The sequence below is a fragment of the Prionailurus viverrinus genome, unplaced genomic scaffold (genome assembly GCF_022837055.1).
Source record: "Prionailurus viverrinus isolate Anna unplaced genomic scaffold, UM_Priviv_1.0 scaffold_42, whole genome shotgun sequence".
Lineage (NCBI taxonomy): Eukaryota > Metazoa > Chordata > Mammalia > Carnivora > Felidae > Prionailurus > Prionailurus viverrinus.
Genome location: NW_025927609.1, coordinates 1,693,614 through 1,750,818, shown reverse-complemented (window position 1 = coordinate 1,750,818; position 57,205 = coordinate 1,693,614). Strand labels below are relative to the sequence as shown.

The 57,205-nt window shown below is 60.7% G+C and overlaps 1 protein-coding gene across 3 annotated transcripts; it reads left to right on the top strand.

The window, feature by feature from the left end:
- The first annotated feature begins 10,848 nt into the window (after positions 1 to 10,848).
- Positions 10,849 to 45,665, top strand: SLX9 (SLX9 ribosome biogenesis factor). Of its 3 annotated transcripts, none has more exons than XM_047847044.1 (6): positions 11,202 to 11,438; positions 17,467 to 17,575; positions 34,029 to 34,097; positions 40,134 to 40,284; positions 43,148 to 43,219; positions 44,364 to 45,665. In XM_047847044.1, exons 1-6 carry the CDS (start codon positions 11,301 to 11,303, stop codon positions 44,485 to 44,487), a joined length of 663 nt encoding a protein of 220 aa, XP_047703000.1. In that variant the 5' UTR covers positions 11,202 to 11,300; the 3' UTR covers positions 44,488 to 45,665. The 3 variants fall into 3 exon arrangements, with proteins under 3 accessions (XP_047703001.1, XP_047703000.1, XP_047703002.1); XM_047847046.1 differs by lacking the exon at positions 11,202 to 11,438 and adding an exon at positions 12,554 to 12,780; XM_047847045.1 differs by lacking the exons at positions 40,134 to 40,284; positions 43,148 to 43,219; positions 44,364 to 45,665 and adding exons at positions 38,641 to 38,772; positions 39,061 to 40,124 and having other exon boundaries at positions 10,849 to 11,438.
- The last annotated feature ends 11,540 nt before the right edge of the window (positions 45,666 to 57,205 follow it).

Below are 57,205 nucleotides of genomic sequence, written 5' to 3'. Positions count from 1 at the left end.
AAGCACCCTTTCCTGACAGCCACAACCGGGACTACAAGGTGTTCGTGTCTTTATGGGGACACGATCGGTATAAAATGTAATTGAATTACATCTGGTGACGGGGAAGTGGCTACATAAACCATGGCGCGTCCAGTCTCCAGCACCGCAGAGCATTTGAGAGCAGGGCCTGGTGCCAGCGACTCCGGCAGGAAAGCGGCAGACGGGGAGTCCTGGGGTTCGTGTGAAGGAGTTTCTCCATTCAGGAATAACAGTGTAAGGGGCGCCTGGGTGGCTCGGTCGGTTAAGCGTCTGACTTCAGCTCGGGTCGTGAGTTCAAGTCCCGCATCGGGCTCTGTGATGACAGCCCGGAGCCTGTTTTGGATTCTGTGTCTCCCTCTCTCCGCCCCTCCCCAACTTGCCCTCTGTCTCTCTCTCTTTCAGCAATAAACATTAAAAAAAAAAAAAAGAATAACAGTGTGAAACCAAGGACTTGATGACCTAAACCCTGGAGGCCTTTGCGGGGCACGAGCACAAGAGAGGAGACGAGGCTTTGTATTTCGGAGAAAGCTGAAGCCAGGGATGAGACAACAGAATTCTGGGAATAATCTTCTCCCCTAAGTCAGCCAATACATTCCATTTGCAGTCACTTTCACCAAACCTTCCAGTAAGTCAACTTTATCTCCTCAGGTGCTCTTTGAGGACGTGGTGGCTGGCCTAACACTGAGCACACAGCTTGTGCCCTCCAGAATGACACGGTCCAGTTCAGGGACAAGCACGTCACAGTGGTATAAGGCAGAACGAGTAGGGATCTGCCAAAGTGGTCCTGGCATGGGGTTGGGGACAGGGGACAGTCAAGTGATGTAGAAAGGAGGGAGAGATGAGAGGAAGGATGTTTCCATCCTCTTACTGGCCTGGGCACCCCCAGCCCTACTTCCCACCCAGCAGCATCCCCACGATACACAGCACCAAGAGGACCAGAGGGGGCTCCTTTTTGAGAGTTTGAAGATTAAGAAACGTTTTGTTGATGGAGAATGTGAGGCAAAGGGTTCCGGGCTCCTTTTATGGTGAATCCCAGGCAGGGCTGCAGCATTTTAGCTGATGCTGGGAGAAGGTTGGAGGCTCAGGCACCACAGCCTACGATGCTGTGTGGGTGTGATGAGCAAGATGTGAGAACTGGGGCCCACCCATCAGAGGAGGCACCAGAGAAAGAACCGCCCAGCACTCAAAAGGCAGAAAGCAAGCTTGGCCCTCGGAGGGTGTCATGATGGCACTCGGGTCAACAGCATGATTGTGATGACTCTTTCCCAGCTCACACCCGCCTATCTTGCACTCCTTTGCCAACTTCCTTCTGGCCCAGCTCTTGCCTTTTCCTGACCTTTCCCCCATCCTTGCTTTTGTTTTCTTTTTAATTTCTTCCCACCAGTAACTTCCTTCTGCAATGTTGATTCAGCTGTTGCTTCTTTTGTGGGGGAGGCAGGGGGTGGAGGAGCCAGCAGAGACAGCTGCAGAGGCTGGAGGCAAGCACGCTCCAGTGGGGGTGGGCAGAACAGAGCGGAAAACAGTGTTTGCCCTCGTAAGTGCTCCAGATAGTTCTCTCACTGGATCTCCCACAGATCCTTACAAACGGGCAAAAAGTCACTCTGCCAGGGCAATGGAGATGCTTACTGTAATCCAGGCCACATAGGTGCTGGGGCAGCCAGGTGAGCATAGAAAGTAGGGAAGGTATTTGAGAGGTTAGAGTCATTTCTAGCCACCTACTGTCCTGAATGCTGGCCTAGGTACCCTCATCCCCACTTACCACCCAACTACTACCTTCATGTCAAGCTTCCCTCCATGGGGAAGCATTCCTGGTTTCCTAACTCACCTAAAGGAAGGACAGCTTGAGGGGGCTGCTCAACACTCATCAGAACAGAAAGATTAACCAACAGGCTTGATGCCGAGAACCTGTTGGAGGGCAGAAGAGTTTGGCTCTATATTCAAAGGAAATTGAGCCAGAAAAAGTTAAGCAATGATCAACTCTGGGGGAAAACCAGAAAGTTGCATAAAGAAGATGTAATTACAGAATGTCCACTTGGCTCAGCAGTACACATTTATGTGGTTAGAATAATAAAAGTACTGAGCCTGGATGAAAAATGAAACTGTTTATTGTTCTACAGAGATGTGAGGGATGGGCAGGGGTGTGAGGAGCTAACATCCTCATCACTACAACAAGCCATAATGCCTTCCCAGGCCCCTAGAATCTAATTTCTCCTTTCACTATAAATACCAGGCTGACCTATGGGGCTCCAGTAGGTCAAAGGGGCCACCAAACCCTAACCCAGGTCGCAGGGTCATTCCTCTCCTTATGATGTTTATCAAATTGCCATTTCCTGTTCAGTTTATGGTTTCTACCAATGCCAAGTATAGCCAGTTGTGGACATCTTTAGTAGCGTGTGCCCACCGAAAGTCTGTGCTGCCTTTGTCAAAGCAACTTTGCACCTTCTGACCCTATGTTAATTGACTCAGTTTTCATGATTGCCTTCTAAGCTCCTCTTGCCCCAGGGGCCTAGTTTGCGGGCATGGATGCTGAGCTAAGAGAGCAGTTTTCACTTGGGGTCCAACAGACAAGCCACTGGGAGTGGTAGTAGTCTCTCGACACTCAATCCCTTTCCTTCTCTGGGTCTCAGTTTCCCTCACCCCTTCCCTTCATTGTGAGGACAAATGAAGACATGTGAAAGCATCCCACAAAGGGCCAGGCAAACACAGCAGGTGCCCGATAAATGTAAAGTAGCAAATCATAAAAAGATGACAGAGACAAGTTCCCAGCGATATGGAGCTTCCAATACAATTATAGCAGGGTTTTTTTTGTTTTTTGTTTTTTTTGTTTTGGTTTTTGGTGGTTTTTTTTTGAGGGGAGTGTCTATATCTGAAATTTTTTCTTGTTGAATTTTCTGCTTCTACCTTTTAACTTTTGAACCTGGGGGGAAACAATTTGCTTTTTCTGCATTGGTTTCTTTGCATGTAATAGAGAAGAATTAAATTCTTTCCTCCATTTCCTCCTGGAAATGCAGTGCAAATGAGAACCTGCCTTCCCTGAATGTTGAGAGCACGAAGGAAGAATACAGAGGAAGGCATGGCCACCGAGGCCTCCAGGGCCACTGGGCATGGCAGCACCTGTCCCTGCCCTGCCCCAGAAGGTGACTTTCAGGGCAGGCTGAGATTTTGGAGGAACATGTGAGAAACTTTCTCACACCTCTTTCCAGCCAGACTCCCTGGGAAGGTTTCTAGCAGGCTCACTTTCTTTTATTTTTTTCTAAAAGCTAATTTATTTATTTTGGGGAGAGAGAGAGAGAGAGAGAGAGAGAGAGAGAGAGAGAGAGAGAATCCCAAGCAGGCTCCGCACTGTCAGTGCAGAACCCAACGCGGGGCTTGAACTCATGAACCACGAAGGCTCAACTGACTGAGCCACCTGGGCACGGCACACCAGAAAGCTTCCATTTCCCTCCGCCACCAGGACTTCATGCATTAGCCAAATGTAATGACCTGTCTCATCCCTGAACTCACCTGGTTATCTCTCCTGAATGGTCAGTTCTGAAGCCCTTCCTACCTGCCCCTGCATTTCCCATCCTAAAGGGTCCAACCTGAATGCCGTCTCCCCCACAAATGTGTCGTGTCGGTCGTGTAGAGGTGAGGGACAAGGACCCGGTGGCTGCCTAGCTGTGTGACTGGGTGACAAGTGGCCCCTTCTGGCCCTAGGCCCCTTGCTGGCCAGTGGGGACGGTGATCACTGGCCTTACATCCCTGGGTGAGTTCCAGGCCAGTGGGGACACAGAACAGCGCCTGGCCCCGAGAAGGTGACTAAGGAGCAGGTCCTGCATGACTTTGGCTTTGCTGGTCGCACGGCTGCAGCAGCAGCTCGACCCCTGTGGCATCCGAGCAGCCACAGACCATCTGTATGTAAATGAGCTTAGCTGCACCCAAAAACAGGCAGAACCCTGCTCTAGACCAGTGACTCTCTGGGGACAGAGGACAGTGGGTGGGAGAGGAGGGACTACACCCAGGACCTGGAAATCCCAGCCTAGGTGCTCGGCTGGGTGCCTGTCAGGAATGCAGACCCACTGGTCCGCGCCCAGCCTGCTGGATCCAGATCCTGGCCTGGGGTGGGGCCTGCGTGTCCCACTAACACACACTGTGGTGGTCTGATCATCAGCAGAGGACACAGCCCAGACCGGACTCCGAGACTCAGGCCCCCACCAGGCCTGCACCCAGAAGGCACTTGGTGCTGGGGAGGAGGCTGACGAGAACATCAGAGCTGGGCGGGGGGGTGGGGGACAGAACCGGGAGCACCTGAAGCTGAAGTGAACCCTAGGGGCCTTTTTTCTCTCCGAAGAAAGCTTCTCCCCTGGCCTCTCCCACCGGTTTCCAGTTTCCTCCTCTTCCACAGGGGAGAATGAGGCATCTCAAGTGGCTCCCCAACTCCCCCCACACCCCAGAGGTGGTGATCTATCGTATGCCTGCCCCACCTGGGTCCACATCACCCTTGCGGGCATCCGGCTGGGGCTGGGAGCCTCTTTCCCAGTCTCCATTGGGAGCACTCCAATGAAGTGCTCCATTTCTGTCCACCTGCTGCCCGTCCCTCCCCTTTGGTTGTGGGCCCCAGTCGAGAGCCCAGAAGGACCTGTCTGGAAAGATCTCACCCTTCTTCACCTGGGGAGACCTTGCAGGCTGGGGAGCAGTCTTCTTCCTCCTTCCTGTTCTGTCCCTCAAGGGAATAGCGGCACCTCTCCCTCGTGGGGCCCCCGGGTCAGTCTTGCTTCTGGAGGCCGCCGGGCAGGGGAGCAGTGGTGGCCCACATGTCTGGGCTCTGGGAAGCCTGGGCTGCAGTCCCGGATCCCCGCGGGGCTGGTGGCTGCATGGCCGTCGCCCAGTTCCTGAAAGGTGTCTTTTCTATCTGTACAGTGGGGGTGAAGGGTCCGCCTCTCAGGACGCTGAGATGAAGTACCTGAAGCTCTCAGAAGAGCCTGGAAAGATGGGGGCAGGGCAGGTGTCAGGGCCAGGTGCCCAGCCCACTGGGGGCTGATGAATGACAGACAGTAGGAGAGAGGGAGATCTCATTCTGGCAAGGCACCCAGGAGCTGACTGAGTGGGGTGACAGTGAGGTGGAGCAGGGGGAGGGAACACTGGCCCTGACCCAGGTGTGACCCCATCCCCGAGGGGAATAGCCCGCTGAAGGTCACATGGGCTGCAGGCCGGCCGGCTGGGCGGAGCCCCTAGGCTGTGTGCTGCATGGCACCAGGGAGACCTAACCCTTTCCGCACTTGAGCAACAATGAAAATTCCAAGTCAGGGGCGCCTGGGTGGCTCAGTCGGTTGGGCGGCTGACTTGGGCTCAGGTCATGATCTCGCGGTCCATGAGTTCAAGCCCCGTGTCGGGCTCTGTGCTGACAGCTCAGAGCCTGGAGCCTGTTTCGGAGTCTGTGTTTCCCTCTCTCTGACCCTCCCCCATTCATGCTCTGTCTCTCTCTGTCTCAAAAAAAAAAAAAAAAAAAAAAACGTTAAAAAAAAAAAAAAAAAAAAAAAGAAAATTCCAAGTCAAAAAAGGCAAGACCCAGAGAGCCGCCGGAAAAGGCGGCAGGAGGCACCTCTGGGCAAGGGGATCAAAGGGATTTTAACTGTTTAAAATAGTTTTCTCTATTTTCTAAATTGTTTACAACAGCTACGTATTAATTTTACAACCAGAAAAGACTATTAAGTGTAAATTACGTTACTCAGACCATGAAACAAAGGCAGAGAACCTAGCGGCCGCCTAGGCCGGGGAGGGGGAAGGAGAAAGGGTGGAAGGAGAAGCCAGGACCCGAGCTGGAGGGTTTGGGGCGCGGGGCCCTGGGGCCGCCCCCGGAGGGCCTGGGCTGCACTGCTTCCCCTCGGGGCAGAGCAGAGCAGAGCGGGCCTGGAAATCGCGCCTTCCCTGGGCCTCTTCCTCCCGCCCCCTCCGTCACCACTTCCTGCACTCGACCCCGGCATCACGCAGTGAGTCGGACACATTTTTGCCCAAAGAGTTTCCAAATTCGGGAACTCCACGGCCCCAGCCTGTTTGAGCTTCCTGTGGCGTTCCTGGGCGCGGTTCCCACCCCGGGAAGCTGCGCCCACAGGCGCCCAGGTCGGGGACCTGCCGCGCCATCCAGGAGCCAAGAGGAGGCGCCAGTGCCCCACTCCCGGAAATTCGTCTGGTTATGGAGATGCTCAGACGACAAACGGCCCTGCAGAGATTCAAACCGGCCATTTTAACTCCAGAGGTCCCTGAAGCAAAGCCAAAGGTCACGGGGTGGAGGCCACCAGGAACCCAGCTCTCTGCTCTCCGCCCAGCGTGTCAGGTGCCCACCCGCCTGGGGCCAGGGTCGCCAGGACGGAGTCACCTCTGTCGGGCAGTACGACCGAGGGGCAGCTGTGCACGAGTGCCGACGTGACCCCCATCGCCCTGACGCAGCCACCCTCCGGCCGTGCCCCCTGGGTCTCCAGGAAGGGCCTCTCGGGGAACCAGGCCAGGCAGAGGACGGCGGGACTCGGAGCCTGCCTTAGTCTTCCAATTTGTAGCCGGTGGATCCAGCCCACCGTGCGCAGAGTGGGGTACGTCTCAGCCGCCCGCCCTGTAGCAGGGTGTCCCATGCTAGTCCCCGATGCTAGGAAGGGTCCCGAAGATGGAGGAGGGGGAAAGGGAGCTGCCCTCTCAGCCCGTCACCCCAAGCACCCAGGTCGGGCAGGAAGGGCTGGGGTCAGACGCAGGGTTTTGCCCCTGCCAAGCCCACCCCCGACACCAAGAGTCCCCACGCCCCAACCTGAGCTGAGAACCAGGACGCGTTTGCCGCCTATCTTCTATGGGCCACTGGAATCTACGGAGTGCGCTGCGGACAGGTGCTTCCTGGGGCTCTGCCGGTCTCCTCAAGAACCCTACGCTGGCAGCCCCATTGTAGAGATGGGTAAACAGGCTCAGACGTTCCTGATGCGAAACTGTCGGGGGGTCGCCTGGGTGGCTCAGTTGTTGAGTGTCTGACTTCGGCGCAGGTCATGATCTCATGGGTGGTGAGTTCAAGCCCCACATTGGGCCCCCTGCTGTCAGCGCAGAGCCCGCTTCAGATCCTCTGTCCCCTTCTCTCTGCCCCTCCCCCACTCATGCGCACTGTCTCTCAAAAAGAAATAAAACATTAAAAAAAAAAAGAAAATGTTGGGGTCAAGGAAGAATTCTTGAGGTGTCTTCGGTGCAAAAAAAGGTCATTTTTTTAAAGCACGGGGACAGGACCCGTGGGCAGGCAGAGCTGCACTGGGGCTGTGAGGGGTGACTGGTCATATACTTTCAAGTTGGGAGGGGGTCAGGGACAGGGTAGTCTCTACGGATTTGGAAGCAAGGTTTCAGGACCTTGAGGGGCTTGCTGCTGTTAGGAAAAGGTCATTTACTGTCTAGTAAAACCTTACTCAGGAGACCCTTCAGATGTACACCAGGGGCCATATGCTTGGAGGAAGATGGCTAACCTATACCTTTGGCAGGTGTGTGCGTGTGTGTGTGTATGTGTGTGTGTGTGTGTGTGTGTGTGTGTGTTAGAGATAAAGGAAGTTTCCAAGGGGTTTTTACAGGGTCCTGGAGGTTGGGCTAATGTCAAACTAAGGTTGCCTTTTACCCCAGCAAAGAATTAACATAGAGGCATCTAAGCTCCCAGAGGGAGGTTACTCTGCCCGTCCCAAGTACTTGTCAATGGCTCGAAGTTATAAGGAAGTTTAATTTTCTTCTTTAGCCTTTGTTCTCCACATCAGTGCCTACCTTGCCTAAGTCACTCCGATGCCTGGCCACCTCCCTGGATGCGTGCGACCCGGATCTTCCTTTCCTGAGCGAGACCCCAGCATCCTGAGACACCCCCCTCCCCAATCGAGCCAGGCAGGGCTGAAGGGAGACGAGTGCACGGGGAGAGGAGCTGGAGGACCTGGTCGGCGGGGCGGGCGCTGCCGCCGGGAGGCTGGTGGCCACCCCCGTGACCACCCCAGGAAGGACGTCCTGACCCTGGGCACGTGGCGAGGGCAGGGTTAGGAGTCACGTCCCGGGGCCGTGACTGCGCGCGCCAAGCTGCAAGGGGCCGCTCTCAGCGCAGCTTCCGGGGGTCTGGGAGACCGGCTGCTTCGCCAGGAAGTCCCTCCGCGAGGGCCCGGGGGACACCGAGGAGCGGCGGGGCCGCCTGCACCTCCCGAGGGCCCCCCCCACCGGCCCCGGCGCCCCGAGGTCTTGAGGCCGCTGCCCAAGGGCGGGTCCTGGGGAAGCGCGTCCCCGCAGCCCCGCGTCTGCGCCCGGCGGCCAGCCCAGCTCCGCCCGGAAACCCCGACGCCCCGCGAGCGCCCTCAGGCGACGAAAGAATGAGTCGGCGAGAAAGCAGAGACTCCGGGTCCCGCAGGGAGGGGGCGGGCGGAGACGCGGCTGAGCCGTGGGAAGGGCGGAGCGGCGGGGAGGGCGGGCCGGCCAGGGTGGCCTTTGAGCGGAGGTCGCGGCCTGGGGGCCCCTCTGGGGAGGTAGGGGTGCTGCAAGCAGAGACGGAGAGCAGGGCTAGAGGCAGGAGCCCCGGGGTGGGGGTGGGGGACTTGGGGTAGAGAGAAGGGGGCTGTTGGGTTGAATGTGGCAGGGAGAGGGGGAGCCAGAGAAGATGACACCTCGCTTTTTGGCTCGGGCAGCTGCGTGGGTAGCGTTCGTTGGAAGGCAGACATACTGCTGGGGCAGGGACAGATTGGGATCAGAAGCAAGAATTCGGTTTTGAGAGTTTCACTACATTTTCAGGTGGAGATGGAGAGATCCAGCTGCAGATGGCAATGTCAGGATAGCAGGATAGGGTGTGGAAAGCTCGAATAGGACGAGGGCATCCAGAGGGACCATGGGACAGATGGAGAGAGAAGGGGCCCCAGGACTTTCAAAGACTCCCAACTGGTTCATTTTGTTGGACTTTGTTTTCCCTTTATCGAGAAAGCTTGCATTGCACAGAAGAGGCAAAAAGCAAACCCTAAAATTGAAGCTGTCCCTCAGGCCTTGAGCTGGCCGGGTGCTAAGATCACCACTGGGTTAGACAAGGGACTGTGTCCCTGGAGCCTGGAGCCAAACCTTGGCCTCCCTGCCTCCCAACGGCTCAGGAGAGGAGGCGGGTTGGATGTAGAGGATACCGGTGGGTTAGCGATTAGGTCATCAATGCCGGAACCCTTAGAACGGAGCTCCTGCTGCAACGTTCCCTCCCTCCCTGCACGGACTGCCAAGCAGCACGATCTTCCGGGTGCCCGCTGAGTTTCATGTGTGCCGATGCACTCTTATCAATGAGCTCATCTTTGCATTCGCATGACCTCTGTAATCACCTCTGCACTCTCGTATTATGTCATGGCACAGCTGTGGACCTGCACTGTGGCACGGCACCAGAGAACAGGCTTCTCTCGTGACACCCTCTGAAAGAAGTCGTAGGTGCTGCTGGATGGGTATGGACTGGGTTGTGGGTGCCACCTTCTCCACATTCTAGAAAGCCATCTGCGGGGCTGACTGACACCCACTGCATCCAGAAGTACAACCAGTGCTGTTCACAGCCGGGCAAGAGGTTCTAGCTAAAGGAAGCTGGGTTCTCCTTTAGACCAGCCTGGTCTGGCAGATGCTGGTCAGACATCCACGCTGGCCACCGGGCAGGTAATAGCAGGACGGCTTTTACAGAGTGGGGAACGCCAAGCCTGAGAAGGGCTTCTGGGGTTTCTTCCAGTGACACATTTCTCTGTGGCTTCAGACTGGGTCCGTGCTGTGAAGTCACCCCTGTGTGTTCTGGTCTGATGTCTCTGAGGTGGCTTCTTCATCTACAAATGGCCTCATTCACTGTTGGAACGTTCTGGAACTGGATAGGTTGGCTCCCGCATGGCGTGGCCAGAGACCACCCTGAACGGGACCTGCTATCAACCCAAGTAGGACGTGTCCACTTGCCATGGTTTTGCGTTTTCTAGAGTATCATATCCTCAGTAAAGCCTGGAATATATAAGTGGATATGAATTCCAGCTGGTTATGTGGCCTTGAGTAAATCACAGATCCTGTCATCTTGGCCTTAAGCGGCCCATGTGTTCATGTGTCCAACCCTCGCTGGGTGAGTACCTCTGTGTCCTTCCTGAGAAACAGCACCTAGCTTTGCCTACAGCAGAATCCTCTCCGAAATCCATTTCGTGTGGGTGGATTTCCACCGGGCTCCTGGACAGGGTTGAGTGGTGAGTGTGAGCACCCAGGACCTTCTCAGTGTTGGGGGGGAAGTGGGGGGGGAGACAGAGTGTGGCCGCTGCTCTGGCTGAGTCTGGACTCCTGTGTGGCCCCATCCATAGCCTGGTCTGTGCTATACTTTGCTCTAGATTCGTCGGCTTTGTGTCTCCAACAGCACAGTGGGCTCCTTGAGGATGGGCGTCACACCCACCCAGAGGTTGTTTTCCTGAATGCACCGTCCGGGTTGGATACGTGGGAGCCCCTGAGCTCAGAAAGCAGATGGCGCCTGTCAGAAGGGCAGGACTCACTCAGGTCCTGGTCCTGGAGCTTCCGGCCTGCGATCTGGCATCGCTTTGCATTTAAATGGTCGAGTCACACCAGTCTCAAGGAATCGTTCTGGGATGTAAATGAAACCATGTAGAAAAAGGTGAACACGAAATAAATGTTCAATTAGAGTTTATTAACTTAATTAAGTTAATCAAAGTTAATTAAGACAAATGGACTAGCTCAATCAAGGGTTGTTGGGGTGCCCTTAGGTTCAACCATATTCCCTCTCAGTTCGCGACTTTAGTCCCCCCTCCCTCCCCTCGCCCTGTCCTGACTCTCGTTTTGCTCCCACGGTGCTTTTGGAGGGCACAAGGGCTGTGTAGCAAACACGCTCATGTATTTTTTTTTTAAATGTTTATTTCCTTATTTTTGAGAGAGAGCGTGGGCAGAGAGAGCGAGAGAGAATCCCAAGCAGCTGTCAGTACAAAGCCTGGGGCTCGATCCCACAAACCGGGAGATCATGACCTGAGCAGAAAGCAAGAGTCCCACACTGAAGAGACTGAGTCAGGCACCCCAACACACTGGTGTGTTTTCAACGTGCTTGGTCCCCGACCCGGCGGTACCCGTCATTCTCCCAGGTGCTAGCGAGGCCGCCGGGATTCCCGCGAATGCCCACACCTGCCCCGGGCGCATGCGCGGCGCCGGCGGGGAGAGCGCGGATCTCCGCCTCCCGGCCCCGGTTTCCGCCCGGCCGGGGGCGCGCGGGACCAGCTTCCGGCCGGCGGTGCGGCGCGCGCAGACGGTTTCCGGCCGGCCGGGGGTGTCGCGGGAGCATGGGGAAAGTGAGGGGGCTGCGGGCCCGGGTGCACCAGGCGGCGGTGAGGCCCGCGGGGCCGGAGGCGCCCGGCCCCGCGCCCCCGGCCCGGGAGGCGGCCCCCGCGCAGGCTTCGGCCGGCGGAGTCGGGGCGAAGGTGAGTGGCCTCCGCGGACCCCGGGGCGGTGTGGCTGAGCACCGAGGTCCGAGGGGACCCTGCGGCGGGCACGCCCATGGCACCCGGCCCTGCGCGGCCCCCTCCCTCGCTCAGTGATGTTTTCGGGGTTCGTCCGGGTTCTAGCCCGCTCGCCTCGGCGCTTCCTCCTGCCGGTGGTGGTGGGCCGGCCGACCACGTGTTGTAACGTGGGCGGGCCCGCGGGCGCTTGCACGCGCTTAGCCCGCCGCCTGGAAGTGGGGGGCTGGCGGGGCCCCGGGGAGCGGAATGCGAGCGCGAACAGCCTGGTTTGCTCTTCCCTACGGCCCTGACCTCCGTTCCGACCAGGGACGCTCAGCTGCTGAGGACGGAGCTGCCGTTTTAACACGCGGTCTGGCCCTTACGAACACCGTGTTGGAATAACACCGTGTCATTCACGGGTCCCAAAACTCGCTCCTGTGAAGTGTCCCGTTCAGTGGGCGTTCTTTAGTGTTAGGTTCACAACGTAGTTCGGTGGTCCCTACACATTTCAGAAGATTTTCATCACCCCAAAAAGAAACCCTGTACTTATTTTTTTAATGTTTGTGTATTTAAGTTTATTTTTGAGAGAGAGAGAAAAAGCGCAAGTGGGGGAGGGGCAGAGAGAGACTCTCAAGCAGGCTCTGCATTGTCAGCACAGAGCCCCATGCGGGGCTCCAGCTGGAACCGTGACCTCGAGACCTGCGCGGAAGTCTCAGGCTGGACCGACGGAGCCCCCCAGGCGCCCCTAGAAACCCTTACTTACTATCAATCATTCAGGCCACGAGGAGTCCACTTCCTGTTTGCCTGCGGCTAGCTGTTTGTGTCCAGAATCCGTTTTTTTTTTTTATTTTATTTTTATTTATTTATTTATTTATTTATTTATTTTTTTCCAACGTTTATTTATTTTTGGGACAGAGAGAGACAGAGCATGAACGGGGGAGGGGCAGAGAGAGAGGGAGACACAGAATCGGAAACAGGCTCCAGGCTCCGACCATCAGCCCAGAGCCTGACGCGGGGCTCGAACTCACGGACCGCGAGATCGTGACCTGGCTGAAGTCGGACGCTTAACCGACTGCGCCACCCAGGCGCCCCCAGAATCCGTTTTGTGTGCGTGGGTGTCCACGGGGCTCCTGGGCGGGGTTGACACGCAAATGCTGGCGCCCAGGGCCGGTGTCGGGGAGGAGAATGTGGCCGCTGCCCTGGCTGAGTCTGGACTCCTGAGCGGCCGCTGCGGGTGGCATCCGTTGTGTGCAGGTTTGACCGCGCTGACTTTCCGGATATGGTGCAGTACCGGCCGTGGCCTTGTGTGTCTGGCTTCTTTCACGTAGTTTTTTCTGAGGCTCATCCTTATTTCTAGAGCAGTGTGTTTATGTTTCATTTTTCTTATGGGTGAAAACACTCCATTGTATGGTTGCTATCTGCCACACCACGTTATCTTCATCGTTCCCAAGTTGGAAAGGTGGTTTCTAATTTTGGTCCGTCGTGGACGATACTGCTGTGGACATTGGGAGTGGAATTGCTGGGTCGTATGGAACTTTGTGTTTAACACGGTGGCTGCGCTGTTTTACATTCTCTTCAGTAACATATGAGGGTTTCACTTTCTCTGAATCCTTACCAATACTTGTCATTGGCCATGTTTTTGATTACGGCCATTCTGATGGACGCGAGGTGGTATTTCATGGCTTTGACTTGCATTTCCCTGAGGGCCAATAATGTGGATCATCTTTTCATGAGCGTGTTGTCTATTTGTAGATCTTTTTTTGGAGAAATGTCTGTTCAAGTCCTTTGCCCATTTTGAAATTGTGTGTTTTGTTGTTGAGTTGTGAGAGTTCTTTCTATATCCTGGATGCTAAACACCTACCAGATATACGTGGTTTGCATATTTTTTTTTTCTAGTTCTGTGAGGTGGTGTCTTTTTTTATTTTCTTTTTTGATATCCTTGGAAGCACAAGTTTTCATTTTTTATAAGGTCCAGCTTCTTTTCTTTTGTCGCTCGTGCTTTTGGTATTGTGAAAAGTCAACTGAGGGGCTCGCGGAGCGCGGCAGACAAGACTGCATGGGGACTGGGGGAGGTTAGGCAGAGTTTGGTCACGAAGAGAACCTTTGTCACTTCGTGTCCTTTAGCAATTGATGTGGGGCTATGATATAGGTGTTTCTGTCTCTTCGGTGCAGAGAGAGGTGGGACCTTCATGCTGTGTTCCTCCCTCCCTCTCATCCCCTTGCTGTGCTGTTCCTGTTCTGTAGGCTGTGTCTGTACGTGTTACAACCCGACCTTAGGTTCTTACAGTTATCTTTTGTAACTAGCTGTATGTTTACCCGTAACAGGCTTCTTGTTTTGTTTTGGATTGTTGTCTGGTAACATTCCTTTTCAGCCCAAAACACTTCCTTAACGTTTCTCAGAAGGCAGGTCCGCTAGCGACAGATGGTCTCGGCTTCAGTTTATGCGGGATTCTCTTTACGTTCATTTTTGAAAGATGGTTTTGCTGGATGTAAGATTCTTGGCTGACTTTCGTCTTTCCGCACGTTGAAATGTGATCCCACATGTTCTGGTCTCCACTGTGTGTGAGGTCAGCTGTCCGTCGTATTGGGGTTCCCTGTAGGTTGGGGGTCCTTGTGCATCTTACTCCTTTCCGGTGGTTCTCGTTGCCTGTAAACATGACTCTGTCGCGTCTCAGTGTAGTTCTCTTTGTCCTTACTCTGTGTGGACTTTCTTTATCCTACTTGGAGTCTTTGAGCTTCTTGCACGTATCAGTTAGTGTTTTCCTCAAATTCAGCAAGTTTTCAGCTATCATTTCTTTGGATATTTTTCTGCCTCTCTGTCTCTCTGGTACTTACCGGGGACACCCGTAGGCATGAGTATGGTGCTCCAAGACCATTCGTTTTCCTGCGAGGCTGTTTCTCTTCATTTTTCTGTAAGGCCTCTTCTTTCGTATTTCCTTTCATAGGGCTCTGTTCTCTTTCTCTGTTTCCTTCCGCTTCTTGTTGGCTGAGTTGTGGTGGGGGCGCGGTGGGGGTACGGAAAGCCTTTCTTCCTCCGGCTGGGATAGGAGAGGCTATCCACCTGCAAGGTCTAAGGTCAAGTCTGTCTCTTCCCATTGGGCCTGCAAGTTGACCTTGAGTAGGGCTGCAGCTCCCCCTGCTGGTCCCCTGACTCCCTTTGTTAATCTTCGTAGTGATGTATGGTAGCACTGGGCGGGGGGAGGGGGGTGTTGCCTGGTCGTTTCACTTGTTTATTGGCCTGGCTCTGAACTATGTGAGGTCTGCGTGCAGCCTCTCATCTCCCTGCTTATGCTCTTTTGTTTTTATCTTTTAGCCTGACCAGGTTGGTTTGTCTGAGCCACTTACTGGTCCAAGATCGTGCTTGAGCCCCCGTGTCCCATTAGGTGTTTGCTTCTTACCACTGGATGTACGTGTGTGGCTCCGGGCTGTGGTCACAGTTCAGGGAGTTTACATTTTTGATCCGCTTCCCAGCAGGGACTAGCAGCTTGGAGACTCGCTGTGATACTCCTGGCCCCGCACAGCCTTGAGCTTCATGCAGCCTCCAGCTGCTGCCGCTGGGAGCTGCCCCTGGGCCACAGCGGCTTGTTGCCAAGCCAGTGTCTGCTCGGAGGCTGCGCCTAGGCCCCTGTGCCGGTCGGCCTCTGCCCCGTGTTGTGTTTGGTTTGGGGAACACTTTCTTGTGTGCCCCATACAGTTCTGATTGTCCTTGAGGGGCAGCCTAGACCTCCAGCGTTGAGCGTTACCCACAGGGCACTTGCCTCTCTTTCTGATGTGGCCTCTGCTAAACTTCCGCTTGCTCTGCTGTGTGCTTACCTTGTTGCTGCTGGTGTTTTGGAGCTACGGAGCACCCCCACCGTCTGCCTGGATCTCCAGTGTTTTCAACGACGCCCTAGACTTGTGAGTCCCCACAGTCCATTCCAGATAAAGTCCCGCCTCTGGCAGGACCTCTGTGCCCACACGAGGAGGGGGGCAGGGACAGCCTCAGCTTCTCCCTGTTGACACCCCTCTCTACAAGTGGGCGCCGGGGGATGGTCCCTCGTCATCTTCTTGGCTTGTTAGTACCTGTGGCCTAGAGAAGCTGGGATGAGGGGTGAGAATTCTCACTGTTCTTAGCCTTCCCTGCCTCAGGTGGTGCTTCTGTCCAACAGGTGGGGGCGGGGCGGGAGAAGGGATCCCCACCGTCTGGCTCACCTTCTTGGACTAGTGCCTGTGGCACAAGGTGGGGGGGATCGTTGGCAGCTGGGAGCTGGGGAGCCAGGAGTAGAGCTCCCAAGGGAGTTTCTGTAAGGTGGGGGTGGATAAGAGGGCATAGCTCTTAAGCCATAGATTCTGTTCTTTTTTTTTTGTTGTTTGTTTATTTTGAGAGAGAGCAGGATGGGGGGTATGGGGGGAGGCGGGGTAGAGAGAGGGAGAGAGAATCACAGGCAGACTCCATGCTCAGCACAGAGCCTGACATGGGGCTCGATCCCACGACCCTGAGATCATGACCTGAGCCAAAATCAAGAGCTGGATGCCTAAGTCACTGAGCCACCCGGGCGCCCCAATAAATTCTTTCTGTTCTTGATGAGATTTTTAGTTTTCTTCAGTTAAATGGTTGTTGGGAGACAGTCTGCCACACCCCTCTCCCTGCCTGTCTGGCAGAGGTTCCATATAGCCCTGGCTCTTAATCCCTGTGCCGGCCAGGCCAGGTGGGATTCTGACGGGGGGCAAAATCCTCCTGAGCTCAGGACGCAGCCAAAGTTCAAGGGAAACAGCCCACCGTGGGTGAGAGTCGGCATCAGAATTAGATGCCGTGAGGGCAGAAAATGGAATTATCAGATGGAGACTGTGAAATAAGTACGTTCCAAGCGTAGAAGTAAGAGAAGTGAGGAAAGAAAACGCTGAGACCAGGCAGACGAGAAGAAGGAAGCAACAGATGGAACCTGTAGAACGAAGGGTGTAGCTGTCGAGCCCTAACACGGAGTAGGTGGGCTGCTAGTTCCTGGCCACGTAACGACACTGTGGTCCTCCGAAGACGGTTAACAACGCAGCATCGACACCTGGCGTGTGGAGTTCCGAAACCTTGAAGCAGTTGGATGGGGAGTACCACTGCGAACGGGGTCTGAATGGCTGTGCAGAAAGAAGCGGGGATTGGCCGTGTGCACCCTGCCCCTAGTCTCCTGTGGCTCCTCCTTGGCGGGAGGACTCTGCCGCGCTGGCCCTCCCTGCTTGGTGCTCCCGGCCGCTCCTGGGCTCCAGCGTTGCCCCTGTGAGTTTTCTGTCTCTTATTTACTGACTTTCCCTCCCACCCTGAGAACTCCCGAGGAGCGAGTCTGGGCTGCTCTCGCAGGTGTTCTGTGCGAGCTCCGGGCTGCAGGCCAAGCCCGCACCTTGGGCCAGTTTCTGCCTCACCCCAGTCCTGTCTTGGTCTGTGGCTCCCCTGGGGGTCAGCGCTCCAGTCCCTCTGGGGTCCCTGTCCTGGAGCTGGACCCGAAATGAGTCAGGTGGGCCTGGGAGGTGGGCTCAGCAGAGTGTGACTGGCAGTGACTGGGAGGGTTTTGAAGTCTCCGTGTGGGGCTGATCTTGTGTCGGAAGCTGACCTGGGGGGAGACGATTGAAGGGGAGCAGTGGCTGTGAAATGGGGGAGAGTGCTATGGAAGAATGAGGTGGCGCAGGTTCGGAAGGGAATCTGCTTCCTGTCTCAGTGCTTCTGAACGTGGAGCTCGTGTTTCTAGTCGCTGCCAGTCCCGAGTCTGAGACGGTCTGCACGCCAAGAGCCAAGCCCATTTGATGGTTTGAGGGGGGCAGGAAGACGTGCTGCCTTAGGTCCCCAGGGTCTGAGCTCCCACTGGCCCCCGGGCTCAGCTTCGGGGGGGGGGGGGCAAGGGTTACCTCCCCTAGGCCCTCTGAGCAGGAGCTGGCCCAGCCTTGCTCTTCCGAAGGCCCCCCGAGGGCTCCCCCTGCTTTGTGTCCGGCCTTACGTTTGCATTCTGGAGCCACAGGGAAGTCTCACGTCTTCTTTCCTTCTTAGGAATGGGCTTTCGTGAACACTGATGTTTTTGCCGGGACCAAGATAGACCCCAGTGCCTTGGTGCAGAAGCTGGACCCAGACACAAGGAGCGTTGCTTCCATCAGGAGAGGTGAGAATGTGCGGCTAAGGTCTGGGTGTTTGTAGCACCGTGCCAGGCTGGGTTTAATGTGCTCACGTGTGGGCTGGGGCAAATTTCAGGTTAACCTATACGTTGCTTGTTTTTTATTTATATATTTATTATTTTTTATTAAAAGTTTTTTATTTTTTTTATTTTTAAACTTTTATTTTTTTTAATGTTTATTTTTGAGAGAGACAGAGACAGAATGCGAGTGGGTTGGGACAGAGAGAGAGGGAGACACAGAATCCGAAACACGCTCCAGGCTCTGAGCTGTCATCACAGAGCCCGACATGGGACTCGAACTCATTAGCTGTGAAATCATGACCCCAGCTGAAGTCGGACGCTCAACCGACTGAGCCACCCAGGCGCCCCTAAAATTTTTTTTTAATGTTTGTTTACTTTTGAGAGAGAGAGCGCGAGCAGGGGAGGGGCAGAAAGAGAGGGAGAGAGAGAGGATCCCAAGCAGGCTCCACACTGTCATCGTGGAGCTCGAACTCCGGAACCGTGAAATCATGATTCGAGCCAAGGTCAGGCGTCGGATGCTTAACTGGCTGAGCCATCCAGGTGCCCCGTCTTCAGGAGTTTTTTTAAATAGAAGTTACTCTTCCAGAGCTGACAGATGTCTTCCCCCGCATGCCACCCTGTGGCCTCTCCTCCAGCCTGTCCCACCTCCCCCAGTGGTCGTGAAGCTGTTGGCCTTCTGCCCTGGGATGGGCTCTGCCTGTTTGGTCGTATTGGTCTGGGCCGGCATGCCGCCTGCCTCTTGGGGCACTGGGTCTCTCCCCGCACAGGCCGAGCGCTCTGCCGAGTGGGCGGGCGGCCAGGCGGGGGACGGGGCTGCTTGGCCCACGCTCTCACCTTCTCGTTTGCTCCACCCAGTGGTCCTTGTGAGTGAGTGTCGTGTTTGTGGCTGCATAGCTGTGGCTGTGTGCAGCCCAAGGTAGCGGAGGCTCAGCCTGGAGTGACCGAGCCTGGACAGATCTGTTGTCTGATGATGAGCGCCAGGCTCTTGCCACTTGCCGTGGCCCTTTGACGTCTCCCCTCCACCCAGAGGCGTGGCGAAAAGTAGCCGTGGAATGTGTGGCTTTTGTTCCTGTGGCGGCTGACTGACATCTCGGCGGGAGCCGTGTCCACTGAAGCGCAGGGCACACAGATTCCTACTTCCCTGAGAGGTGGGCGCTGCAGGGGAGAGGTCAGCCGGGCTGTCTGTGGGCACGGGGACCCCGAGTCCTACGCCTGCTCCCGGCCTGCCTGTAGCGGGGTCTCTGTGAGGGGCCGGCCCCAGGTGGAGACCCAGGGCAGAGAGTGGGAGAAGCCGTCTGTACGCCTGTGCCCCGAAGGTTCAGAGGGAGTAGTGGGGACGGAGCGTTAGTGCAGGTGTAGACCGGCATGGGACCCTGATGATCCGCATCGTTGGCTGCTGGATTTTGGAGCATCTGTTCACTTGGTCTGTCAGGTGAGTGTGGCATTTGCCGGGCAGGTGTGCCCCGCGGCCTGCCTAGGAGTCGCGTGGGGCTCCGTTAGCTGTGCTGGCCAGGCAGCACTCCCGTGTCTGAGGGGCCGGCGCACCTTGTCCCCTTCACGGATGGTGCAGGGTGGGGGGGGTGTGACAGTGTAGGGGCTGGACTCTCCCTTTGCTGAGCTCAGATGATGTGGCCCCACCTGGGAGTGGGGTGACGGCAGGGCCTCCCTCTGGCACTGCTGGCCCGGTTCCCTGCAGGGCACGGTCTGCTCCCCTCTCTCCCCACTTCTCTCCTCCCTCCCCTCTCCGCCTCTCCTGCACAGGGAGACCGGCTGAGGCTGAGTTCCCACCTTAGGGGCATCCGCAGCCAGCACCAGCGGCCCTGGGACCCCACCCAGCCCTGTTGAACCTGGTTTTCATCACTCTCCAGTGCATTCCGGCCAGTAGCCTAGTGGCTCCCGCTTGGCCTTTATAGGAGCTCAGAAGCCCCTCCCATCTTTTCTGGTCTCCTCTTGAAGATCCTGGATCCCAGACTGGTCCTCCCGGTTACTGGCTATGTATGGCCAAGTCCCTGCCATCTCCTGATTGGGTCCTAGCAGCCACTGCAGTCCTGTGGGGGCCTCCGTGGGAGCCCCTGCCGCGGCAGCACCTTGGTGTGTTAGCTGACCTGCCGGCAGATCTGGGACCTTGCACTCACTGAGCAAGTCTTCCGCTCGGCAGACAGAACTCGGTTACCTCTTGCCTTTGCACTGAGTCTGAGGGCTTTTTAGAACATTCCGGACCACCGTAGGTGGCATTGGCTGCTCAGGGAGCACGGCCACCCAGAAAGAGCAAGATGTCACTTTCAGCAAAGGGAACGCTAGAAGTCTGGGTGATGGGGACCTGAAAACCATAAGGGAGGTGGCCAGCAGGAGGGGAGGAGAGAAGGAAGGAAGGTACTTTGTTTTCTTTATGAACTGGGCAGCCAGTTGTAGTCACAAGAAGAGACGAGAGCAGCTCAGGAAAGATTGTGCTGTACTCTCAGGTCCTGGAGACGGGGACACAGCACCCAGGGCCACGTGGGCAGACGCGCCAGTGTGGTTAGGAGGCTGAAGATGGGAATTGGCTAGCCCCCAGCCGGAAAGGTGTTTTTTTAGGATATCAAAATGTCCTAAAAATATACAGAAAATTAAACATTTGCAGAAGGAGAGGCCCTGGACTGTGGGTGTGCAGCTCAGAGCATGGGGTGTGTTGGGCAGAGCCGTGAGGGCCTCAGGGGGAGGCAGGGGTCCTGGGGACCCTGAGATGGGCAGGTAGCCGGGGGCGGGGCTGCTGAGGGTTGCGAGCGTGGGCTCCGGAGCCTGGAGAGCTGGCAGCTCTCAGCGGGGGCACTGGGTCTGCTCTGGGCCTCGGTTGCTTATCTGCAGACGGGACACGTAGTACTGTTTTTGTCCTGTTTGGCCTGTTTTGGTGAAGGTGGGTTAGCAGGCGGGAGGTGTTAGCAGCCCGGACACCCTGCTTGGTTTTAGTCCGTGCCCGGCTCGACGCTGCAGAAGGCACAGCTCCTCCCTGCTGGCCCGCGGTGTCCGGCCGCCTCTGGTGACAGGTGGCAGTGTTCCAGCCTCTCCCCACCGCGCCTCCCTCTTTGCCAGCGGCTCTTCCATCTTGGCCTGGGTCATCTCGCCTCCCCACCGGCCGGTGCCCTGGGTCCCACGGGGAGACGATGGGCCGCGTGGCTCCCCTGGTGTGAGCCGGGGCTGCTGGCCCGGGGCAGGTGCAGGTCCTGTGGAAGGTGGCATCTGAGGACTCAGCTGCGGCTCAGTCACCTGCTGGGTCGTGAGGCCGAGGGTGTCTGTCGGCCTGGATTAGCGCGGACGCGTCTCTCCCACGAGTCCTCACCCTGAGCTGAGTCACAAATAGAACTGCTGTCTGCCTCTGGCCGTGAGGCCACCCCGTGCATGGGTGTGTGGTCCGGAGGCGGCCGAGCCTGCTCGGGGAGGAGCCCTGGCCTGCTTGTAGGTCCGTCCCCTGGCGCGGACAGATGCCTGTTGTACGTCCCCACCACGTGCACGCCTGTGGCCCCCCTTGCCCCACATGCACACCCGTGCTCCTCCTCCCCTTGTGTGGACTTGTGCTCACACACAAGGGGCCTGTTTGGCCCCGTGGGTGCTTTGCTGGTGGTGTCTTTCCTGTTTGTACGTAGAGCCTTTGGGAGCCCTGCTGGCCGGGGAGCCGAGTCTGTCCCTCCTTGGGCCCACCTTCCACTCCAGGCAGGGGTGCTGAGCTCCCTGTGGGGGACCCCCTGGGCTCTGTGTGGTGGCCTGTGGCCCCTGTGGCGCCCCGTGGGGGCAGGAGGATGTGGTGTAGAGCCACAGGCCACCCCTAGTTCCTGCTGCAGACAGCCCCCCCCATCCCCCATCCCCGGGGGAACTCGGCTCTGCCCTGGGGGTCGGGGTCTGTGGGCTCGTGGGTCTGGGTGTGAAGTGGCTTCGAAGCTCCTCTGCATCCATCTTTGAGGGCCCAGGGCAGGTCTGGGGTGAGCGTCCAGCTCCCGCGTCCTTCCCTGGCACGGGACACCCTGTGCCCTTCCTGTTTCTAGCTGTGTCGTTCTCTGTGCTGCAAAGTCGCAGGAGTCAAGTGCAGTGTGTTCTCACACAAGCACCCAGGGTGTCGGGCCAGTACTCGGTCCGGGGCCTGAGCCGGGCAGTGCCGGCCCCGGGACTCAAGCCCAGCGAGGCAGGCAGGCTGGGGCAGGCCTGGAGGAGGATGGGCCTGGCCAGGGCTGTGGGAGGGGAGAATGTCAGCATCACTGCCGAGCACGGTGGACACGCTGGGCCGGCGCGCAGGCTGCCAGGAGGCACTCTGGGGGCTGACGAGGCTGTGGCGGGAGAGGGTAGGGAGGTGGCGCTGGGACCAGGCCGGCCCCGGGCTGCGGTGGAGGGACGTTGCTGCGGGGACCCCCGGAGCAGGGGAAGCCCGCACGGAGCACGCGTGCCCGTCCTCTTCATCTTCCGGCTCCGTGGCTGCAGTGCTGTGACCTTGGCTTTCAGTTGGGAGCAGGTGCAGGCGTGAAGCCTGTTCACCAGAGGGCGGCAGAGCTGCGTCTCTTTTCAGGCCAAGCGCCGATTCCGAGAGGCCGGTCCTGCCGCGGGGCGAGGAGCTCCCAGCACGGATTCCCAGGGCTTTCCAGGCGCCGTCTTCAGGGAGTTTGTAAAGCTCCCCCTCCGAAGACTTTTCCCTCCTTCTCTAGTGTGAGGGAGGGTGTGACAAAACCCACCCAGAAAGTTTCATCGCTTCTCCCCGCGCCACCTCGAATGTGAAACGTGCAAGGAGAGGGGGTTCTTGCTCTCTGGGCCTGGGCCCAGGCCAGGAACGCGGGGCCTTGCTGGTGGCCGCCTGGGGACTGCTTTGGCTGAGGGGGTGTCTGGTTCCCCCGTGGCCTTCGTGCCGTCTTGAAGCTCACAGTGGAGGCACCCCGGAGCTCTTCAGTAGGCGGTGCATGCTGTCCGCCCGTTGGAGGTGGCTGCAGGCTGCTGGCTGTGAGCCCCTTTGCTGTCGCCTAGGCCTTTCTTTGGTGCCTTGTTGGGGGTGTAGGCCCTGGGCGGGAGCGCCTGCACCCACCCCAGGGAGTGTGCCCACTGCCTTCAGGGGCGTCCTGACCTGCAGGGCCCGAAAGTCTGTGCACGGAGCAGGCGGACGACTGGGAGGCACGGTCTTCTGCTCTGGGCCTGCTGGCTGCTGGAGGGTGGCTGGCCCGCAGTCTCACGTGGTGGGGCAGGAAGGGGCCCCCTGTCGGCTGTTCTCGCCTCCGTCTGCCTCCAGCCTGTTCTTTTTAACAACAGGAAGCAGGGAAGGGCGAGGTCAAGGAGGTGGCCTGGAAGGGCCCTCCCCGGATGGTCTTGAGAGGGCCTGGGTGCGAGGCCTTGGGGCACGGGGCCTGCTTCCTGCTCCCTCTGTCGTCAGGGATTTGGGAGGAGGAGTGTGGGTGTACTTTGTCCTTCCTCCCCACTTAGGGACAAGCCAAGGCCGCTTCATTTCTGGTAACTTCTTCCCGTCTCTGGACGGGCTCTTCGTGGGAGGCCAGCCACGGGAGGACGTGGCCGATGCCCGTGGGCGGCGTGGCCTGGCCGTGCGAGTACTTGTGTGCGCAGTGTGTGCTGAGAGGGATGAGGTGCCGAGGAGCGGGGGGCACAGCAGCACCCCAGAGTGGCCGCAGCTCGTCCTCCGCCCATCCAGCTCCTGTGCTTGGGGAACGCGGCTGTGTCAGGCCGAGCAGCGAGAGCCTCCGTGCCCGTCCCACCCACCCTGAGCACCGTGGGGGCTGAGATCCGTGCAGGTGGGGGGCCTGGTGCTTGGAGGTGTCTCTGCTGGGCCAGAGCAGGGTAGGCGTAGTGTGGTGAGCGTCTGCTGAACGCCGAAGCCCGCCAGGCACGGGCTCAGTGAGCAGCGGGCAGGCCCCGGCCAGACCCTGGGAGGCTGGAGCGTCCCTCCTGCCAGGGTTCTCCCTGCCCAGCTCCAGGCCGTCTCTTGGGGTCCCTCTCTCAGAGCCTCAGCCCGAGCCCTTCCTCCCGACGTTGCCCAGCACTGGTGATCCAAATGCCAGCAGGGCTGCCCAGCCCACGTGGGACACCCCCGGCATGCCTGGGCTCCACGGGTCAGTGTGAGCCGCGGCAGGGTATAGGCCCCGCCGGTCACGACTCTCACCGGGTCCAGGGCCCCCAGGATGGTCACAGCCCCTCTGAGCAAGGAGCCCCTCCACCCTCCCGTGAGCGGTCTCTGGCTTGGCTCGGGGTAGACTCAGGTAAGTCAGCGCGCAGCTGTGTCCACCCCCAGCACAACGAAGGGGGACCGTTGCAGTGAACCGGGCAGCCACCCTGCAGGACTGAGGTCCGAGGTCCCGCCTGTCCGAGGGAAAGAGGACCAGGACCGAGGGGCCACACCCCACTCCACAGCCAGGCCACGAGGAGCCACGCTGCAGGGCCTTGCTGTGCCTGCTGGCTGAGGGCCCAGGTCTAGTCCGGGTCAGCCGCAAGCCCCGGGGGCACTTGCACGCGGCACTGGTGAGGGGCGGTGCCTGCACTTGCCTGGCACCCTCGATAGCTCTGTACTCGTCGCTGCTTCCTGTGGAAGGAGCAGTGCTGGCGCGAGGACCCGCCCGTGTCGGATGCTCTTTGTCGTCCTGGCGGATCCGGGGGCTGAGCTCTTCCAGTCGGGGAGCTGTGGATTGCTGTCCTCTTAGCCTGGCGTTCTCGTGGGTGGGCGTGCGGTGGGCGTGCCGCGGGGTTGGCCTGCTGTGGCCCACGGCCGGCCCTGCCCGGGAGCGTTTCCGCACGGCCTCCGGTCGGAGTTGGCGGTTTTCTCCGTCTAGTGAGCCGTCTGTAGCCCCGGAGCGTTTGTCCCGGGCAGCACGTGCTTCAGAAACTCCCTCTGCTGTCTTGGCAGGTGGTCAGGAGCCAGTCTGCCAGGTCGCATCCTGCCTGCCGCTTTCTCGCTGGCGGCCGGAGGCCGTCTGTGACTGGCTCCCTCGTCTGCAAGAGGGGCTGCCGGGGGACCCTGTGAGTTCATCCTTGCAGAGCTCTGATGGCAGAGCGTGGCCCCCGCAGGTGACAAGGAGGCTCCTGGCGACCCCGCCTCCTCTCTCCTGGAGCCTGTGGTAGTGGCGCCCGTTGGCAGCATGGCGGGCTGAGTGTTCATCAGACCGAAGTAGCTTGTTGGATTGAACCTTCTTAGGACTTCTTAGACGTGTGGGCGGGTGGTGGGGTGCAGCCGTTTCGGGGGCCAGCGTCTTGCTGCAGCGGACCTCTCCACGCACCGGAGGCGGGGGCGATGAGAGGTGGGGGGAGAAAGCAGATCTGGGCCTGCTCTGGGATCTGAGGGGAGCAGGAGGGGCCGGGCTGTGGATGGCGCTCCTTCGTCCTGTTCTCCGAGCCGTTGGCTCCACGGAAGCCGGGCCGACGCGGGAACGGACGCCCCGAGTCCACACCGAGCGTCCGCGCCGAGCCCTGGCCGAGGGTTGGAAGGTAGGGGCTGGCTTCCCCCTGAAACTGCTTTTGTGAAAGGTAGCGCTTCGTGATCGGAAAAGTACTGTGTGTTACAGGAAAGACTCAAGTCTACATCTGCCGCCAGGGACCGCTGTCCCTCTGTCCCCGTGTGGGGTGTTGCATTTGTGACCTCCCTGAGTGACCTCCCCATGCACACAGACTGACTTGGTTAGAGCTGATGTTGCCTGGCCCGTTTCAGGAAGGGGCCAGCGGGCCCCTCGGCCGAGCTTGCCTCGCTGCTCTTTGTCCGGACAGGGTCCCCACCTCGCGGGGCAGGCTTCCTGGGGGAGTGTCCATCTGGGGATGGTCCTGGGTGCCCCCTGTGAGGTTGGCGGGATGCCTTTGTCCGGTTGTCCGCACACAAGCGGGAGGCCCTCCTGGCCATGCAGAGAGGCGGCCAGCCTGTGTGGAGGGATGGTGCCCCTCAGGGCTGTCTGCCGTGGGCGTGGGGATTTCTGGAATTGTGTCCTGGGGCTCTTTGTCAGCAGAGTTGGGCCCAGTTGCAGGCAGGTCCTTGGGTGCTCCTGAGAGCCTTCGCTCCTCTCCCGCCACTCCAGAACCTTCCTTCCGAGGAGGGCCGCTGTCTTTACAGTGCTGTCCACCAGCGGTGGTCTTTGGACCCGATTGGGCGCGTGGGGTTGTATGGCCGTGTGGGGGTCATTGGGTCACGAAGGGTGCCGCTCCCCCTGGGGTACGGCTGTGTCAGGGGCTGGAGAGGACGGGTTGGGAGATGCTGCTGAGCACGTGGCTGCTGTTTCTAACCCCGGCACTCTGGACGCGGTGGCAGGGAGCTATTTAAGGTTCTCGGCGCCTTTCTGCTGCACGTGGAGCCCGACAGCAGCCCCCGCCGTGGCCGTGTGCTGTCACTCGTGTCCTTGGTGGCTGCGAGGAGGCCATTCCTTCACATGGTCCTGCGCTATCGGGGCTCAGTGCCCGCGGGCCCGGCAGCCGCCTCCCTTTGGGCACCTGCACCCTGTCTGCGGTTTTCCGTGGCCCGCCGCAGGGTGCTCGGCAAAATCTGTGAGGTGGGGCCTCCTGGCCTCTTCCCAGTTGATGGGTCCTCACGTCCCTACCGCTCAGAGGGAGGCCCTGTCACATAAACGTGGGACGGCTGAACCTGAGTGTGGCCTGCGCTGGTCTGTCTGCCCGTGACTTTCCCCCCGACCGCTGTGCGGGCTCGGTGGTGGCCGCGGTCAGGGAGGGCGCGTGCGGTCTCTGGCGGGGAGCCCCCAGCAGGGCCTGTCCTTGCCCCACTTCAGGATCATGCCGGTGCCTGGTACACCGTGGAGGGGAGGCCAGAGCATGTTGTGTGCACGCTGCTTGGGTGGCCCTCGGGGCAGCTCGCCCGATGTCCCCTTTCTTCAGCCCCTGCCCGAGGGAGACTGACCTCGGCCTGAGCGTCCCAGGGCGGAGGCACCGCCTGGCGCAGGTTGGACTGTAGGGGTGCTGTCTGTAGGCCTCCTTCCCTGAGAGAAAGGGGCCCGTGGCTGTGAGCTGTTTGCCTCCATACTTGGAATCCAGCCGTCCTGCTCACTGTCCCTCTGGCGCCTTGTTATCTGGAGGGTTTCCCCCACCTGGTTCCTCCTGCCAGTGGCTTGGAGTTCGTGATGGACATGGGCCAGCTTGGCAGAGGTGAGGGGTTGCGGGAGAGCAGCCAGGAGGTACTCTGGTCATGCCGGGGGTGGGACAGTCTGCCCCGAGGAGAGCACGGCAAGACAGCCCCAGCCCCTCTGCCCCTGGGTCCCGGTCCCGCCCGGCGGGCTGGCGGGGCCCCCTTTGCGGCTGCAGAACCGAAACCAGCGGCTGCCCATCGGTCTTCAGTTCTGAAAGCAGGGACAGCCAGGTTATCCTGTGTCTTCATGTTAGAAGTTGGTCCTAAGGGTGTTGAATCTGCCCTTTTGAGGCACACAACGGTTTGTGGCCTCTGGGAGTTCATCACTGGAGAGGTTTTTCATTAACAAAAAGGGTGCTTTAGCAGTAAAACTTGGTGGGTGTGTTTTTGTAAATATGTTGACGCGGCCTCTTTGGTTAATAATCTTGCTACTCTTCTCCCCACACGTCGTCTCTGATTAGAGCAATTTGTCCCCAAATTTTTTTTTGGTATCTTTGCTGTTTTTTTTTTTTTTTAAAGTCTGTCTCCTTATGGGGGTGCAGTGTAAGTCACGAAGAAGAGAGAGAAAGGAAGGGGAGGAAATCTAGCTGCACCATCCATAGGTGACCACCTGCCCCAGCCTTGCCGTGGTGCGGAGCACGGGCCTTCCCTGCGTGGCTGCATCTCTGGCCGCCTGGTGCTGGGCCAGTCCCCTCCCTCTGGGAGAGCCCACGGCGCTCGCCCACCAGTGGCTCCCTTCCTAGAGTAGGTGTCACGCCACTGCCCTCCCTAGTGGGTTGGGAGCGTGGCACACGCTAGTGTGGAGACTCAGTGCGGGGACTCCCCTCAGCCGTCCCCACCGCAGGCTTTGTTCCCACCCCGTGTGCGCGCACGGCCGGCCCTGGCCCCTCACTTCCCTGAGTGCCGGGCATGGTTGCCCGTCAGCACGAGGCGACCTCGTTCCTCTGCAAGGCTGTTGGGGTTGTCATGTGAGGGGATGTCGGGTCCCCCGTCTTTGTGGATGCCGGTGAATGTAGCAGTGGAATTGCCGAGTCAGATGCACAGACATTTAAAAAACCAGTGAACAGTTTTGGGAGCTAGATGGCCCCTTTGCTCCGGGTCGGCATCCCAAGGCCCTGCGTGTGGCCCCAGGTGTTGGTGCTGCCTCGGACTGGGGTGACTGGGGTGACGGGGGATCGGACACAAGGAGCCTATAAAACAATGAACGTCAATAGACGTCGCCTCATGGCTTTCTCAAGACGCTGCCCCGTGGGAGCTCCTGCTTGGCACCTGAGTGGGCCTCTGCCTCCGGTTGGAGCCGGCTGGTGCTGACCTAAGTCTCTGCTCACGTGAAGGGGGAGCAGTGGGGGCAGGTTTGTAAACCGTGCGCTTCCTTGGAAGTCCCATTGACCTTGTTTCCGTATAAGCAGACTTTTCCTGCACCTTATTTTTTAGGCTGTTTGTTTTTGTTATTGATTCAGGAGAGCTATTTACATAGGAAGGAAGAGGCCTGTTTTGTTATATATAGGTGTCCCCTGTCAGTCATGCTTTTTGAGTTTGTTCACATAACTTGTTGCAGAAGTTTTTAATTTGTATGTAGTCAAATCGGTGTTTTCTTTGTGTTTTGTACTTATTTGTGTTTTTTGCAGTACTTTTATGGTTTTGTTTTTTATTTATATATCTAATCAGTTAGGACCCTATTTTGATGTACGGAAGGACGGGACTGATTCCCACTTTATTTCCCCCAAATCTGTGTCTTAGGTGTGGTGGGAGTGTCGGTGTCCCGAGATGGCCTTGTCCACGGGGTTAGTCTCACCGACCTGCCTCGGAAGCGGTTCTGACACCTGCAGCTGCCTGTGCCCGAGCGTTTGCGCACGTTCATTGGTGCCGTGAGAATAGCTTCTTGATGTCATTCACAGGAAAACTAATTACGTATTGACTCTCCTCCCAATTCCATGAGAGCAGAAGCCCTGTGATAACGCATCAACCGTGTCCTCCCCGGACTCAACACCAGGAGCCCGGGGCCCGTCTTCCGCACGTCCCGCACGTCTTCCGCAGGCTGTGTCGGAGGCGGGCCACTGGGGTGCAGGCGTGTGGGCGTGGCTGGGCCGGCCACACGGGTTCCTCGCTGAGCTCTGTTGACTTTGTACTTGGCGCCCACGAGGCCGGTGTGCCGCAGAGGGGGTTCCCTCTTACAGATGAGGAGACTGCTGTGTCGCTCCCCCGAGGAGCCGTGTCTCGCCAGAGGAGGGTGCGTCTTACCGTCAGCCTTTCCCGTCAGAGCAGCCCGTCCCTGTGTTTATGCCCGCGCTTTCTCTCCGGGACTCCCGCAGTCATGGTGCCTGTACCTGAGGTTGCTGCCTTGAGGCTGGGGAGGCGACCCCCCTGGCCAGGAGGCCTCCTGTGCTCAGCATGGCCGGTGGGTTGGTTTTTAGGTTCCGGAGAATTGCTCCGAGCCTTGGGATGGGTGTGAACTGCTCACTGGGTCCCGGGGACACCCTGGGCCAGCCAGGCCTCCCAAGCCTTGGTGTTCCCGGCACCTGCCGGAGTGAGCTCGGGTGGGCACTCGGGCTGGGGCGACGTGCCCCAGAGTGTGCGGTTGCTGTCCCTTTGTCACGCGTCAGAAATGCTGCTGGACACCCCTCCCCCTCGGAGAGGCAGCTGTAGCATTGACTCTGGCGGGGGTGGTTCTGGAGGTCAGGGCACACCCAGGATCGTGGCTCTGGAAGGGACTGGGGCCCAGGTTTGCATACGGTACTTTTAACCCCCCTACTGGACACCAGAGAGGCCGGCGTGATCGCACCCAGCCCCATTTTCCCGAGGCTGGTGTTTCTGCCGTCGTGGGTCACACAGAGCTTCTGCACGGAGAAGGCGACTGGAGGTTTGGTCTGCTTAATCCGTCACGAGGATCAGAACCGGGGCCACCCATGCCCACGCCGCACTCGGGCCTGTTGGCCTTGGTACGGCACGTGCTCGTTGGCCTCTCTTTGCGTGGTTCAGGGCAGGCCCTGCCCCTGGGCCTCAGCGTCTCCCTCGGTGAAACGGCACAGCCGTAGGGCCTCACCCTCTAACCTCCGCCGGCACAGGAGTGAGGCTGACAGAGGTGAGCCAGAGCAGAGCAGACCTCGGGGGGCTCTCTGGGGCTCTATCTGGAGCGGGAGTTCCTAGGGGGTGTGAACTGGTGCCCCGGGTCGCTGGCCCCTGTGGCAGAGGCCTTGTCAGTGTGTCCTTAAGGGGAACCCAGTTCGGCAATGCCGTGGGGCCACCGTTGGCCTGACTGGGATTCCCGTCCGCCTGGAAGAGGTGTCCTTACCCAGAGGGGTGAGGGCGGCCTGCCCAGCGTTGAGCCCAGGGGATCCCGGTGTGGGGCCGTGGCAGGGGCTTGGTGCTAGGACTGGGAAGAGGTGAGGGCTTCGGGGGTTAGTGGACCGCACAGGCCACCTCTGTGTCCCCCTGGGCATCCTCTGACCCATCTCAGCCCGCTCTCCTGGGGTGTGTCCCCCACGGACCGTGGTGCCAGCGTTCAGGGGCGTCCCCTTTCACAGCTGTTGGCTCAGGCCCCGGGGACACTCTGATGGGCAGACACCAACCGCAGGGACCTGGGCGCGGGGGTCAGAGCCGGTGCCGGAGAGGGTGTGTCTGGGGTTTGCCGTAAGTGACCGAGGTGGGTGGGAGTGGGGGCAGCTGGAGCGCTCGTGGTTCTCCGCAGTGTCCCTCCCCTGCATGTGTGTGAGAGTCTCCGTTGACAAGGCTGGCACGGAGCCAGGTCCCCCGCCCCTGCCAGGACCTGTCTCTCTTCCTACAGTCCCGAGAGACACCCTCCAAGGTGGCCTCCGCTCCAGCTCCGACCGCGTCCAGGGACCCCGAGGTGCACCTGGGCAGCCGTCTTGCCTCGCCCGGTCTCGGGCTCTGGCTGCGCAGGCAGCCCTGACGCCCCAGATCCCACCTTCTCTGTGAAGACTGTGCTTTCGCGGCTTCTCCTCGGGGCCCGTCCGCCTGGCCCACCGGCCCCTGCGCCCGCCCGCTTATCGGTCTCTTTCCAGGCTGTAGCCTCAGTGCAGAACGCGGACTTTGCCCGGTCCTTGGGGGTTTGGGCTTCTGGAACCCTCCGGGTGCCCTGGGTGGGGGGGCCCGGCGGGGACACTGAGGTGAGCGGGGCTTGTGGCGCCTGTCCCGGTGCCTGCCGCCCGTGCCCACTGTGGCAGCACCTGTGTCCCTCCTGGGCGCGTGGGGCCCTCTGCCAGTGCTTCCGGGTGGCTTCTGTGGGACCTCACTGCCCACGCGCTCGGCCATCTCACAGGGCCCGTGCGTCTGGTTCCCGTTTCCCCGGTGCGTGGGGACGGGCTGCCGGGCGGAGGCTCCCGGGGCAGAGCAGGGTGGGGGCCCCGATGCAGCGTGGCCACGAGTCAGTCAGTCCTCCCTGGTCGTAGACTTGTTTTTACTTCCAAGTTATTTCAAATTATAGCAAGTTGTAGGAGCGTGGGGAAGGTGTCTCCCTGAGCCTTTGAGGGCGAGCTGCCTACATGCCCCGCCGGCAGATGCTTCCCCGGGAGGCCGCCCTCTTGCCTTCGCCTGTGGGATGTGCGGGTCACTTGGCCTCCGCTGCCCAGGCTCCTGCCCCAAACAGATGCCCCCTGACCCCACAGTGGGCACCGTCATTACCCCGTTTGTGGCTTGACGTGGCGGTGGGACGTGTGGACCTCTCACCCCCCACCCCCAGAGGCCCCTGACGCCTGCACGAGGCTGCACAGATGCCCTCCCTGCCTCGCATCAGGCTCGCGCCTGGCGGCCGGACCCCATGGTGGGTACGGTGCCGGGCGCAACACGGGTGGGGGCTGCTGGTTGGAGCAGCGTTGGTCCTGGGCGTCCACACCGTGCAGCCCCTCTGTTCACCCTCTCACACCCACCCCATTCTGAGCTGCTGAGGGTGACTGACAAGTCACAGGGCCTCTGCTCCCCAGGGGAGTAAGGGGTCAGGGCGGTGAAGAGAAAAGTAGGTCAGCTCCAGCACGTCCGGGAGTTTCGACACAAGGCCACGGCGTGCAGGGTCTTAGTCTTGGAGACGGGATTAAATTCTCCCGGGAGTCTCGGGCTACAGGGTTTGTGCACGTTCCTGAGGTGACAAGTCTGTCTGACAGGTGCACCTCCTTCCTCCAGACGGAGCTTGTTTCTGGACTGTTGTGGCAGTGGCATCAGGGATCTGCTGTCATAGCAGGAAAATCTGCGGGGAGTGGAGATAAATTGGGAGATGCGCGCGTCCCACAGCACCGGCCCCGTGTGGAACAGGCCCTGGGCTCCGCCGCGTTGTCCCTGGGGAGGCCTGTTGAGGCCAAGGCAGTGGAGCCAGCCTGGAGGCCGCTCTGTGTTTAGAGCAGGCCCGAGGCAGAGACCCTGGCTGCAGCGTGGGGCGTTGCCTGGCCCGGCGCCCTCCAGCCCACGTTCCCACACGCCGCAGCCCTGCCGTGGGGCAGAGAGCCGGCAGACCGCGTCCTCTCTGCTCCCAGAGCCTGGCAGTGGCGCTTTGCTGCTGCCCCCAGGTCAGGCAGCCCTCCCCTCCCTGGTCGGAAGAGTTTCAAAAGGGCGACAACGATCTCTCGGGCTTTGTGTCGTAAATCTACGGATAGTGCCGAGAGTTACCTGCTCTCCGCCCCACCATTCACTCGAGGATGCGGAGGCTGAGGGGCTCTGTACCCAGTGAGAGGTCCCTCCTCTGGGGGGGGTCTTGTGGCCCGGGTGAAGTCCCGGCCCCGCCCATTTCCTGCCCTTAGAGAAGGAAGGGCCTGGAGAAGGGGAGTCCCAGCCCCGCCTGACGCGCCAGCAGGCACATCCTCGGGGCTACACGTGGCTTCTGCCGACACAGGCTGGCCATCTTCGTCTAGCTGGGAGTCCACGTCTGGTCAGCGTGGCACAGGCCCCAGTGGCGTCAGCTCTGCCACCACCCGCCCCCCCCCCCCCACATGTAGCTTTGGGGGCAGGGGCTCCTCTGTCCTGCCCCCATCCCGTCCACCTGCCGAGGAGGAGAGGGCCTCCCTGGGGTCAGCAAGACGGACCCGGGAAGCCTCGTGTCCTGCAGCCAGGGCCGTGTGTGATTTCTGAGCTCTCTGGGAAGCTTCACCTGTGCCCATGTGGCTCAGGGTTTATTCCAGTCTTGTGTCTCCGGGACCCTCCAGGACTGTGGTCCCCAGGGTGCTGGCCCGATGGGCTCAGCTGTCACGCTCCCTTCCGGTCGCACTCATAGTTCTGTGAGCGTTCCTCTGAGCCTGGGTTTTCTGTCCTGTGAAACGGGGCCAGTTCGTAGGGTTGCTGCCAGAGATGTGCCCTAAAGGGCAGCAGGTTTCTTCAGGCAATTAGTGAAGGAGTGTCCCAGCTCTGCCCCCTTCCTTCGTGGGCCGTCCTGCCACCGCCTTGGCGCCTGGCAACTCCAGGGCTGGCTCCGCAGCTCCTGGGGGGTGTGGGCAGGCGGGCCTCCCGCACGGCTGGTGGTGGCAACGCGGCGCTTCGCGTTGTTCCCAAGAAGGAGGCCGCGCGGGTGGCTCCGATGGCTGGAGCAGACACCGCACCCAGGCCGCCCAGACGCCGAGCATCTACTCCTTTGCGGTGTGGAGGTTGAGATGCTGGGAGGGCTGGCTCCCCCCGGGACCCCTGTCCTGGGCGCACAGATGGCCATCTTTCTCGAGTCTTCTCGTCATCGTCCCTGTGCTTGTCTGTGTCCTGATCTCCTAGGAGGACACCAGGCACGTTAGACTGGGGTCACCCTACCTTCTCCCTCAGTCGCCTCATTAAAGATGTGTCTTCAAATACAGGTGCATTCTGAGGTCCTGGGGATTAAGACTTGAACACGTGAATTTGGGGGACACAGCGTAGCCCACAGAAAGGGGATGTGCAGGCCCTCCTGGGGGACGAGGGAGGGGAGGCCAGGCTGGGCGAAGTCTTCATGCGGTGGGACAGCCGGCAGGCCCGGAGCTGGGGGAGCAGGAGCGAGTGCAGGGGAGGGGACGGCTGGCCCCCAGAGGCGGCGCCGTGTGAAGAGAAGCGGGTTTTTCTCACTGCGGTGGCTGGATTTGGTGACGAGATGTGGGACCACCTCTTGCCTAGACTGGACTCCCCCGAGACCCCTTGGCTTTGAGCAGCGCCTGTGCAGAGAAATTCCAGACAGTGGGGCCCGTGCGGCTCGGGGGCACAGGCTTCTGCCTGGCCAGAAAGTGCGTGTCTGCTTGTGAGCTGTGTGGCATCTCTGGGCCTCACGGCCACATGGTGGCCCGTCCTGGAGGCCATCCCGGAGTCAGGGCGGGAGGGTTCGCTGGTGAGGCCCGCCGCTGCAGGGCTCCCTCCCGACACGCGCTCCACTCACCCCCTGTGCTCTGTCCCCAGGTGCGGACGCCCGGGCCATTTTGCCCAAGAAGGAGAAACTGAAGCTGAGGCGTGAGAAGTGGCTGCAGAGTAAGTACCTCCCTCGCCGGCTTGACGCCACCCCCCAGACGGTCCCCGTCCTCCCCGCACCTGCCGCTCTGGGCTCCTCGCGGCGTCGGCTCGTCAGCACGCAAGCGATCCTGCGTGTCGTGAGTGTGTCACCTCAGAGCCACTCAGGGTGTCCGTGAGGTCACCTTCCTGCCAGTGGTGACCTTCCGGACTTTTCTGCGGGCCGCGGCCGCGCGGTCCTTCTCTCTGAGGGCCTCCAGCGGCCGCCTCGCCGCACCCGGTGCCTCTCTGCCCACCGGTCACCTTTTGGAAGACGGGGTTATTTTTCGTGATGCCGAGTGCTCACTGATGCTCTTCTGAAGGTTTTCTTGTGAGGATTGCTTTGCAGTTTGTTTCTTATCGGACCTTTTGAGTATGATTCTGTTGACTTTTGAAAATAATTTGTGATACCCTGTGTATTCTCTCGTGGTTAAAGTTAGTTTTCGTTGGAAGTATGTTTTGTTTATTTTGAGAGAGAGAGAGCGCACGTGTCTGGACACACACGTGCGCGGGGGAGGGGCAGAGAGAGAGAAGCAGAGCAGGGCGGAGCAGCACAGAGCTGTCACCTCGGACCCTGAAGTGGGGCTTGGACCCTTGACCCCGGGATCAGCGCTTGAGCCGAAATCAAGAGTTGGATGCTTAACAGCCTGAGCCACGCAGACGCCCCTCCTTGAAGGTTTTAAAGAAAATATACTTCTTAAATTTCCTAGAGAAATTTGCCTGTTTCTCCCACAATTATTTTAGTTTTTGGTCACTTTGGGGAAGTTCCTTAAGGAAGTGATTCATTCATTGATTTTCTTTGTCACGGTTCCTGGCACGGAGACGTACAGAATATCCTCTGTGTACTAGATTTGGAAAACTGATAGACGGTGGCCACTGGGACCCTGCACGTGTCTGGGCTGCAGCGTTGAGCTGATGTTTAAAATTTTCTTCCCGTGCTGGTCGGTGTCTTTGTCTCACTGCTTGGGTCAGTCTTGGCCACCTGTAGTTTCCCGTAAAACATCTTCTCTAATCCGATCTCTGCCCTCACTAGCAAAGGGCTGCGGGCCCCTCGTCATCAGAGCCCCTGTTCGCTGTCCTGTGTTTGCACCCGCCTTCGATCTCTTCCGTCCCGGGAGTCAGTTCCTGTATTCGCTTGTTACTTCGACTTTCTCTGGGTCTGAATTCTCAGTTTCTGTTGTTTTAACACGCTTTTCTTTCTTTCTTTGAGTTTGAGTTACTTAGCTCGTTTGTCTTACAGTTTTGTTCAGGAACGGCGGGCTGTGGTGGTGCCCACGTCACCCCACTCGGTCTTACCTAGTATTCTGTCATGAAAAATGTCACGCAAGAGCAGGGGGAATGTTACGGGGAAACCTGAAACCACCACCTCGGTTTTACATGGACACTTCTTCTTTCCCACGTCTGCTTGTCTGTCCGTTTCTGTCCGTCTGTCCACCACCACCCGCATTCTGTGCACATTCCTGAGTGGCAGACGTCAGCACACTTTCTCCCAAATAGTTCTACGGTTCAGCGTCTGTTGATGGTTTTTCATTTTTATTTTGAGGTGAAATTGGGTGCAGTGAAGTGCCAGGCAGCGATTTGTGACCAGTGCGCACACGTGTGCAACCAGAGTCCCTTTGAGACACAGAAGGCCACCGTCACCGGCGAGTCCCCGTGCGCCTTCCCACGCAGTCCCCTCGCTCCGCATTCTCGACTACCCTGCAGGTGACCCCTGTCTCATTTCTTTGGAGTCTCACTAGATTTTACTGCTCTAGGCGTCACGTACGTGGAATCTCGTAGGACGCACTCTTTTCGTGCCTGGATTTCTTTGCTTCACGTGGTGTTTTTGAGAGTCCTCTCTGCTGAGCGCAGCTATGGCCCGTGCCCTTCTGTCGCCGAGAAGGATTTCTTTATCTGGATGTACTCTTTGCTACCCACTTTCCTACGGACGGACACCTGGTCTTTTTCTCTTTTTAGCTACCGTGAAAAAGGCTGCGAACGTTCTTCACAGGTCCTTTTGTGGAATGTGTTTTCCTTTCTCTGGGATGAGTAGTTGGGAATGGAACGCGGGGTCATAGGGCAGGTGTATGTTTAGTTTAATAAGCAGCTGCCAGACGTTTCCTAGGGTGGTTGTACGCTTACGCTCCCACCGGCTGCGGAGGCGCGTTCTGCCTGCGCCACGGCTCTGCCAGGGCGCGGCGGCGTCCGAGTGCCAGGCAGGGTGTCAGCCGCTCCTCGTGGCGGTGGCGCTTCTTACCGCCACCGGGCGTTTCACCCGCCGCGCCTGCTTGCACGGCACGTCCGGTCGTGTGTGGTTTCGTGAGGCTCTTTGCCTTCTGTTCCTGAGCTCCAAGAATTGTTCTCACGTCCGGGAGGCCAGCCCTGGGTCATGTACACGTGTTGCAGATTTTCTTCCAGACTGTGACTTTCCTGTTCATTCTCCTGACAAGTTTATTGCTTTGAGAGACAGACCGCGCCAGTGGGGGAGGGGCAGAGAGAGAGAGAGAGAGAGAGAGAGAATGAATCCCACGCAGGCTCCACGTTACTCGACCCCACCAAACAGTGAGGTCGTGACCTGAGCCAAAACTGAGTCGGACGCTTAACCGACTGAGCCACCCAGGCGCCCCAATGATTTAAAAATTTTTATCTTAGAGAGAGAGAGCGTGCATGCGAGGGGCAGAGAGAGAGGGAATCTCAAGCAGGCTCCACTCGGCGCGGAGCCCGGCGCGGAGCCCAGTGCGGAGCTCCATCCCATGACCCTGAGTGATCTGAGCCAAAACCAAGAGTCAGATGCTCAACCGACTGAGCCACGCAGGTGCCCCATCAGGCTAGTTTTAAATTAAACCATTTAGGATAAAGGAGTGACAGTCTCTGGGAACCTTCCAGAGCCAGCCGGGGGGGGAGCGGTAGGGGCAGGAGGAGCCTCCTACCTACCCCCAAAACACTCAGAACTTGCTGCTCTAGATCACATAGTTGGTAGGATGGACCTTTCCCTGTCCGTCTTTGCTTATGAGTGGGCCGGCCGTGAGATGGTTCCTGGGGGACAGGCATCAGCGTGTGGTCTGTCAGGTCCAGCACCCCCACAAGGGTTTACTTGGAGAGAAGTCTGCCAAGGGGGCTATCTCCAGCCTAGGTACAAAGATGGCGGAGCCCGTGAGGGGAGGGGAGGCCCCGACCCGCCTGCCTGGAAGGAAGAAGGGTGGCTTCGACGCCAGAAGAGGGCATGGCAGGGTCCAGGCCTCGGAGGACACTCCAGGGGGGCACCTCTGCCTCCCTCCCTGTGCGGCCCCGTCTCTGGCTGGGAGACGGGAGCGACCCTGGGGCTCAGTGCAGAAGCAGGGGAGAGCCGGCTGGGCGGGGACCGTGGGGACGGCGGCGAGGTCGCCCCTGCCGAGAGCTGCCGGCCTGGAGCGCCTGTGCTGAGCCGGTTGGCACGGAACTGACACCCCCTTAAATTCACTGTTCTCACTCCCTGAGCCCCCGGGCTGGAATGAAAGGGCACCCAAATCTGAGGATAAGGTAATGTTTCAGCCCCACGTGAAAAAGTTACAGAGCTGTTGAGGTAACACGGGCAAAGCCGAAGACCGCATTCACCGCCAAGTTCCATACGGGGGTAACCGCCGGCTGGTGGTGCAAGATTAAAGTCGCACAGCTTTTTGTATTTACCTGGGGTGTGTGTGTGTTCGTGCGTGTGTATGTGCGTGCACGCGTGCACATCAGTGCCTGGCGCCTGTGTTTTCTGGCTTCACGTTTCTGTTTGTCTTATTTGTCGTGTTTCATTGTTGCCTAGTTTTTGGGACAGCAGGTGGAAGGCTGCCTTCACACCTGCCCGGTGACGCCACACTGTTGGGATTTCTGTCACTTCACAGTTTGCTTCAGTGTCCAGGAGGCCCACTGTCTTGTTGCTTGTTCTTCTAAAAAACGTTTTGGCTACTCTTACCATTCAGTTCTTTTAAAAATGAGATTTGGGGTTGCCTGGGTTGCTCAGTTGGTTGAGCATCCGACTCCTGATTTTGGCTCAGGTCATGATCTCCTGGTTGAGATCAAGCCCTGCATTGGGCTCCACGCTGAGCCTGCTTGGGATTTTCAGTCTCTCTCTCTCTGCCCCTTAACTGTTTGTGTGAGTGTGCACACCTGCTCTCTGTCTCTCTTAAAATTAAAAAAAAAAAAAAAAAAAAAAAATCTAGGGGGCGCCTGAGTGGCTCAGTCGGTTGGGCGTCTGACTTCAGCTCAGGTCATGATCTCACAGCTGGTGAGTTCGAGCCCCGCGTTGTCGGGCTCTGTGCTGACAGCTCGGGGCCTGGAGCCTGCTTTGGATTCTGTGTCTCCCTCTCTCTCTGCCCCAACCCACTTGCATTCTGTCTCTGTCTGTCTCAAAAATAAATAAACATTAAAATTTTTTTAAAAAAAATAAGATTTGGAATTAGTTTCATAGGTTCAGTTAAAAATGCTGTTGAAGTTTGAGTCTGTTGTCAGCTTTGTGGTGGCTTGATTGGGCCGGCCGAGCTCTGCCCTATGGGTTCTCACTGCCGCCCACCCTCCCTAGGTGCTGAACTGCCCATGACGGATTGGTGTGGGGCTTCTGATGCTTTGCCAGAGAATACGAGGTTTCTGGTAGATAATCTCCTGCCAAATTAGAGAATGTCCTTCCGTTCATGGCTCTATTATAACTTTTACGGTGAGTGGATAGTGAGTTCTTTTTTGTTTAATTTAAAAAAACTTTTTAATGTTTATTTTTGAGAAAAAGGGAGAGAGTGAGCGGAGGAGGGGCAGAGAGAGAGAGGGAGACACAGAATCGGAAGCGGGCTCCAGGCTCCGAGCTGCCCGCGCAGAGCCCGACGCGGGGCTTGAACCCACACACTGCGAGATCGTGACCTGAGCTGAAGTTGGACGCTTAACCGACTGAGCCGCCCAGGTGTCCCCAGGATAGTAAATTCTTGCATCTTCCTTTTGGCATTTCTTATAGCGATGGTGGCCTTTCTGTTGAGGCAGACCGCTGCAGACCCCCTGGCAGACGTCCCTGCGTCGAATCACCCTTGTGCGCCTCGGACACGCTCCAGCTAGTTAACACGTGTTACTAATTTAAAGCACTTCCACTTGGATTTGCTAACGTCTGTGCAGCCGTGTGTGGGTGTCTTCCCCGGAGCCTCGGGCCTGTGCTTTGCTGCCCTCGGTCCCGGCGCCGGTCTGTCAGCACGCCCGCCCTGGCCTTTGCAGCCGTCCTAGGATGTTTGCCTCCCGGAGAAGCGGCGCCTGGTTTGATGGGACCTCAGTAAATTGTTTATCCTCTCCCTGGCAGGGTGGGAAGTACCGACCTGTCCCCTTGTGACCCTGACGGTCCGGAGCGTTGAGGGGCGGCCGTCCTTGTCCCCCGGAGCCCAGCTCTTCGGGGCAGGGAGAGCAGCCTCACTCCCCGGGGCCCCCTGGGCTCTCTGGGACCCTGGCTGGGGGCAGCTTGCGTGTCTCTGACTTTGGGGCAGGCGGGGTGAGCTCTTCAGAGCTGGCCCCGGACAGCCGAGGGACTTTGGGGTGCGAGGCGCTGCCCTGGTGCCGTGGCTCGGAGGGGGCCGGCTCCTGTGTCTGTGGATGGAGCCTCCCTTAGTGCTTGTCCCTGGTAGGTGGGTGCTTGCAGTTTCTAGAAACGACTTCTGTGCAGAGGCTTCCTGGGGCCCCACAATATCAACTCCCCTACGTGGGGACGCACTTCCTCCCTCCCGGTCCCAGGAGGCACTTGGAGAGCACAGGAGATGTGGCCCTGCCGTAGGTGATTCACTGTTTAAGTCCTTGTCCGTTTGCCCACTTCTGACCGCACATCCCTGCTCCTGCCCCCAAAAGGCGCAGGCCACCGTGCTAGTGTCCCTTTTCAGCAGGAGAAGGCCTCCGTGCCTGCAGCTCAGTCTCGTCATTCTGCCATTAGGAATTGTGCCTCTGTGATGGGGTGCCGGCCTGCCCCCGGGCTCCCGGGGTGCCGGCAGGAAGGAAGCTGCCCGTCCTTCATTCTCTGCTTCTCTCACTGACCTCACGTCTCCTCTTCCCCAGAGATCGAAGCCATAAAGCTGGCCGAGCAGAAGCGCAAGGCAGAGCGGAGACGGAGGGCCACGGTGGTGGTGGGGGACCTGCAGCCCCTGAAGGACGCCCTCCCTGAGCTGCTGGAGCTGGAGGCCGGTGGCCGGCGGCCGCGTTCTGCAGGGTGAGCGTCTGTGTGCGGCTGCCTCGGGAACTTGAGGCTGCGAGGCCGGGCCGGGGGCCAGAGCGGGAGAAGAAATGGAGGAGGGGAGGGGTAGGCAGGCAAAGGCCCCAGAGGGGCCTGGCCCGGTTGTTGATGCAGAAACGCTTGCTTCCACGGACCCAGCCGCGAGGTCAGCAGGTGGTGGGGCCTCCCTTGGCCAGCACGTCGAGGAGGGGCGCCTGCCGGCCGTTTGGGCCTCAGAACGGCTTCGCCGGGAGGGCTGCTGCATGGGGTGGGGGGTGTCCCTCCTGTACCGCTGCTGGGCTCTATTCCCCGTGTGCCCTCTGCTTCGCTCCCCAGAGACGCAGCCTGGCACCGTGCCCCCTGCCTCTGGTACCCCGTCCGAGACGCACACGTCCCGGTAGCGCTTCCTGCCGCCCTGCTGTGCGTGCTCTAGAGAAGCTGGCCCCTCTGCCGTCCCCTCCCCGCTCACAGGCTTGAGGGCGGGGGGCGTCAGGCCGTGTGCTCAGGGCCGCTCGGCTGCAGAGCCGGAAGCTCCCAGGCCACCTCCTGGGATGGAAGCACCTAGAGCATTCGGTCCGGCAAGGAGTCGGGTGGCCATCACCCCCGCAGCTGCAAGCTTTGCCTTGGGTCCCTGTACTCCCTCCCGCCTGGTTGTGCCTGGCCGGGAGCCCCCAGCCCCATCTCGCCAAGAGCAGGCCCAGCCCATCAGCATTCATCACAGGAAGTGTCCGGGCCTCTTCCTGGCCTTCCGTGGCCGGATTCCTCGGAGCCCGGGAGGAGGCCGTGCTGCTGGGGTTAGGTACCCCCGGTGGGTGACTTCAGAGGGTGTGGACGGCACAGATGGCTCCGTGACTGCTCTTGTCCCCACCCTCTGGGCAAGTCCCAGAGTCCTGGTCGGACAGGACGTGGTGTGGGGATGGCCTTGGCACCCTGGACACCCAGACCTGAACGCAGGGGTCCCCAGGCACCCACTGGGACACCCTGACCGAGGCCCTGGGCCACTCCAAGCTTGTTCCACATCTGTGATGTGGCCTCCCGGGGCGATGGCGGCAGGGAGTCCGGGGCTCGGGGCTTTTGGAGCATGCCTGCCCCTAGCCATGTCCCAGCCTCCATCCGCGTGGGCGCCACAGAGGACTCCTGACACGAGCCAGCACGCGGACGGTCGACAGTCCTGCTGCTCCTTGGGAAGGTTAGCTTCTCTAGAAATCAGTCCTCTGGGCAAGAGAGTGTCAGGTGAAGGTCGTCTTTTCCATTCTGACGAACCGGGTGGGGAGCCCCATGCAGCCGAGCCATCGGGCCAGCGGGCACAGGGGCGAGGCCGCCCATCCGCGGGACTCTGTCGGGTCCGGGTGGCCTTGGCTACGTCTTGAGGCTGCTGCCGCCGCTACCCCAGAGCGGCCCCGGCTGGTGGCTGCTGCTGGAGAGCTGGCTAGAGGTGGCAGCATGGCTCCATTGGCCGCCGCCCCCCCCCCACCCCCCCGCTGGGTGGACTCGGGTTCGCTCGCCGGGCTGTGGGTTTACACAGGAGTCTGCGTGTTCCCACCGGCGTCGTTTGGTGTTTTTTCCACACACTTGGTTTCCGAGGCCCCTGGGGGCCGGGCGTGCCCTGTGGGCTCACCCGTGACAGGGGAGTGACAGCGGTGAGGGTGGACGTGCCGGGGGTCACCCGCCTTGGGACTGTGGGCCTGGCTACCCAGAGTTTGCCAGGAAAGCATTTGCCTGTTTGACAGGGAAACTGAGGCTTCAGGGCTACAGTGGTTTTCCCAAGGTTTGTGCTGGGTCAGCCAATGTCCAGAGCCACTGCCTCCAGTGCTGGTGAGGCTGGGGTCACCTGTGCGGGTACCTGAGCAACGAGCCAGGCTGTGTGCTCTGAGCCGCACAGCATTCCCGCCGGGGGTGGGGGGTGGTCTCAGTCCAGCCACCATCTGCCGTGCTCGGTCTGCAGCCAGAACCAAGCTCGGAGGCCACGAGTGAGTGTCTGCCCTTCTATGAGCTCTCTGCCTTGGTCATTTCAAAGCAGACCAAGGCCCGGACCTGTCTGGACACAGGGGACAGGACTGAGGGGTTGGCTGGGTTTGTGCTGGGGTGTTGGCTCTGCTCACCCCGATGGCCTTGGGGATTCACCCTGTCTGCCTTTGTCCGCAGGACGGGAGCCTCCCCCCGGGAGCTGCTTACCGGGGTCCTAGCCGTGCCCTGAGGCTCGGTGACCATCTTGGCCTCCCACCTTGCTAGGGGGGGTCACCTGGCCCACGGGCACCGAGGGGACTCCCAGATGTGTCTCTGCTGGCAGAGCTGGAGGGCTGTGGGAAGCATCAGTGGATTTACAGACGGGGGGGGGGGGGGGGGGGGGGGGTGTATGGCCCAAGGCCTGGGATGCCAGCCCGTTCTGCGAGGGGTCTGCTCCCGGGTGAATGCAGGGTCAGCAGCCAGAGGAGCAGAGCCGAGGTAGCCTGGGGCAGAGGGTGACTCGGGAAAGCCTGGCCGTAGACTCGGAGTCTGGGACGGGCCCTTGGGGATGCACGTGGCCGTCTTGGCGGCCCTGCCTGAGAGCGGGCACTCGAGTCAGCGTGAGTGAGAGGAGAGGCGGGTGCAGGTGCTCTCTTAGGCTCAGGAGACAGGTCTTTCATTCATATTTTATCAGAAAACATGAATAAAGAATGAGGCCTTCTGGTCTAGAGGCTAAATTTAGGTGTTGGCTCCGGGCTCTGGTTTTCTCGCCCTTCTTGCCGCCCGCCACGTAGACGTGTCTCTTGGTACCGGCTCCCCAGGGAGATGGGCTGCGCTGGGTCTTGTGGGGAGTCCCACGGGGAGAAGGGGTCCAGGGTCCCCGCGCTGACCTGCTTCTCTGTGTCCCCAACAGGGTGAGGGTGAGCAGGAGGCCCCGGCCCGCCGAGTTGAGCCGCATGAGTGCCGCGCAGAGGCTCCAGCTCCTGTGAGTAGGGCCCACCCCCAAATGGGGCTCCGCCGCTTCCACCCCTCTCCTCCCGTCATGCCCCCCGTGCATGTCCGGTGTCCGGCCCGGGTCCGCTCGGGCACCACGGACCGCTTGGCGTGCAGCAGCGTTTCCAGCTGGGCTGGGAGCCCCTTCCGTGGGCAGCAAAGGGAGCGGAAGCTACCAGAACCAGCGCTGCCAGCCCTTAGGGGGTCCCCGTTGGAGCCCAGGGCCCCCGGCCATCCCGGGCATTGGGAGCGGACACCTGGCTTAGGCAGTCGGTCCAGAGGGGGCGGTCTCCCTGACGACAGCCAGGAAGGCACCTTGAGGTTTGGCCTTGCCTGTCCTGCCCCCACCTGCCCTAGGCCGGGCGGCCCCTGCTGCGACACATCCCCCCCTGCCCAGACTGCTTCTGGAACTGCCATCCTGAGGTTTCAGACCGGGTCCCCTCAGTTTCCGTGCAGAGGTGACGTCCCCCAGGGGTGCCCACCAGACTCGAGCTGGCCCTGGCGCATCTGAGAGGGGCTGGCTGGGCTCAGAGACCGGCGGGGGGGGAGAGCGGCAGCCACCATCTGGACTCGGGGGGCCCCGGACCCCACCCCCGGAGGAAGCCGTCCCGTCTCCCATCGCACCTCTGTCGCCACGGTACCCTCCGTGAGAAGGGCCGTCTTGGGCTGGCGGGTGCGGAGCTCCCGCCCCTCCGTGACTGCGGAGTCAGCAGAGCTGCGGGGAGGGGGAGGGCGCCTCTTATGTAAGGCCGCCTGTGCAGGCCGCGGGCAGGCTCTGCCTCCCCACGTTTGTCAGCTTCCTGCTGCTTTGAGTCGCAGCTCCCCACGAAGGCTGGGATGGGGGCCCAGAGCCCACTCCCTGGAGGAGGGGCCGGTGTCCCAGACCCGTGGGCACATACAGTCCCTCCTAGTGCCGCCCCCCCCCCCCCCCGCCACCTCCCTGTGGTGACCCTTAGGCCCCAGGTGCTCTGTCCCGGGGTAACCCCTGGCCTGGCCCGCCCGCTCCAGTGTCCAGCCCCGCCCGAGGTGCCTGAGTATGGGGTGGCTGAGGGGAGGCGGTGCCGACGCCCGTCCCTAGCACCCCACACCGAGGTGTGTGGGGGTTCGCTGACCCGCTCTGATCTCCGTTCTTTCAGCGAGGAAGAAAGGGCCCGGTTTCAGGAGCTGCTGGCCAGTCCGTCCTACAGGGCCAGCCCCCTGCTGGCCATCGGGCAGCAGCTGGCCCAGCAGATGCAGCTGCACGGCGGCGGCCAGCTCTGACCCGGACCGGAGGCGTGCCGTGAGCCCCGAGGACCCGCCCCTGCCGTCATCGCCTTGAACCCGGCGGCAGTGCACACCGTGAGGATGAGCTGTGGCGTGACCTCGGGCAGTGGGCCTGCGGGCTTCCTTCCAGGCTGCTCTTGGGCTTTTCTGGGCTGGCCGACCGGGATGGCACGACCTACCGCCCGGCAGGCGTCAGGATCCCGAGACACGGCCACGTTGTTCCGTGCTTCGGGGGCACTTGCCGCCCTCCCGGTTCCCGGGGGCTCAGATGGAGCATCTCCTGTCTGCTTCTCCCGTTTTGTCTCTGTGCCGCTCCCCCGGCCCTCTCCCCGCTGTGGCCCCGAGCCCAGGTTGCTCCCCTCCACCTGCTCTTGTGGTTAAGGGGAGCAGGGCCGCTGCTGTCCGTCAGCCTGGACGCGGGGCACAGGCCTGGTCCCGCCCTGCGGCGGCTGACCCGAGAGCAGGATGGGTATTTATTGTGAGAAGCCTGGGGTTTGGAGGCTGGACTGTGGGAAATCAGACTTAAACCCTTGATTCGAGGATGTGGAGGGGGCTGCTTTTCTGGCCAGAGGCCCCGAGCTCGTGGATGTGCGGCTCAGAGGCCTGGGCCCCCGCGGCGGCGGCCCTGGGCCCAGGATGGGGCCTGGGTACCAGCGCCCCTCACAGGCGGGCGACAGCCTGGGCGTGCTGCCTCTGCGTCCGGGCGCCAGGCCAGTCTGGGCCCTGTGGCTGATCTGTCCCTGACCTCTAGTGGTGTGGCCGCCGTGCTCACGACACACAGACACCTCAGCAGTGTCCGCCGAGCCTGTCCAGGAACGGATGGCTGAATGGAATCGGATCCTGGACCCCTTCTCTGCACAAGAGCACACGGTGTGGACACATCACAGGGATGGGACACAGAAGGGACAGATAAGACCACAGAGGCTGCAGGTGGCAGCCGAGTCCCCTCAGCCAGAGGTCAGCGTGGCCATGTCGCCAGGACCGCCAGGCCCTAAGGGACGGTACGGTCTTGTTCTCAGCACAGAAACCAGTTCTCCGTAAGTGAGACAAGCTGTTTACAAAGCGGTATTTGTGACAAACTCGTTTCTGCAATAAAATCACTGCTGGGAAAAAGAGTGGGGCACTGGCCGCCCGGGAGGCGGCGCGGATGCCTGGGCGTTTCCCCATCACGCCTTTCTGTGTTGTCTGCGTTTGGTGACAGTGGCCGCAAGGCTCATCTTACGTGTTGTCTGAGGAGAAAATCTCCTTCCTGGTCCCGCAGCAAGTCCCGTCTGACCACGGCTGGGCCTGCTCGCCCCCTCGTGCCCTTATCAGGCCCTCCCCCTCGGCTGCTCTGAGAGCACGAGCTGTGGGTAAGGGAGAGGCCGGAGGGAGGCTGGGTGGGCTCCCCGTGAGGAGGTGAGGTCCGTACGCTGCCCCTTCCGCCGACCTCAGGACTCACCCCAAGGAAATGGGCTGAGAAACCTCAAACGTGTGGGGACAACCCCCCCTCCCGAGCAGAGTACCGGACCCCAGTGACGGCTGCTGCTCAGATGATCTGGGGCTCGTGGGGTTGGAAACGGGAGCTCCAGTCCTGCAGGCGCCCCCCCCCGCCCCGGGTGTGGCCCCCCGGGTGTGGCCGGACGCCTGGCCTGAGCGGGACGGGAAGCTTCCAGCCACCGCTCTGCGGTGTGTTGCAATGGGCGTGAGTTACTGGGTGGTGAGTTTAGGTGGAGACACGGAATAGACCAGTACTGTTTGTGCATCTTAAAACCCTGTGCGCTTCAGGCGCGTGGGCCGACGGCTCTGGGACCTGCCTTCAGGGCCCTCGCAGAGCGCTGGCTGGGGACTGTGTCCTTAACTAGGCGCACCGTGGGCCCCACAGAGCCGGCCGGTGTCCCTACCCCCCGTGCCTATTGTCCAGGTGCACAGCACCAGAACCAGTGGGGGAGGGGACAGAGAACATGCCGCCGAAGCACAGTGCCAGGCTGGAGCAGTGAGCCCGTTGTAGGCCTTGTCCCTCTGAGTCCAAGGGCTCCTCTCCAAGCCCCTGACTGTCCCTTTTCCCTGATGGGCCCTGCCTGCCCTGTCCCCAGGCTCACCTCTGAAGCTTTCCCTGGTGAGGAGGCCAAGGGACCGTTACCTCCCCTGGCCCCCAGCCAGAAATCTTCAAGAGCCCCTTTTGCACTCCTGTGACCCACCTGGATCTGCCTTCCCCATTAAACACCCCCCTCTTTCTCTTCCCTTCTTGTAGCTATAGTTGCTGTCCCATTCTTTTCGTGGACATGTGTATCAGTTACCAACTGCTGCAATCGCCGAATAACGAACATTCCCCAAACACATACAGCCGGGTGTTTTCCCCACAAGTCTGGGCCAGGCTGGACTCTTGCCTGAGGCACCCGCTGAATTTGTTTCCTAGGTAACAGATTACCAGACACGTGACTTCAAGCTCCAGAAGCCTATTCTCTCCTGGGAGGCTGGAAGTCCTGTCGGTGCTGGCAGGGCCATGCTGCTCCAGAGACCTCCACGTGGGGGGACGTCTTTGCCTTTTCCAGTATCTGCGGTTTGCCAGTGACTCTGGCGTCTCTAGGCTGGTGGCCGCCCAGGGACTCTCCTTGTCTCTGCCTTCACATGCACCCGTGGGTCGGGGCCCACCCTCCTCCAGAATGATCTCAGCTTAATTAACTCATTGCACAGATTCCATTTCCAAATACAGTTACGTTCTGAGGCCCCAGGAAGACGTGAATCTGTGGAGGAGCACTCGGCCAGGAGGCTGGTCTGGGCACCAGGGTTCTCAGAACCCCCAGCTGAATAGAGGGTGCACGTCCAGAGTCCAACACCACTTGTGAGGTGGGGCGGGGGAGCGCTGGGTGTGGGGAGACTGGGGCGGGGTGTTGACACAGGAGAGGGGACAGCAGAGCTCTGAGCAGGAGCTGTGTGCGGGCTGGGCTTCCTTATGTGGTGGAGAGGGTCCCCCTCCACGCCACGCCAACCCACGCCACCCCGCGTTCTCCCTTCCTGCACGTGCCCTGCCCCGTGTTTCCCCCTCGTGTTCTCTGTGCTTTCTTTCCCGGGGATCGAAACTCCAGGGCAGCGTTTGCTCTGACCGCTTGGGTCGGCGGCACCCGGGGCTGCGCAGCCTGGTGGCAGCACATCGCATGAATGAATGTCTGAGTGGATGTGTGAGGGGCAGGACGCGGTGGGCCTGTGTGGGCCCAGGTGACTAAGCCCAGGGTCTCCATGTGGTGTCCAGCTGGGGGGGGGGGGGTTCCTCGGGACCCCGACTCACAAGTGCCCGCAGCACATCCCCTCCATGTCCCTTACTGTGCCTTCTTTGCAACCCTGCTGGCCTGCTCCGGGGCGGGGGGCGGTGAGGAGGAAGGGGTCGGTGTGAATGCGTGGCCCCCAGGGTCTGTGAGACCGTCGCAAGCCGGCAGGCCGCCAGGGCCGGCTCCTACTCGGGTCATTCTCGGGTATGGATCGCTGGACTGCAGATTGCTGGGCCCTGTCTACAGGGAGCTCGCCAGGATGGGCCCGGGTCTGGTCCTGGGCAGACGGTGACGCATGAGCCTGACGCCGGCCCCGAAGCCTCTCTGCCAGTTTGCGTGCAGTCGCAGGCCTCGGTGGTGCTTCGGGGCCTTTGTCTTGGGCACGGAAGGGCGTCGGTGCTGGCAGCCTCTGCCGGGGTGGTGAGTCAGGCGCCGGCAGCCGTGCCTGTCAGGGTCCTGTGTTGCCTGGAAGTCAGGTGTTTAGCAAACTGCTTGTGGAACGTTCTTGGCGCAGCCATGGCACCCGTGACGGCCGCCTGGGCTGATGTCACTGTGCCGCGATGTGGGGGCTCAGCCCCTGCTTGGCCCCAGTGGGTTGGTGGCCGCCACCCCGTGACCCGGGCTTTCCAGGGTGCTGCCGTCGCCGCGTGTCTCCAGGCTATCGGGAGAGCTGGCTGGCTTGTGGAGATAGCAAGACGCCAGCCTTCCGGCCCTTTCTCTGATGTCGCGTTCCCCGGGGCAGCGAGTCTCCTGCTTCTGGACCGCAGGCCCTCGGCCTACGTGAACAGCGTCCTTGTTTTGAAGTCAGACTCCATCAACTGCATTTTCTCCTAAAGCACTAAAATAACGTAGGGTAAAGTGGTAATTAGACACGTGTTCCTGACGTTGGCTTGTGTTTCTCAAGGCTCTGCTGAGATCGGGAAATGTCATTTGCTGGGTCCTTGGGAGAACATCAGAGATTACTGGCGTCTTTGAATTCAGATGTGTCTTCTGGTTGCTCCTGGGCCAAGAGTCTGCAGGGCCTCTTGCCAGGCCTTGTCCCTTCTTGTTCCTCTGGTCACAGGCGAGCTGAGCCCTGACCCGGGACCTCCTCTGCAGAGGGAAACTGAGGCCCAGAGAGGGCAGTGACGCTGTGGTTGGGGCTGCGGCTGGAGCTGGGGTATCTGCTGCTTGTCCTGCTGAGGCAGATGTCCTCAGAATGCAGAGCTCCTGCCACCCCGGGACCCCGCCCCTGCCTCTGACCTCTGCCCTCAGTTCGGGTTCAGTTCCCAAGCGCAGGGCTCGGGTGCCCTGGGAGGGACAGCGCCCTGCTCCCTGCTCTGGTGTCTGGGTTTCTTACGCAGCGGTAATTATTCCCACCTCTGGTCCCACCTCCGGTCTCCTAGGTTGGGAGTGGACTCTAATTACATAACGGTGTTTGATTAGAGAATCTGCCCTGGTCAGCTCTCGGGCTCTGGGCTCCTGCGTGAACAGCCTTTCCACTGCCTTCTGCAGACGCCTCCTGGGCCCTGGCCTGCTGACCCAAGTGCCACCCAACATACTGATGAGCCCTGTGTCCTCTGGCCTGCCACCTGGCGGGGTTCACCCCCAGCTCTCATTCACCCCGCCAGCCCTTCTGCCCGAGTCTGTGGGCAGTTCCACACACCGGCACACAGGAAGCTTAGTCTGCTGGGGACGGGCACGGTCCGCTGTAAGCTCCGTGGGGTCCCTGGGGCCACCGGAGGTCTCCAGGGGAGGGGCTGGCTGCCTTCCAAGCAGTGGGAACACTTGGGGAGGGGACGGTGGCAAGTGTGAGTGAGGAGGGGATGTGAATTCAGCTGGCGGGAGCTGACACCCTCCTGACACTCTGTCAAGATACAGGTGCCGGGCCCACTAGCTTGGTGGCCCCTCTGTGCTCGAGGGTGACAGGAGGGGGGAGTCTTCCTCCTGTGTGAGTGCCTTGGGGAGAGGCGTGTAGGGAAGGGGAGGGGTGTGCAGGGGAGGGATATGTTTGGGAGGGGTTGGTTGTCTAGAGGTTCTAGAATTTGCTACAGCCTGCTCTCTGTCCCCAAAGATCCAGGTCCCCCTGTGCCCCTAGACCCACGAGGCCACCGCAGGGCAGCACCAGCCAGAGGCTGAGCCCTCCTAAGTGCCGTGACCTGGGCTGGGCACTGAGCGGAGCTCCTGTGCCCTGGGGACACTTGCCTCACCTGTCCCAAGGCCTGGGCTGCGGTGGTGGGACGGGCCTGGGACACTTGAGGACTTCTATTGAAAGGGGGGAGTGGAGGCCGGGACCAGTCAGACCTCGTCCCTGGATGGTTGTAAGTGCCCGGAGGAATGGTTGGCCAGCTGTCCAGTCCTCTCAAGCCCCTCTCTCCACACCCCTGTCCCTTCCTGGACCTGGCTGGAACCTGGAGGTGGCTGTCCTTCCCGACAGCACAGGCCTGGGTGGGGGCTTCTCTTGGGACACAGGGCTGGGCTAGGGCCTCACATATTGGGCAGGCCTAACCCTGGGAGCACGTGGGATCCCCTTTTCTGGAAGAGAGTAGGGCTGCCTGGGGAGGACCCCAGCAGGGGGCTGCTTAGGGGACCGCCCAGCTACAAGGCTCCCGCTTTAGATGTCAGGGCACTGCTGTCTTCCTGCGTGTGGGCCAGAAGCTGTCGGAGGACCCTGCGGTTCTGGCCCCGCTCGGACAAGGGTCCTGACTGGTGGGTGACGTTGGCTGGGGCTGAGGGGCAGTCACGGTGCTGACCTGACGGCCCTGACCCTGCTGCAGGGCCATGTGCCCCAAACTCCTCAGTGTTCCCCTGGGGTGGGGGGAGGCGAGTTCAGATTTGGACCCCAGGCAGGACTGGGACACCTCTTTCCACCCAGGAGATGCTGCTGCTACTGACCAGGGACACGTCCTGTGGGCGACCCGGGCAGGGGCATCGGCCTGCGAGACCTGGGGAGGTCCTCACCCTAGCCCCACTCGGGGGCCTGGCCATCGTCTGGAAAAACGTAGCTGCTGTGGGGTGTGTGTGGGACTGTGTGCACACGTGTGTGTACATGCATGTATGTGTGTGCACGTGTGAGGACTGGTGCCTCTGTTCACACGTGCTCACGTGTGCACGTGTGTGTATACGCACGTGTATATGTGTGTGCGGATTACATGCTTTTAGGTGCAAACTCAGAGCTCGTCTGTTTGTGTTCGCTGTGATGTGCGTAACTTCCTGGGCTGGAGAGTCGTAGCATTCCTAATTCTGGAACACTTTTATCAAGAAGAGGTGAATTTCACTGAATTCCTTCTTGGCTTCTGTTGAGAAAGTCATGTGTTTTGTTATTTTGTTGTTATTTTTCCTGTGGGGGGGGGCGAGCAGAGTGATTAATTTTCCTCATGCTGCCGGCTTTGCATTCCTGGGGTCACGTGCTTGGCTCGGGCTGTGTTTCGGTTGCTGGGGTTTTACTGTGCAGCCGGGGAGCGAGAGGGGCGGCGCGACCTCTGAACCGTGAGGTTTCCCCGCGGGTCTCGAGGAAGGTTTCCACGGGGTCTCCGAGCTTCAGCTCTCTGGACCGGGCAGGGGTGGCAGCGGGGGAGGCACGTGTGTTCTCTCTGCCCCCCTGCCTTTGCCCTGGCCTGAGCCCGTGGCCCCCCGAGGCCGGACCCCGCCTGCCTGCCCTGCTCCCACCGGCGGTGCCCAGCTCCCTGCAGTCCCCGCCAGGCTCCCGCAGCCTGGGTGACGGCCCGGTCCCGCCCTCCTCCTGGGGAGGGGGTCCTGAGGTTCTGTGCCAGAGGCCACATCGGGCCCAGCGGGACCCCGGCCTGTTCGGCCCCTCGGATGTCCTGGTCCCAACCTTCCAGAAGGAGCAGGCGCTGTGCTGAGGCCACCACCCCTGTCTGGGATCCTGACGTGGGTGTGTCCTTCACAGCCCCTAACGGACAGGCCCGCCCCTCCTACCTGGCCCTTGAAGCCTGCCAGCGTCTCCTCGTCCTCTGTGAGCAAACCTGCTTCATGGGGGGCGTGTCGCCGCTATGGCAGATGGCAGATGCCCAGGTGTCCCTCCCCCGCCGGGACAGACATGAATCTGTCATGTGCTCAGAGCCCTCCTGGCGTCCTTCGTGCTTCCCTCAGCCTTGACTGTCAACTGTGTTCAAAAGGTGTGCTCGGGAGAGGAGGGCCGGGGAGGGAGAGTCGGTGGGGGGGGGGGGGCGGGCAGCCCCGGGATGGGGATGCTGAGGGGCCCACGGAGGAGGTGTGCCTGTGGCCTCCTCCGGGGGAGGCCCAGGGACCAGGTGGGTGGCCGGCTCTCAGAAGGAAGCCTGGGCGCACGCATTGGCCGTGTGGGCTCTGCCAGGAGCACCCCCCTGCGGGGCGCCCCTGCCACAGAGCACGGCCCAGCCCGAAGCCCGGGGCACTGTGGCGGGCGCACCCTGTCCCAACCCGGTCCTGCCTCTCCCCAGGTTGGCGGTGGGCCCGCGCCCCCTGCCCCTGGAGTTGGGCACAGCCGGGGACTCGACGTGGCCTCGGGAGCGCACGCGACTTTGGGGGACGCTCCCAGAGTCCGCGCGTGGTGTGCAGTTCCGGTATGATGGGCGTGGCTGCAGACGGGGGCCTGTCCGGCAGCCTGGGTCCCCGTGTGCAGGCCACAGGGACCGGAGCCCTGGGCCCGACCCGCGATGGTGGCGGAAGGCGCTGGCTCTTCTGTCCCGTGGCCGGTACGCCTGCCGTCTGGGTCCTGCCGAGAGGACCGAGGAAGGGACGCGGGGAGTGGTGCTCGGTGGCTCCTGGGGTCGGGAGACGACGCCGCAAGTGCCGGGAAAGGACAGGCGTGTGTGGCAGCGAGCCGCGTACGACAGGCCAGACGCGCACACAGCCAGCCCTCCCACGGCCGCTTCTCTCAGGCGCAGCGGGGCTGGCGGGAACCGGCCCAGTTGTGCCGTGACGGACCCTGGAGCCCGAGAGCAGGCAACACCGCCTGAACGCCCGTCTGGAAAAGAGGCGCACAGAAGCCTCCAGAAGGCAGCCAGAGGTGCACTCGGAGGACAGCTGACCGCCCTGAATGGTTCAACACAATCGAGAGACCGGTAAAAACGATACGTGAAGTAACATTCAGTTCCAGACTGTGGAGAAGGGAAGGAAGACGGAGCGGGAGGAAGCAGGAGGGACACGGGAACCACGAGAACAGGAGTGGCCGGTCTGCTGAACGGGAAACAACAGGACAGAGAGACGGAGTCCAAGAACGTCCCCCGAGGGGAATCTGGGGGATCCTCTGTGAGCCAAGTGGCCGTCAGGAAAGTGAGCCCCCGCTGTGCTGTCAGGTCAGCCCCTCCAGTGACTGTGGTGACCCGGCCTGTGCCTCACTCAGCCCTCTCCTCCCCCCTCCTCCGGCCTCCACTACCGTGGTGACAGGCCCTGCAGAGGTCCTTCCTGGTTACGCTGCTCTCAGTGGCCTCTGTGTGATGGCCGCAGGAACTCTGGCGGCCCCCCTTGCCCTCCTCTCCTTCCCCTCCATCCCTGCCCTGCCTCTCCCCTCCCCCTCCTGTCCCCGCTGCCCTCTCCCCCATCCCCCTTCCGCTGAGACTGGGGGTGCACCAGCCGGGACCTCTCTGGTCCCTGAGATGCTGCTGGGGCCAGACAGTGGGGCACCTGTTTCTTGCCCTCTGCCCTTTCTACCAAGGAGAAGGATTCTGAACTGAGCCACAGGGAGCTGGGCTCCCAGGGTGGTACAGGAGGTCAAGGGCCCTGGCTGTCCCAAAGGGATCATCTTTCATGGCTAAGTGATCTCATGGCAACCTGGGAAGACAGCCAGAGCCCCTGACATCCGAGCGTGGGAATGTTCGAGGAGCCAGAGTGGGGCCTGTGGACCAGGAAGGTGCCTCTGCACCCCTGTTCAGGGCCGGCTGGGTGGGGGTCTGAGGCCAGGGCCTGGTGCCCAGGAGCACCCAGCTTAGCCACGCCAGGGGAGTCCTGTCCAGGAGAACTGATCACAGACACAGCTCTCTAGGGGCCTCGGGAGTCTGTGGGCCACACAGCAGCCCCCTAGACCAAGACCCCCAATGCCGAAGGAAACAGCGCATCTCTCTTCCCGTCCAACGCCCGGAGCTGGGTTGCTCAGCCACGTCCCCTTCCTGGAGAGAAAACAGGGGCCCTGTGGAGTTGTCGGGGGATGCTGGCGGAGGGACCCCCGTGTGTGCACGCGGCCCCTCTCCCAGCTGGACGCGAGCAAGGCCCGCCTTCACTCTGCCCTGCTGGAGGCCGTCAGCAGAAAGACCAGCAGCCGCTCGGAACGAAGGCAGAGCCGTGTGGGTGGAAATAGCAAGACGGCCGCGAAACAGGACTTGGCCTCGTGATAACGTTTGCGTTTTGTCTCCACTGTGCTCACCGAAGAAAACGTGAGCGTGGCCTCGGGCCAGCCGTACCGCGTGCTCCACGGGCCTCTGCGAGCATCTCGGCTGCCGCTCTCAAGCAGGCTTCCCGGGCCCCGAGCAGTGGAGGCCGCGGCTACACCCGCTCTTGGGGTCTTGGGGTCTTACCGTCAGCTGGGAAGGGGGCCGTCATCCCCGGCCGCTCTTTCCAGCCGTGGCCGTGGCTGTTGGTAAGGGGGATAGGGCGGTCCACTCCCCAGGCGGGTGCCAGGCTCCGGGCCTCGACTGGGCAGGGGTTAGCTCATGGAGCCCTCCCAACCCCCCCAAAGTCGGTGCCATTGTGGCCCTGCACTGCAGAGGGGGAAACTGAGGCAGGCGAGGCTGGATCTCCTCACCCACGAGCAGAGCCCGAGGCCCGAGTCACCGGCTCCCCAGAGCCAGCGTGAGATGGCCCCCTCATCTCCACCTCCCTGTGTCACCCCTCCCACCCGGCTCGGTGGTTCTCCGAGACACAGGCCCTGGGCCCACCCGGTGGAGGCCAGCCAGACGCTTCCCACGGCCTGCTGTCCGCCTGCTGTCCACCCCCTGTCCTGAGCCTCAGCTCTGCCAGGCTGTGGCCCGGCAGCACCTGGTTACCCCTCGCCCCTGGCCAGCCCCTCCTGGTCACCACTGTCCCCTGGCCGGGCGCTCCCCATCTCCCTCCCTTCCCAAGCCCGCGGAGGTTCTCACCCATGTCTCTGGGGCTTCATCCTGGCCTCACTCGTTCCCTTGCCCCACCCCCACCCCAAACTGCCCCCGCACCTCTCCTGGGACTCAAGGACGTTTTCGTGGAACCTAGCCCTACCTGGAACCCACGCGGGCCATGTGAGCTCCTGCCCTCCCGCCCTGCCCCCTGCACCCATCTTGTCCCCACACCTGTCTCATCCCTGACACCTGTCCCAGCCCAAGTGAGTATGTCAGGTGCCTACACCCAGGCAGCCACCACGCCTCCTGCCTGCTGGTGGGCCCTGGGTGCCCGCAGCCTCTGACTGGGAGCCCAGGGCGGAGTCTGTTTAATCAGATGGTGTTTCCGTGAGCCAAACGACAAACAGGCTTTCCGGAAGCAGCGGGAATAGCCCGTCTCCCAGGAGGGAAGGGAAACAGGAGGCTGCTTGAGGCCATCCAGGTGCTGGGGCCCGAGCCCGGCAGCTGCCATTTGGGGAGCAGCTATGCACGTGCAAAGGCCCCGTGGGTGGCAGCCTGTGCGCTGGGGGCTGTCGTGTGGGTGCCTGGGGTCTAACTGGCCAGGCCTGGGACAGGTGGGGATGGGGCGCATCCAGGGCCCTGCAGGCTCTGGTGGGGACGGGGCTCCCCTTGCCCGAGGCTCGGCCTCCGCCTCAGGCATCTGTGCCCCAAAGCAGCTCATTCGAGGAGAGACTGCTCCGTTGTCCCTCCGGGCCCAGGCCCTGGTGTGGGGGTGAGGTGGCCTTGTCCCTCAGAAACGGGTCTGTGGCCTCCTCCCCGGACCTGGCCTCGCGGCAGGGAAGGGCCGGCGGCCTCTAGGAGTGTCCTGGCCTGAGCCCTGACAGGACTCACGTGGGACACGGTGGCCCTGCAGGAGGCAGGGGCGTTCTGTGCCCGTGCCCCGCTTTGCTGCTCCTGGGAGTGTGCGCTCCCCGCCGTGGAACAGGAGCTGCGGGGCCGATGAGCCGGCACACAGCCAGAGCTGAGGAGGGGCCCCGGCTCCACCCCTGCCGTCCCAGCTCTTCCTGGACCTTCAGGGCCTCTGTCTGTCCTGCATGGAGTCAGGTAGCAGCTCTGCGGGGCAGAGGCCTGGGGGCAGGGGCCTGGGCATCAATCAGCCTGTCTCCTTCCTGCCCCAGCCTCGAGCTGAGTCCGTCCCACACTGTGGGGAAGGAGGGGACAGTCGGGGCCCCAGCCCCCAGCTGCACGCAGGCCACCCAGCCCTGAGGTCCTGATCCTCTGAGGCTTGGGTGGGGCAGAAATCCAGGTCTGAACCCCTCTTCCAGGTGATTCTCACATGCAGGGGGTCACAGACACCTTGGCCAAGGTGCAGGGGAGGGAAAGGCCCCCAAGCTGTGCTCCCGGGGCAGGCTGTACTGGTGGCCCCCGTGGGCGGTGGGGTCCGTGGCCAGTGCCTCCCACCCCCTGTGTCAGTCTTCTGCTTCCTCATCCATCGGCCTTTGCTGGAGCCCTGTCAGCCAGGCGCCCTCTGTGACGTGGGTGGTGGCTTGCCGTGTAGCTTGGGGCCTGCTGGAGAAACACTGTCATTTTCAGGGTGCGATTTCAGCTTTGTTGGGGACCCCACCAGGCGCCTGCTGCTGGAGCCTCCCTCCCTGCATTTCTCCCCCAGGCCCGGGAACCAGGGGGCCACCTGCTCCCCAAGGGACCAAGGAGCAGGGGATGGGCTGTGAGCAGCGCTGGCTGAGCCCGGGCTGGGCAGTGGCATGATAACTGGACGAAGCCTCGCAGAGAGACCCGGGGCCCTGGTCCCGCAGGCCTCCCCTGGCTCAGCAGTGGCCCCTGGGAGGCCGTGGGGGTGCTCCCACAGGACGCACCAGCAACCCTAGCTGCCTGCCCAGGGCTGGGGACGTCGGGAACTGGCCTTGGCCCGCCGTGGGCCCCTCCCTCCTGCCGTACTCTGTCCTCACCTGCAGGACCCGGGCCACCCCCGGGAGGGGCGGCCGGGGTAGCAGACGCCCCGGCTCCAGCCGGGCAGCAGGGGCCTGGCCTGTCTGGTGGGCATCTCCCCGCGAGCTGGGCGGGCCCGGCCTCCAGAGAGAAGCGGGGCTCCGGGGCTGGTGTAGGTGGGCCCTGTTCCTGCACAGCCCCCTGAGACGGGGCCGTGACAGGGCAGGGCCTGACCTCATCCCGGTCTTTCAAGACTCCTGGATAGCCTCGTGCCTTCTCAGGATGTGGGGGCTGCCGGCCCCTCCTGCTGCCCCTCGCCTGGTCCCCTCAGCCTCTGTAGGGGTGGGAGCTGCAGGGGCCGAGGGGGACTCAGGAGGGCCGGGTCGCTCTGGAAGGAGTGTTTGGGGACGTCCCTCCCACTCTGGCCTCAGTGTCCCTAATCTCTGTGGCTGGACCACTTGCCCCTGCAGCTTCCCCAGCGCCTACACTCTGCCATCTACGATGTCCCAG

Excerpts from the sequence above, each read along its gene's own strand:
- SLX9 (XM_047847044.1), top strand. The coding sequence starts at position 11,301 with ATGGGGAAAGTGAGGGGGCTGCGGGCCCGGGTGCACCAGGCGGCGGTG. Across the intron at positions 11,439-17,466 it reads CCGGCGGAGTCGGGGCGAAG|GAATGGGCTTTCGTGAACAC; the intron begins GTGAGTGGCCTC and ends TTTCCTTCTTAG. Across the intron at positions 17,576-34,028 it reads CGTTGCTTCCATCAGGAGAG|GTGCGGACGCCCGGGCCATT; the intron begins GTGAGAATGTGC and ends CTCTGTCCCCAG.